The 71,512-nt window shown below is 37.2% G+C and overlaps 8 protein-coding genes and 2 long non-coding RNA genes across 18 annotated transcripts in view; 1 reads left to right on the top strand and 9 right to left on the bottom strand.

Annotated features, from left to right (window-relative positions):
* Positions 1 to 3,470, bottom strand: part of LOC125196526 (putative disease resistance protein RGA3) — a 4,822-nt gene extending 1,352 nt beyond the window's left edge. For 6 of the 9 annotated variants that reach the window (XM_048095074.1, XM_048095076.1, XM_048095077.1 and 3 more), the window contains exons 1-2: positions 1,279 to 3,470; positions 776 to 852 (exon numbers count right to left, since the gene is read on the bottom strand). In XM_048095074.1, the coding sequence (XP_047951031.1) occupies positions 1,294 to 3,420 (2,127 nt within the window). In that variant the 5' untranslated portion in view covers positions 3,421 to 3,470 and the 3' untranslated portion in view covers positions 776 to 852; positions 1,279 to 1,293. The other 3 variants (XM_048095075.1, XM_048095078.1, XM_048095083.1) reach the window with 2 other exon arrangements.
* Positions 3,471 to 3,532: 62 nt separating this feature from the next.
* Positions 3,533 to 6,444, bottom strand: LOC125196525. Its single transcript, XM_048095073.1, has 2 exons — positions 5,303 to 6,444; positions 3,533 to 4,656 (listed from the first exon to the last, which is right to left on the bottom strand). Exons 1-2 carry the CDS (start codon positions 6,442 to 6,444, stop codon positions 3,543 to 3,545), a joined length of 2,256 nt encoding a protein of 751 aa, XP_047951030.1. The 3' UTR covers positions 3,533 to 3,542.
* Positions 6,445 to 6,699: 255 nt separating this feature from the next.
* On the bottom strand, positions 6,700 to 21,108 carry LOC125195296 (putative disease resistance protein RGA3). The gene is made up of 3 exons (XM_048093469.1): positions 20,967 to 21,108; positions 20,684 to 20,786; positions 6,700 to 8,693 (listed from the first exon to the last, which is right to left on the bottom strand). The coding sequence occupies exon 3, from the start codon at positions 8,680 to 8,682 to the stop codon at positions 6,700 to 6,702; it is 1,983 nt and encodes a 660-aa protein (XP_047949426.1). The 5' UTR covers positions 8,683 to 8,693; positions 20,684 to 20,786; positions 20,967 to 21,108.
* On the top strand, positions 12,080 to 13,793 carry LOC125195295. The gene is made up of 4 exons (XM_048093467.1): positions 12,080 to 12,594; positions 12,831 to 13,030; positions 13,150 to 13,280; positions 13,437 to 13,793. Exons 1-4 carry the CDS (start codon positions 12,080 to 12,082, stop codon positions 13,791 to 13,793), a joined length of 1,203 nt encoding a protein of 400 aa, XP_047949424.1.
* A 3,107-nt stretch (positions 21,109 to 24,215) lies between the features above and the next one.
* LOC125195294 lies at positions 24,216 to 25,115 on the bottom strand (the record flags this gene model as incomplete). Its single annotated transcript, XM_048093466.1, has 4 exons — positions 24,216 to 24,524; positions 24,597 to 24,695; positions 24,799 to 24,888; positions 24,987 to 25,115. Coding segments are annotated over 4 exons (420 nt in total), but the record flags the coding sequence as incomplete, so codon positions are not given.
* Positions 25,116 to 26,277: 1,162 nt separating this feature from the next.
* On the bottom strand, positions 26,278 to 27,571 carry LOC125195293 (UPF0481 protein At3g47200-like). The gene has a single exon (XM_048093465.1). It carries the CDS (start codon positions 27,569 to 27,571, stop codon positions 26,333 to 26,335), a length of 1,239 nt encoding a protein of 412 aa, XP_047949422.1. The 3' UTR covers positions 26,278 to 26,332.
* Positions 27,572 to 45,556: 17,985 nt separating this feature from the next.
* LOC125197206 (putative disease resistance RPP13-like protein 2) lies at positions 45,557 to 47,570 on the bottom strand. The gene is made up of 2 exons (XM_048095919.1): positions 47,565 to 47,570; positions 45,557 to 47,055 (listed from the first exon to the last, which is right to left on the bottom strand). The coding sequence occupies exon 2, from the start codon at positions 47,003 to 47,005 to the stop codon at positions 46,436 to 46,438; it is 570 nt and encodes a 189-aa protein (XP_047951876.1). The 5' UTR covers positions 47,006 to 47,055; positions 47,565 to 47,570; the 3' UTR covers positions 45,557 to 46,435.
* A 2,352-nt stretch (positions 47,571 to 49,922) lies between these two features.
* LOC125195291 (UPF0481 protein At3g47200-like) lies at positions 49,923 to 53,278 on the bottom strand. The gene is made up of 3 exons (XM_048093464.1): positions 53,064 to 53,278; positions 50,297 to 51,704; positions 49,923 to 50,158 (listed from the first exon to the last, which is right to left on the bottom strand). The coding sequence occupies exons 1-3, from the start codon at positions 53,276 to 53,278 to the stop codon at positions 50,108 to 50,110; spliced, it is 1,674 nt and encodes a 557-aa protein (XP_047949421.1). The 3' UTR covers positions 49,923 to 50,107.
* Positions 53,279 to 64,946: 11,668 nt separating this feature from the next.
* Positions 64,947 to 68,357, bottom strand: LOC125197432. Its single transcript, XR_007172063.1, has 3 exons — positions 68,274 to 68,357; positions 67,542 to 67,688; positions 64,947 to 65,317 (listed from the first exon to the last, which is right to left on the bottom strand). It is a non-coding gene; the product is annotated as an uncharacterized LOC125197432 (long non-coding RNA).
* A 1,084-nt stretch (positions 68,358 to 69,441) lies between these two features.
* LOC125197433 lies at positions 69,442 to 71,192 on the bottom strand. The gene is made up of 3 exons (XR_007172064.1): positions 70,154 to 71,192; positions 69,880 to 69,971; positions 69,442 to 69,510 (listed from the first exon to the last, which is right to left on the bottom strand). It is a non-coding gene; the product is annotated as an uncharacterized LOC125197433 (long non-coding RNA).
* Between the last annotated feature and the right edge of the window lie 320 nt (positions 71,193 to 71,512).

The raw sequence follows: 71,512 nt of genomic DNA, 5'->3' as shown, positions 1-71,512 counted from the left end.
TTAAAAGTTTTTAACAAAGCTCCTTGTAGTACTACTTTTGTTACATGACAATTTAGATGTAAAATGAGCAACCTATCAAAGTAGAAACTCCTTAACACCAAGAGAAAAAACAAAAAAAATAATTCAAATTGAAATTACCAAAACAGAAGCTTTTGTTGTCAATGTCATGCTTCATTTCACATATCTGATTCATCAGGAATATTAAACACTCAGATCATAATGTTGACTATGTAGTTAATGTGCATCAAAAGTTTAATTATGCTTTTTTGTTTAGAGTGTCATTAGACGGTTGGTTGATTATTACATTAGTCATTAATTCTATAGCATGTGTTTTCATTTCCTAAATGAATTGTCTAGTATTCCATCTTTAAATAATAGAATGAAGAGTCTTTGTAAGTTGAACCATTTTCAGATTAAATTTATTCAAGAATCTGATTTTTCTCCCAGCAAAACTCATCTCTGTAGCCGCTTCTAAAACAGAAAAATATACAACCATTATCTCAATCGAAACAAATTGAAATCCTAGTACCAACGATCCAATAGACTTCATGGCTGATTATTTCAAGAGTGAAAACACATGCATTTTCAACAATTTCATTGTAATTACTAGCAGGTGCAAGGTTAAGAGAACATTCAAAAGATTATCTAGCTCCACGGTTTCTCTCCTAGCTATCTTGGAATGAAAATTTCAAATAAATCATTTCTTGGTATTAGTAAATAAAATTATAATGATCTTCAACTGCAGTTAACATTTTGTCATTGTCAAGAAACTAACCTGGTCTTCTTACACACAGTGATTTTGTTGTCATTATATGACTGAACACAATTAGTGAGATTTGTAACTTGATCAGCCTGCAACAATTCCAGCCATAAAACCATTACAGAAGTTGTATTGCTACAAATTAATGCTGTTAGAAGTTAGGTACATTTTACAGTAATGATAGATATAAGAAATAAAATACTATGCTGATAGTAATAATAGTAGCTACAGTTTTTTTATCAATCCGTCCCTTAGAGGCTTAAACCATTGTCGATTTCATTCCAACACGAATTTTAATACTAAATGTAGTGGAAAAATGGTTCAACTCTATTCTGTGGGCATTGTATTTTATAATAAAAGTTAGGTAAGTGTACGAGACATGCTTTGTTTTATATATAAGTAGAAATAATTAGACAAAAATATAAAGGGTAGTGTGCAAAAATGGAATAAATTTTTTTTTGAGATGCATATTAGAATGGAAAAATGGGCAATATTTTAAGGGTCGATGAAGTACTTACAGTTGAAGAGGAGATCTAAAGCAGGTGACTGTTAACGTAGATGGCACAACGATGGGAAATTTTGTGGCCCTCATATTCAATCTTTATTTTCGGACAATTGCAAATGTGGAACTCCTGCAATTGGGTGAATCTCTTCATAGGGGGCAGATGCGTCAACTCTGGAAAATTAGATAGACATAACTTGTTTAGGTGTAAGAGAGCCTCAAACCATTCAGGCAACCTATCAACTCCAAAGTTCTCCAATTCTAAACTATAAAGAGCAGTGAGCCGCCTAATTGATTCAGGCACCTCATCCCAAATTTCGAGCCCTGTCAACTTTAGCTCACCAAGTGTTGAGCAACAGTTTTGCAGCATGATATCAACTGTCTTCTTAATGGCATCACTAGTCTCGCTTGACGACTCCATAGTAACATCGATCTCTAATTTTCTCAATTTTTGGAAATCCCAAACATTAATGTTGGATGTGAATTGAGGTACACCTACAATGGTCAGTTGTGCCAGCGAATGCGAGTGTTCCAAGGAATCAAGAAACTTGGGTAGATTCTGTAGGGTTTTTAGTTCCACCATAGACACTTTCTTGAGCAAAGGCGCATGTGGCTCTACCATTTCCTTCAGCTGTTGGCAATCACGAATCTCCAAACTGTGAAGGAATTTGAACGTTCCTCCGCTCTCTGGTTTCACTATCGACCTTAGACTTTGACAACCTTTTATAGTCATTGACTCTAGAGAATCGAGAGTGTGTAGATTATCTGGTAATCCACTCAACTTAGAGCAATGCCTTATATCCACTACCTTGAGACCATGAGCCTTTTGGAATAACAAACTTGGGAGACATTCCAATTTGTTGCAACAGAAGATTTTCAAGGATACAAGCCTTGGAAATACCTTCACTTTATCGCCAAAATCTTGTATCACTTCCAGATCAGGCATACCTGTCAATAAGAGGGTTTCAAGTGTTGGAAAAATGACACCTTCCATACCCCTTTCGAATGAAAAATTTATGGACTTCACTTTGCTCAATCTCCACAAACTAAGAGTTTTGAGATTCGGCAACCGCCCTAGCTCTGGGATTTGTTCACATACTTGGCAGTCACTAAGTGCTATCTCAATCAGCTTGTCAAACCCACTCATTTCCTTAGCCCATGATGGAAAATTTTTTCCTTTAAATCCTGCAATCTTCAACATCTTCAGGCCTGGGTGAGGTTCGAGGCCTTCCAACACAGCCTCATCATGTTCTCTTTCACCATCTATATTTGTATCCCACTCAAACCTTAACTCGGTTAAGTTTTTCTTCTTAGAGATATTTGCTTCCTCAGCCTCTTCTCTGTCACGCACCTTTTCCAAGTTATAGATGGATAGTTGTTTGAGATTGTTCAGACTCCCCAACTCTTCAATTCGGTATCCTTTGTGCTCGCCTACTCTAAACTTGAGTGCTTGCAGATTAGTTAACCCCCCCATCTCGGCAGGCAACTCTACATCATGGCACAGATAAAGATGCCTTAAACGAGTCAAGTATTTCAACGTACTTGGCAGTTCTCTCAAAGATTCTGTAGATGCATTTAAGGTTTGCAAGTAATGGAGTTCATCAATCCAGCGTGGCAAAGATTCAATTCGTGTTCTTGAAACATTAAGATTTTTCAAATATTTCAACGTACGAACGGAACTCGGCAACACTTTGACACGGTCACAGTCAAGAGTAAGAGCATACAAAGATTTGTAACCCGAGAACATGGTGGTATCAAGCTTTTCGCCTCTAAAGATTAACGTACGCATCAAATATATTGTTGGTCCTTCTGGGATGGGAATTAACTCATCTCCCTGAAACAAGTATCGGAATTGATTGGTGTCATCTGTCGAACATAAAACAGCACTTGCAAGATCATGCACAAGATCATGCATCACATAGGTCAAAGCATTTCCATAGGCACCTCTCTCTACAACTTGAAGTAAAGAGTTGTGTACAAGTATATTAGAAAACATTTCGCCCACGGACTCTATGTCATGTCCATTCGGTTGAAGAAACTCTTCTGCCATCCATAGCTCAATGAGTTCCTTCTTCACAATTTTGCAACCTTTAGGAAAAATTGAACAATATGCGAAGCACATCTTGAGTGATGATGAAGGTAAACGATCAAAACTCATTTTGAATACATTTTCTTCGTATGAAAGCCATTTTTCCGTGATAGAGGACCACTCTTCTTCTGATTCACCGCTAAGCACTCCGCCAAGTATATTGGCAGTTAACGGCAAACCCTGACATCTTTTTACAATTTTGTCTCTAATGGTCTCAAGTCCCGGTCATCTCCATTTGGAAAAGCTTTTGCTTTGATTATTGACCAACAATCTTCATCTGATAAGCCATTCAAAGCGTAAGTGTGAAGTGGCTTCACTAATGAAGCAACTTTGGATTCCCTGGTAGTGATGATAATTGCATTACCCTTCATAGAAGTTACTCTCGATATCGAATTAATAAACTTTTTCCATTTCAGATCATCTTCATTCCAAAGATCATTAAGAACAAGAATATAAGTTTTACCCTTCAAAGCTTGTTGAAGCTTCTTGAGGATACTTTCCTCGGTCTCAACTTCGCCAATATTAGTTTCTGATGTCAACGCATAAAGGATTTTTTTTAAAATCACGATTGGATCAAAATTTCGAGAAACATGAACCCAAACATATGATCCAAATCGAGCCTTAACCTCTTCATGATTGATAACTGTCCTTGCCAACGTTTCTTTTCCCAACCCAGCCTTTCCAACAATTGCAATGATGGAGAATATGGTATCTCCTGGGATATCAGTCTCAACTAGTTTTTGGACATCATTACCCCTTCCTAAAAAGATTGGATTAATATCCCTTCCAAAAAAGATAGGATCAACAGTAAATGAATCAGAGGAAGCACTAGCATCAGCTGCGTCAGGTTCTCTCCCTCTTTTGCTTTGAACACCGAAATCCTCCGCCATTTGGATCATTGATTCAAATACCATATTGATATCTTTGATCATCGAAGCTATTTTTATCTGACGTAGGATCTGATTAAAGGATGGGAGCCTTGATAGGGCCTTATATTTGGCCTTGGATTTCAGTTTCTTCACTGTGCTGTGGAGAGCACTGTAGTTGAATTCATCTGAAACATTACCAGCAGCGAAAGCCACTTGTTGAAGCATTATTAACCAGACCTTGACATCATCTTCGCCAATAGACTTGTTCTGGGCGTCATTCAAGTAACTCTGAACAGTGACCAAAGTCTTCTGCAGTTGTTCGATATCTCCATTGACACCTACGTTGCCAGAGTTCTTTTCCAGCTTGAAAGTGTTGCCAAGGCTCTTTAAAAGAAATTCAGTGGCCGCAGAAGATATACCTCCATCCACGATTTCGCTGACAGACAGAGAAAAATGCATGATATTAAAGTGGAACTGTCTGTAATCAAATGATAATACTGTTTTTTTATTTTTCTTGCAGGAGTATATATATTTCGGAATATATAACCAAAATACAAGTCATTTTTGGATATTATTGTTAGTTTGTTTCTAGGTCATTTTAAAAATAATGATCTAAAATTATCTAAAAGTTACCTGCGTATTTTTCAAATTCAAATTTGATAAAATGACCTAAAAACTAAGTAACACAATGATAGTTCTATGTTTTGCAATAACATAGGTATACTTTTTTTTTTTTTTTTTTTTTTTTTTTTTTTTTTTTTTTTTTTTTTTTTTCATAATCATAACAGTTACTCCCTCCGTCCCAGATAATTCGTCCCAGTTTTCCATTTGGTCCGTCCCACATAATTTATCCCACTTCACTTTTATCATATTTGGTAGTAGACCTCATATTCCACTAACTCATTCCTACTCACATTTTATAATAAAACTAATACGTAAAGGTAGGACCCACATTGCACTAACTTTTTCAACCCACTTTCCATTACAATTCTTAAAACCCGTGCCCGGTCAAAGTGATCCGAATTATCCGGGACGGAGGGAGTATTTCAGTTCGTGAACAAAGAAAAACAATTGATACTTACTTGGTGTACGGTTTAATCCAGCTGTTATCAATTTTGATGGTGAGATGAGAAGTGTTGCGCCCCTCAAATCCAATTCGTAATTTCGGACAGTCTTTAATATCTAAAACCCGTAATTCAGTGAGGCCTTCTAATGTCTCCCAGGAGAGCAGACGCTTCATCTCGATGCAACTAGATAGAGATAGCTTACTTAGATATGAAAGTTTCCCAAACCATTCAGGCAATTCTTCAATTCCTAAGTTGTGCAACTCTAACTTGGAAAGAAGAGTGAGATGTTGAATTGATTCTGGCACCCGCTCCCAAATTTCCTTTCCTAATAAGCATAATTGAGTGAGTGAGTTGCAGCAACCTTGCAAGATGTCATTCACATTCTCAATGGAAACTCTGCTCTTCCCGCTAACATCTAAATGTAACTTTTGCAAGCTGCCAAAATGCCTTCCTTTCAAGAAGTCATTACCCTTCTCTTCAGTAACTTCAGTACTCTCCCAACTAACATCTAGATGTACCTTTTGCAAGTTGCCAAAATGCCAACTCTCAACACAGCAAGTATTCATTAATTGAGGAACACATCCAATTTTCAGTTCTCTAAGACGAGCTGATTTTGCTAGGCATCCGATTAGCACTGGTAGATTCTTTAGGCTCCGTAATTCAAACAATTCCAGTACCTCAAGCAACGGTACCCACAACTCCACCATTTGACGTGGCAATTCCCTCAGCTCTCCGCATCCTACAATCCTCAGCACACGAAGGATCCCTTTTGCATATAGTCTTTCTCCGTCACATGGATTAACGATCATCTTCATATTTTGACACTTAGTTATATTTAACTCTTCTAGAGAATCAAGGGTGTCCAGCCCATATGGTAACTTTTCCAATTTGGCGCATCCAATAATCTCCAATTTTGAGAGATTTCGATTCTTCAAGAATAACCAGTGTGGGAGACTTTCCAATCCTTCCAAATCACGTATGGTGAGAGACATTAAATTGCAGAATGAAGAATTCATGTGCATCACCTTCTTCAATCCTATCAAAGAAAGAGATTTGAGATTTGTCAAGTGCTCCAACCTCGGAATTTGCTCACACTCTGAGCACCCGGCGAGTGTTAACTGTATCAGGTTAATAAGTGGCACATCGCGTACAGCCATCCGCTGAGTCCATAATGGAAATCTTTTGCCTTTGAATCCTACAATTCCTAACTTCTCGAGGTGTGGGTGAGGTTGGAGGCCGTCCAGTACACTCTCATCATTTGTTTCACCTTCCCTTTCTTCACTCCATCTGAACTCCAACTCCAACTCAGACAAGTTTTGCTTCCGATGTATATTTACTTTGGCCGCTTCTTCTTTGTCACGCACCTTTTCCAGATTAGAAATACGTAGTCCTCCTTGGAGATTGGTCAAACTCTATAACTCTTCAATTTGATAGCCCTTGTTTTCACCCACTGCAAAGTGCCTCAGTGTTCGAAGATTAGTTAACCTCCCCATCTCAGCCGGTAACTTTACACGAGAGAGAACATAAAGATGCCTCAAGTTAATCAAGTACTTCAACGTACTTGGCAGTTTCCACAAATGTTTCGTATCGGCTCTTAGTGTTTGCAAGTTATGGAGTTCACCAATCCACTCTGGCAATTGTGTAATCCATGACTTTGAAATATTAAGATTTCTCAAATGTATCAATTTGCTGATTGAATCAGGCAACTCTTTTACCCTTGTAAGACTAAGAGTGCGTAGACTTGGATAGTCTGAGAGCATGTTATCAGAAATTTCACCACCTTCCACGAATAACGCGCGCACATGTTTTGCCATTTCTTTTGTGACAGGACTTGATTTTTCTTCGAGAGTCAGGTAGTGGACTGGGACCAAGCCATCTCCACTATATTGAGAACCTGAAACAGACGATGCTAGATCATGCAACAAATCATGCATCACAAAACTTTCCACATTTCCATTTTCATCCGTCTCTGCAACTTGAAGCATTGAGTTGTGTACAAGTACATTTGAAAACGTGCCTCCCACAAACTCCATGTCATCTTTATCATTTGATTCAAGAAATCCTTGTGCCATCCATAGTTCAATCAGTTCCTGCTTAACAATTTTGTGACCTTTTGGGAAAATTGAACAGTATGTGAAGCACATCTTCAGTGATGGTGGAGACAAATTCTGAAAGCTCAATCTCAATATTTCTGAGGTAAGTTTCTGCTCATCTTGGGACTGCAATGTATTCGCAATCAACTCCCATTGTTGTTGAGTTTTACCACGAAGAATTCCCCCAACTAAATAAGTGGCTAACGGCAACGACCCACATCTTCGTGCAATATCTTTTCCTTTCTCCTCAAAATCTGGTTGCACACCTTGATCTCCAAAAGTTATGTTTTTTATTATGGACCAGCACTCTTCTTCTAACAAGGCCTTAGGTTGATGAATGTGAAAAGGCTTCACTGTTTCAGCAACCTTTTGATCCCTGGTAGTGATGATAGTGGCGTTTCCCTTGGTAGTAATAACTCCATTCAACGATTTTAGAAAATCTTCCAATATCACAACATCATGATACCAGACATCATCAAGAACAAGGAGAAAAGTTTTGCCTATTAAAGATTGTTGAAGCCTTTTGAGAATGTCATCCCTGCTCTCAGCTGGATCAGAAGTAAATGTTGCAAGGATTTTAGTGTAAAGAATGATTGGATCAAAAGCTTGGCCAACATGCACCCAAATACGTGATTCGCCAAATCGAGTGATGATGCTTTCACAACTGAAGATTTTTGTAGCCAATGTTGTTATTCCCATTCCGCTCATGCCCAAAATTGCAAGGATGGACAACACATGTTTCTCTTGCTTGGTGGCGTTTGTGATGAGCTTGTCAGCTAATTTGAGCACGTCATCATCTCTTCCAACAAAAACAGGAGCAGGAAAAGAAGAAACAGTAGTCTCTCCTCCAGTAGCAATAAACTGACTAGGTGCATTCACGGCTCCCCCAATGAGTCCAGCATCCTTACCTTCCTTGATAATGGGCTCCAACTTCTCATTGATTTCATTGATTTTAGGGGCCATGATTATCTCAGTTGTGTCCAGAATAGGGGATGGCAAGTATGTTAGTACCTTAGCCTTGATGGTGTGAGGTTTGAAAATGTTGATTTCTTTGGAGAGAAGATGATATTTGAGTTCATCCACAACATTGTCAGCATCTAACACCACAGGTCCAAGCTTCTTCAGCCACTGTGTGAAAACCTCAGAGGTGACGCTCGGCGTCATCTCTTCATTGTTCAACATCATCTGCACAGTTTCCAGACTCTTGCTTAACTTTCCTAGTGACATCTTTCTTGAGAAGTTGATCACGTTTTCAATTGCAACATTAATGAAGGCGGCCGCAGCAGCAGTTTCAACTTCCATTGTTTTGTGTCCTACAAACAGAAATGGTGAGTTTACAAACAGAAGCGTTGCGTTGCGCAGAGTGATAGTAGTAATAAATAACCAAATTTTGTACAATCAAATAAAGTTATATTAATAAGTTGATGTATTAATTATATATTAAAATATTAAACATAGTTAGTGGATTAATTAAAAAGACTTAATTAGCCTTCCTCGTATTCGTTTTTATCTGAATTCCCTCTCTTTTACTTTTAAAATTTTAACTAATGCATTAATTACATCTTACAGATCCTAAAATAAGTAAGAAGTTAATACACAATTTTTTAATGGAGTACTACTATATGACAACAATATTCTGCAAATTTTAATATTTCTTCACATTCTGTGGAGTATAATAACTAGGCACACCGACGGGGACGTATTTCTCCTCACTCCTATATCTCTAGCTTCTTTCTTCCACGTTAATTTTGCTCTATTTATCAATTCCTCTCTCTTCATCTTTTTTTCAATTCTCAAATTTACTATCACAACTTAATGTATTCCTGCGCCTCTTGCCCATTCCTAATTTCTTATCACGCTACACAACAAGAAGAAATTTGATTCGACCGATTCAATAGTTGGAAAAGCAATTTCTTGGGGAAATTAATCCCATCAAATATGTGTTCCTAAGGAAGCAGAAGGCTAAATTTTACTCCTTCCATTCCATAGTAATGGAGGCGTTTATTTTCGATACGGAGATGAAAAAAATTGTGTTAGGTGAGTTAAGTAAAGAGAAAGTAAAGTGGAAAATGAAAAAGGCAGAGGGATGAAGAGAGAAAAAAAATAAGAAAGAGTAAAGTAGGTGTGGAAAAATGTGTTGACTTTTACTAAAAAGGGAAATGACTATGTTACTATGGAACGTACCGAAATGACAAAATAACTCTATTACTATGGAACAGATGGAGTAGGTTATTGGTGCATTAGGTATAATTAGTTTAACAAAGAATTATCTCGTCTTTGTTTCAAGTGTGGATCCAATCTGCTAGGTTGGATGCAGCAGTGAAGAGATAGTAACTGATACAGATACAACAGTGCACCAACCCGACGGCGCACTGGAGCTGACGGATGAACCACCGGAGGATAGCAGCGAGGAGGAAGGCACGACAAGAGAGGAACCGCGAAGATCTTCGTGGCAGTCGAAGAAGCCAGATTGGTTCAAGGATTTTGTTTCCCGTTAGCATAGCATTTTTACCTTTTTATATTTTTATTATTATTGTTCGATTATCTATTTTTGGAACTATTGAGTCCAGCAAATTATAAGCTCCGTTTCGGATTTTTTTGTTGGTTCTTTCCCGGAATGATCGAATCGAATCAAACCTAGGGTCCTTAGATTTATAAATAGGGATTTTGTGCATTGAAACCTCAAGAATCAATACATCAGAATTTACCTAAATTTTCCGTATCTTTAATTTCTTGCAATTTCATTTTCGTCCAACCCTAGTTGGCCGAAACCCTAGGCTGCTCAACGGGAAGATCCCGCGAACGATCCTACCCTTTATCCGGCGATCTCTCGTCGCCACACAACGATACGATCTGCATCGTATCATCTGTTGCTTTCACCTGTTCTCTTCCTTCTGCCGTGTCTTCTTCGAAGATGGTTGTGAACGATTCAGGTATTGGACATACGGAGGCGATCGGCGCCACCACAGTTCCACCGATGTCAGGGGTGACTCCGGACCCGTATATAACTGCGCTCTCTTCCCAACTGGAGCAACTAACCGCCGTGATTAGTGAATTGACGACACGGATGGACGGGCCAGACTTGAGATTCGGGGACACGTCAACCATGATTCGTCCGTCGGCGGCGCCGCCTTTCTCCAGACCCTATTCGACGCAGTCTACTGATACCGTGCCGATATTTACTTACACACCCACTCTATCGTGGGGCCGCACATTGGGGACATATCTCTTCCGCCTTTCTCTTCAGGTTTCTCCAAACCCTAAGGCTGTCTCCGCCGACTACTTTCCCACAGTTCAGGTTTACGGATGCTGCGAGCGCGGTTCCGACTACTGTTAGGGTTTCTCAGCCGTCATCGCAACCTTGGCTGCAGGACCAACCTTCACGTCGGCCAGTGGATTGCATTCAGTTACCGAGAACACGGATGGTGAGCGCAACGTCTTGTTGGGGGCCACCACGTCCGACGCAATCAGCCGGATCCCTCGATGTTGATCAGAGGCGACCCAAGGTTAAGATGGAGCCACCGCGGTTTGACCGAACGGAGGTCAACAATTGGATTTGGGGTGTGCAGTTTTATTTTGATCATGTTGGTACACCCGAGGCACAGCGCCTCCACTATGTGATCATGCTTTTTGAGCCGAATGTTGCGGACTGGATCTGGAACTATTGCGATAGCAATGCCTTTGTGACCTGGTCCGAATTCTTGGACGACGTACGACGCCGCTTTGATCCACAATGCTACATCAGCCATGTGGGACTTCTCAAGAAACTACAACAAACATGTACAGTTTCTGACTATCAGTTAGCTTTTGAGAAATTGCAAACTAAAGTTGTTGGTGTTCCTGATCACGTGCTACTTGATTTGTATGTTGCCGGGCTGAAACAACCGATCCAGGACGAGGTCCTCCTCCACCGCCTGGCGACGTTGGCCGTGGCCTTCGCACTGGCAACACAGTTGGCGTCCTGCAGGCCCGACTTAATGCAAACGCCATCCTCTTACTCCCGCCGTAAGTGGCAGTGACGGGATAACAAACCTTCTGCGCCTTCAGCACCTACTGGCCCCACCAGCCAGGCATCGCCGGCTTCGGGTGCCAAACCGGTGTTTTCTGCACCGCGCTCCCAAGACACCGCATCCACGCCGATTATTCGACTGTCGGCAGCCCAGAAAGCTAACCGGAGGAGGTTGGGCCTTTGTTATTTCTGCCCCGAAAAATGGGTGACGGGCCACGTTTGTCAACGCCTTTCCAAGTCCCTCACGCTTTCGGGAATGATCGAATCTGTACCCGTGTCCGTTTTGGTGGACACTGGAAGCTCCCACGATTTCCTACATCCACGGATTGCAGAGAGGCTTCGACTGCCGCTCACTGCAGTACGACCGTTTCGGGTCTATGTTGGAAATGGGGAATCTCTGTTATGTTCGCACATGCGTAAAGCAACCAGCCTAGTCATGCAAAATACTCCTTTCTCTGTTGATTTACATGTTCTGCATGTGCATGGCCCTGACGTTATCTTGGGTATGGAGTGGTTGGAATCATTAGGCCGGGTGACGACGGATTATGTTGCCAAATCAATGGAGTTTGTGCGTGGTGATAAGCTGATCGTCCTTTCTGGGGCAAATCCGCCACCGGCGCAACTGTCGTAGACCTCCTTTGCGTCGTTGGTGTCGCATGCTTCGCTTTAAAGCTGTATGAGTTGATCCCGATGGACCAGGTCTCGACGGAGCCCTCACAAACCGCTATTGTTTTTCCGGCCGATCTGCCGCCAGAGGTCGAGGCCGTCCTCTCCAAGCATGCAGTGGTGTTCCAATTGCCCAATGGCCTGCCACCGGTGCGCCAATTAGACCATCGTATCCACCTCTTGCCAAACTCCAGGCCGGTGAACGTGCGACCGTACAGATATCCGTATTTTCAGAAAACTGAAATAGAGAAGCAGGTTAAGGAGATGCTGGATCAGGGTGTTATTCAACGCAGTCAGAGCCCTTTTTCCTCCCTAGTTTTGTTGGTGCGCAAAAAGGATGGAACATTTCGGTTCTGTATTGATTGCAGGGCATTGAACAAGGCTACAGTGCCGGATCACTTTCCAATCCCGAAGGCAGACGAGCTATTTGATGAATTAGGTGCAGCTCGCTTCTTCACTAAGATGGATCTCCGGTCAGGGTATCACCAGATTAGCATGCACGACGCAGATACTTACAAACGGCGTTTCGCACCTATGATGTACATTTCGAGTTTTTGGTCATGCTGTTCCGACTAACGAATGTACCATTTACTTTTCAATCAGCTATGAACCGTATTTTTCAGCCACCTTTGGGGAAGTCGGTAATTGTCTTTTTTGACGATATCTTGGTTTATAGCCCTACGTTGGAGTCCCACAGCTACCATCTTGACCAGGTTTTATCAATTTTGGAGATCCACCGTTTCTTTGTTAAACTGTCTAAGTGTTCATTCTGCAGCATAATGATTGACTATTTGGGGCACTTAATCACCGAAGGCAAGCTCAAGGCCGACCCTGCCAAGATTGAGGCGATGGTCGCCTGGCCCACGCTGGGCACCGTGAAACAGCTCCATGGATTCCTGGGCCTCACCAGTTATTATCGGCGTTTTATCGCCCACTATGCGGTTATTGCGGCTCCTCTCACCGACCTGCTTAAACGTGATTCATTTGTTTAATCCCCTGCTGCGACGGCGAGTTTTGAGGAGTTGAAGCGTGCCATGACGGCGGCTCCGTTTCTCCACCTTCTGGATTTTACTCAAACATTCTATTGGAGACAGATGCATCTGATTTCGGGGTTGGGGCCGTCCTTATGCAAAACGGGCATCCCCTTGCTTATTTCAGTAAGAAACTAGGACCGCAGCGCAAAAGTGCTTCCACTTATCACAAGGAGCTTTATGCGATAGTTAAGGTGGTTTAGAAGTGGCGGCAATACCTTTTGGGCTGCGAGTTCGTTATCCGGAGTGATTAGAAGAGCTTGTGGGAGCTCTTGCAACAGGTCGTGCAGACACCAGAACAACATCTTTATGTCTGCAAGTTGATGGGCTACATGTTTACCATCGAGTAGAAGCACGGCGCTGCCAACCGGGTGGCTGATGCGTTATCACGCAGAGATGAGGATGTAGCAGCAGATGCAGATTTATTGACGGCTCTCGCCCAGCCTATGCCGGACATTGTACAATTGTTGAAAGAGGAAACTGCTACAGCGCCAGAATTGTGCGATTTGAGGAAGCAGATTGATGATGGATCGGCACACCCCAAGTTTTCAGTGGCTGATGGGTTGATATATTGGGAACGCCGCATTGTGGTGGCTAAGGATTCTCCTCTGCGAGAAGCTCTCTTGTACGAACATCATAGTACCCCTCAAGTCGGTCATCCGGGGTTTGAGAGCACGCTCCGTCGCTTGAATGCTTTCTTCCATTGACCGAACATGCGGCGCGAAAGGCCTTTGTAGCGTCGTGTCTCACCTGCCAGACGACAAAGTATTCGACGCAGAAGCCTGCGAGACTCCTCCAACTGTTGCCCATCCCGACACAAGTTTGGGAGGATATTTCGATGGATTTCATAGTGGGACTGCCTCTTTCGAAAGGCTATACGACCATCATGGTTGTGGTCGATCATTTGTCCAAATACGCGCACTTTGCCGTGCTACCTGCCCGTTTTGATTCCTTCCGCGACGCTCGCCTGTTCGTGTAGACAGTGATAAAACACCATGGGTTTCCCAAAACCTTGGTATCTGATCGCGATCCGATTTTTCTGGGCGATGTGTGGAAAGACATGCTGCGTTTGAGTGGTACCAAGCTGCACTTTTCGACCGCGTACCACCCTCAGTCCGATGGCCAAACGGAGGTGCGAAACAGGGGGTTAGAGCAATATTTGCGTGCTTTTACCGCGGATCGCCCAACCAAATGGGCGAACTTTCTTCCTTGGGCGGAATTGGCCCTTAATTGCTTCCACAACGAGAGTATTGGCACCTCTCCTTTTCGAGCTCTTTACGGTCACGAGCCTCCGGCCTTGGTGGCGGTATAGCCGTCGGCTGGGCGAATCCGAGACGAACCGACAGTGGCGGAGTTGATTGCACAGAGGTCGGCGTTGTTGGTGGAGCTGAGAAGGAATTTGGAGTGCGCACAGTAGCGGATGCGTGATAATGCAAATAAGCACAGACATTACGTTCATTTTAAGGTGGGTGATAAGGTTCTTCTTAAATTGCAGCAGTATAGACAGCACTCGGTGGCGAAACCGCTTTCGGCAAAGCTAGCTCGGAGGTACTATGGCCCATTCGTTGTTACAGAGAAGATTGTCCAAGTTGCTTATCAGCTGCAGCTGCCGCATGGGTCCCAGATTCATGATGTGTTTCATGTCAGTTTGCTTCGCCCGTTTGTGGAGGGCGCATCGTCGGATGTGAATGTTGATTTCCCGCGTGAGTTTGTTGGTAGCCGCTCTGCCGTGTGCCCGGTGAGCATTCTGGACAGTCGCACGGCTTTGACGAATGGTAATCCGATAGAGCAGGTGTTGGTTAAATGGGCTGACGAGGAAGAGGCAGTAGCAACGTGGGAGCCTCGAGATGTGATCGCACGCCATTTTCCGAAGCTCCTTGAGGGCAAGGAGGTCCTTAACGGGGGAGGGGTTGATATGGATACAACAGTGCACCAACCCGACGGCGCACCAGAGCTGACGGATGAACCACCGGAGGATAGCAGCGAGCAAGAGAGGAACCGCGAAGATCTTCGCAGCAGTCCAAGAAGCTAGATTATTGTTGGATTATCTATTTTTGGAACTATTGAGTCGAGCAAATTATAAGCTCCGTTTCGGATTTTCTTGATGGTTCTTTCCTGGAATGATCGAGTCGAACCATACCTAGGGTCCTTAGAATTATAAATAGGGATTATGTGCATTGAAACCTCAATAATCAATACTTCAGAATTTACCTAAATTTTCCGTGTCTTTAATTTCTTGCAATTTCGTTTTCGTCCAACCCTAGTTGGCCGAAACCCTAGGCTGCTCGACGGGAAGATCCCGCGAACGAACCTACCCTTTATCCGGTGATCTCTCGTCGCCACACAACGATACGATCTGCATCGTATCAGTAACATTAGTTGTAAAATTACCATTTATTTGGAATTATCTTTGATTCTTCAAATATAACCATAATTTTGAGGTAAATTGATTCACTGTGCAAAATAAATCAATCTTGATGACAGACTGTGCTTGATCAAAATATCACAACGATTAATTTCACTTATTCAATAATGGTTGAGTTTGCTTTGGAATATTCAATAATTTAATATTGTTGGGAGTTGGAAAAAAGATGGATATTTCTCTTTCAACAACACAACTTTTAATACTTTGATGACCACTTTAACTAAATTGAAATATATGTGTGTTATTTTATGGGTTTTTGTTAGGATTTTCCCCCGGCGGGTCAACGACGAAACCCGAGTTGTCTAGATATCAATTTTAATCCTATTTGTCACTAAATTGATTACTTGGATCCTATTTGGCACAATAATACATACAATCACAATTATTACATAACAAATGACAACTTTTGAATAAACAAAACACAACTTTAACATTTTGAATTATGCTATTCGGGTCGGAAATGTGCTATTCGGGTCGGGTTGGGAAAATCCTAACGAAATGAAAGTTCGTGGTTTTAAAAACAAATAGTTCATGGGAAAAACGGGAATTCGGGGAAAGATTTTGATTTAAAAAGCCAAAAACCCTTTATAATATTAGATCATAAGCACACTCACAAATTATTTAATCAAATACTAACGTCATTAAAAGGGTTGGATGAGAATAAATTTACTTGCAATATCAAATAACAAGCACATTCAACCCAAATAATATTGTTATTAAGATTTCTCTAATAACTGAACACTAATTTCATTAGTATTTATATTTTTATTAAATCACTAATTGATCTATCTATTTTGCAACATTAGATCTCAATCAAGACTAATGTCATAATATTTTTGTTACAAATCAAATAGTGTTACTAGATGACAATAATTTACGAATTGATCTATTTACTTTGCAACATTAAATCTCAATGACGGTTTGATCCATCTATTTTGCAATGTTGGATCTCAATCAAGACTAATGTCATTAGTATCTCTCTTATGAAAAAAATAAAACAATTAGGTTGCTTGCCCTTTAATAAAAAAAAGGGTTGAATGAGAATAAATTACTAATTCATCTATCTTGTTTGCAATATTAGATCTTAAGCATATTCAAAAATTAATTTAATCAAATACAAATGTTATTAAAGGGGTTGGATGAGAATAAATCACTAATTAAATTTTTGCACTATTAAATCACAAGAATATTAAAAAAATTATTTGACTCTACATTAAAATATTTTTTAATCAAATCACCAATTAATCTATCTATTTTGCAACATGAGATCTCAATCACGACTAATGTCATTAATTTTTTTTATTATTATTACAGATCAAATCTAGATGACAATAATGCACTAATTAATCTATTTACTTTGCGACATTAAATCTCAATAACAAGGTTTGATCTATTCATTTTATAACATTGGATATCAATCAAGACTATTATCTCTCTTACGAACCAAATAAAATAATTAGGGTGCTTACCCTTTAATTAAAAAAAGGTTGGATGAGAAAAAAATACTAATTGATCTATCTTGTTTGTAATATTAGATTATAAGCATATTAAAAAAATTTATTTAATCAAATACTATTATACAAACGTGTTTTTAGTGTTATTAAAGGGGTTGGATTAGAATAAGTCAGTAATTAAATTGTTGCAATATTAAATCACAAGCATATTAAACAATTATTTGACTCTAAAGCACCTTCAAAATTATTTTAATCAAATCACCATCTGGCAACATGAGATCTCAATCATGTCATTAATTTTTGTTATTACAAGTCAAATAGTTACTAGATGACTATAATTCACTAATTGATCTATTGACTTTGCAACATTCAGTTTTAATGACAAGGTTTAATCTAGTTGACTATTGATCACAAATTGAATAGTTCAATTTGATCTATCTATTTTTTTATATTAGATGTCAAGTATATTAAAATTTGAAATCCATTCATATAATATGGATACAACCAGTTAGGGGTGTGTGTGCATTCGGGTTTCGGTTCGGTTTTTCGCCCAAACCGAACCGAACCCGAAAAACCGAATTTAGGCTAAAATTGAAATCGAACCGAACCGAAAATCGAAAAATCGAAAACCGAAAAACCAAAAACCGAACTTAAAAAACCGAACCAAACCGAAAAAACCAAAATTTCAAAACAAAACCGAAAAACCGAAAAAAAATAATATATTTTAATATATCTAATTTATTTTATTTTATATATACTAATAGAATATAAATATATATAATGTAAAATTAATATAATATATATAATATTTATTATATAAAAATATATTAGAAGAATATATATTATATATATGATATAATATACTAAAATGATATTTTTCACTTCATTTTTTCAATCACTTTATGTCGCATCTTCTTTCTCTCTCTTTCTCTAAAACTTTTAGAAAGTAAAATTAAAATAAAAAATACTACTACGAAATTCTTAAATTTAATTTTGATTCTGATTCGATTATTTTTTTAATATTAAATATTAAAAATTAGAATTAATTAAAAATTAAAATTTTAGTGTTAATTAAAAAAAATTAAATTTTTAATATTAAAGAAATAATTAAATCACAATCAAAATCAAATTTTGCTACAAATTATTTTTATAATTAAATTTATAATTTTAATTTTTATAATTAATGTATTTAAGAATTTATATGATTTTTTATTTTAATTTTGAGGGAACATCTTTTTTAGTCCACGAACTTTGCCAAAGTATCATTTTAGGTCCGTGAACTTTGAAAATATAATTTGAAGTCCGCCAACTATGAGTTAATATCAATCGAAGTACTTTTTTACTATTTCCAAGTTTTTCTGGACGAAAATACCCTCAATATCTTGAAGGGTATATATATTTAATAATCTTATCATATACTAATATTTTTTATACATATTTTTACTATATATTTTTGATGAATTTTCTAAATATAATTTTACCTTCAATATTATCACTTAATTTTGTGACATGCAAGAAAAGTTCCTTATTTAATTTTTTATTATTAAATAATTTTAAAATATTTTTGAGGTATTACAGTATATCAATATTCAAGTATTATCTATTGACTGCGACATTAATTTTTACGAGTATTCATACATCAAAAATATTTTCAAATTCTTTAATTATAAAAAATGAAGAAGGAACTTTACTTGCATGTCACAAAATTAAGTGATAATATTGAAGGTCAAATTATATCTAGAAAATTCGTCAAAAATATATAGTAAAGATATTTATAAACACTATGAGTATATGATAAGTTTATTAAAAATATATCCCCTTCAAGGTATCGAGGGTATTTTCGTCCAGAAAAATTTGGAAATAGTAAAACAGTACTTCGATTGATATTAACCCATAGTTGATGGACCTCAAATGATATTTTTCAAATTCACGGACTTAAAATGATAATTTGGCAAAGTTCGTGGACCAAAAAAGATGTTCTCTCTTATTAAAAATATATACTCTTAATGATATTGAGGGTATTTTCGTCCAGAAAAACTTGAAAATAGTAAAAAAGTACTTCAATTGATATTAACCCATAGTTGGCAGACCTCAAATGATATTTTCAAAGTTCACGGACCTAAAATGATACTTTGGCAAAGTTCGTGGACCAAAAAAAATGTTCCCTCTTTAATTTTTTACTTTCTAAAAGTTTTAGAGAATGAGAGAGAAAAAGATCTGACATAAAGTGATTGAAAAAGTGAAGTAAATAATTATTTTAGGTACTCAAACTATCTCCCTCCGTCCCGGCTAAGATGACACATTACTTAGCCGGCACGGGATTTTAGGAGTTATTGGTTAAAGTGTTTAATTGGAGAGAGAGAAGATGAGTGAAGTATTAAAGTAGAGAGATAAAGAAAGATGGATATTTTAATAGGAGTGAGAAAAAGTGGTTGAGTGTATTAATTGGAGAGAGAAAGTTACCAAAAAAGGAAATGTATCATCTTAGTTGGGACAAACTAAAAAGGAAAACGTGTCATCTTAAGCGGGACGGAGGGAGTATAAGAAAATATCATATTCGGTACCAGATTGAGCGATAAAGAAAATATCAAATGCAGTACCTAAATATGAAAGTCCAAAAATGTCGTTCATGGCTCGGGGCATTTTGGGTGTAAAATTGTGATGAATAGTGAAAAAGTATCATAAATGTTAGTATTACACCTTAGTTCAGAGACTATCTACGGAGTACTATATATATTTTTAAAATTTAGGTATCATTTGCATGCAAAATGCATAGTTTAGAGACCATTTGCGTTGTTCATTCAAACAAAAAAAAAGGCATTATTTTTTAGGGAGAGAAAAAAGAGGAGATAATTTTGTTACCGGGATAGAAATGTAAATTTAATTGTTATTGAATCAGAAATAATTAATGAACTGGTTATTTTTTTCTATTAACCTACAAAATTTGATAACATAGATTTGCTAGCGCTTAAAAGTTAGTTAAACCCAATTTTACAATTCGTATCAAAGCAATAAATTCTTTTGTGTTTGTGTGTGTTTACAGCTGTGTTCCCAAAAAATTCAAAATTGATTGAGGATACGTTTCAGTATTGGATGTCCAATAACCAGATTGCAATACTAAACGACAACAACACAGTTTTTCTTTTAAGCCAATTTTGCAAAATATCATCTCCAAATTAAAAGGATACAAAAAAAAGTATTGTATGATCTTGATTTTGATTAGAATTGTTTCAAATTTTCAATCAATATAAATATTTCTCGGACATTTATGTATTTTGTACGAATAAGATATTTGTAAAATAGAGTATATGTGTTCTTTCTCCATTCAGTTTCTTTATTTTTATTTTCTTAATTACACTAGTATTGATAGAGGGGGACTTTAAGTTTTGCCTTTTGTTATTAATTGTACGCTTTTAAGTCTAGGTGTTTCCATTCAAAGTGATCATGAATCTTTGCCGTTATTATTAGTGGTATTTTTTTATCCGAAATAATTATAATCTACTTATTTTTAGGTTAATATAGTTTGCTCTTTTTCTTTAGAGACTTACCGTACAACAAACTCACTATCTCAGCACCAAGTCCAAACATGCCAAAATTATGTTAAGTTAATATAAACAAAGTAATTTATATTTGGGATGAAATATTTTTAAAATGCCATATTAGTTGAAGTGTGACTTCTCTATAGAAATAAAATATCCGATCTGAATTTATAACTAACCCAAGAAGTGTGATCGAATAGAAATTCTGGGCTTCGGTCTTTGGGTATGGAACCCTTTGAAATGCCTATGAATGAGATTATCAGTAGCTCAACAGAAGAAACCCTGGCCACATAAGAAAAAAAAACGAAATCAATTCACACGTTGTATGTTAGTAGTATTACTTAAAAATGTGGCCTATTAGTATTTATAAAACATTACCAACTTTGATTTAGAAAGTGACAAATACTACACCAACATTCAAAAATTTTCAAGCGTGATAGATATATTTTGTTATATACTTACAGTTACAGGTAGAAATGAAGCAGGATTGTAGCGCCAATAGAAATGATGGAATTGTGGAGTGTTTGAGAGTGAGATCTAGATCTGGATCTCATTCTCTTTTTATCATCTTGGTTGGTCGACGACTCGACGACTTCAATTATTGTTTGGTGCATTTACTCTTTTTTATTATCCTTTTCTATTTATTTTTTAGGGCCATGTCCTTGATTTCATTTTATTCCATCACGTTCTTAATATTCCTAAATTAAGTTGATTGGTAACATAATTAAAGCCGAATGGAAAATTGTTCTGAGTTTGTTTCCGTGGAATTTATTTTAAAAATAATACTCCCTTCGTTGTTACGTATTTTTATTATAGGGACTAAGAAATTGTACGTATTAAATGGAGTGTATGAAAATAAAATAAAATAAAATAATAGGGAATAAAGTAAAAGAGATAATATAGTGGAATAAGAGAGATAAAATAGTAAAATATGAAAGAGAATAAATTAACAGGAATTGATTAGGGTTTAGGGTTAATAAAAATGACTCAACTTAATTGAAACATCCCAAAAAGGGAATACAACTCAATTTAATTAGGACAAATGGAGTAACTCTATTGCCATGCAGCGCACCAAATTAAAAATCATGCTTCCAACTTCGCAATCATGCATCTTCAAAAAACCGGAAGGGATCAGTTAAGCCTTTTCCTAAGACATTTGCTCCTACACCAATGATAAATTAACGTGTGTACATTCTTTGAAAAAAATTAAAAATAAATTAAATCCTATGTGGCATCTCTTCCTCCTCTCACACTCCACACTCCGCTGAATTCAACATTCATTTCATCTTCCCCACAAATCTAAAACGCCAGCTGAGCCGGCGGTGCACCAACGGATCTTCACTTCCTTCTCCCAACTCCATCAAATTTCTCTGCAGCTACGGCGGTCGGATTCTCCCCCGCCACTCAGACGGCAAGCTCCGCTATCACGGCGGCCAAACCCGCCTCCTCTCCGGCGGCCAAATCTCGATTGCGTAGAATAATTGATTCAGATTTAGGTTTTGTATTGATTTTAATACTCGTGTTAATTCGTAAATTAAAGAGCTGTTGGTGAAGATAGGGAGATGTGTGGATCATCGGTGAGTTTGAGGTGCCAATTGCTCGCGGATGATCTGGACGCTTTGATTTCGATCACCTGCGATGAGGATCTAACCAATCTCATCTAAATACCCTGCCTTTAATATCAGAGCCTTCCTCTCCGTCAAAAAGGTGTCCCTGACTCCAGAATGCCCGACCTCGTTCAAACGGATCACGTCAAAACCCTCTGCGTATCCTACTATCTGCCGGAAAGTTACCCCAAAAATTCCTTTTATCACTATCATTATCAACTTATCCACACCTACAAACACTCGGAATAGATACAAATCATCAATAGTTTGGAAGGGGGGGTGAGAGAGAGGCAGAGGTGGTGCTTTGGCTTTTTACCGGCGGCAATATGATGTTCAAAAGGTGGAGAGTTGTGGGGAAGATGAAATAACTATTGAATTCAGCGGAGTGTGGAGTGTGAGAGGAGGGAGAGATGCCACATAATATTTAATTTATTTTTTACTTTTTTAAAGAGTGTAGACATGTTAATTTATTATTGGTGTAGGAGCAAATGTCTTAGGAAAAGGCTTAGCTGATCCCCTTTGACCGGCTGAGTACTCCGTGAGTGGCTGTCATTTGATAAAAAATTAAAATGTGATACTTCCTTCGTCTAGCAAAAATAATCTTATTGATGGACGGTACAAGTTTAATACAAAATTAATATAATATGAGAGAGAAAAGATATACAGTGAATAAAGTAAGATTGAGCAAGTGAAAGGAAAAATGTTGATAAAATTAGACAGAGATATAGAGTTAATAAAAAGGAATTAATTTTTATAGTTTTAGTAATGGACTAATTTTGAATGGATAGATATGATAAATTTTTATGGATAGCAATTAAACTTATCTTAGTAATTTCTTTAAGAAAATTAGAAACAAAAAAGACGTGTATATTATTGGTTACTTCGTTTATTGATGTAATTATAGATAATTTATCCATACATATATAAAAGGAAGTTATGAAGAAAATAACAAGAGTGTCGTTATGGATTTCTTTTGATTAAATTTTGGAAGTGAGAAGGTTTTATTTATTTTGTGATAATTAGGGGAAGAGGAAATGAAATTTTTTTAAATCTGAACTATCGACATAAAACCTGATTGGAAGAAGGCACAAAATTACTTTCCCGGAGAAGTAGAATGAAAAACCTGGCGTGATTCCAACACCTCTTCCATGCCTCTTGCTGAAGATGTTTGTCATATTTAAGTCCGTATTATTATTTATTCCTTGCTTAACATTTTTTTACCTCTGTGGAGGTTATTGAAGTCATAGTTCGAAGATAGCAGCACGTGAAATAAGGGAGACGTTGAAGTGAACTGGCAATTAGTTGGTAGTTATAGTTAGTTAGAAGGGTTTTGATCTCATGTGATCAAACTCATGCACCCGTGTGCATGCGTGCTGCATGACCCCTAGAAGTATAAATAAGCAGCTATCTTCCTTTTGTATGATTCATATCGTTTGAATGAGAAATATCTTTTCTCTCATTTTTCCTTATATTGAGAATTGTTTCTCATTTCTATGTTCTTCTTGTAATTCCTATAGAGGTTAATGGCTTTCTTTATACTTGTGGACTAGATTTAATCGTGCTCGGCAGAGATGATTGAGATTTTTTGTTGATGAACAAATTTAAGTTGCTTATATAGGGTATCATCATCCAGCAAATAAAAATGTGATCCATCTCTCCCTCTCACACAGACACACACTATGCAGTTAAGTTTGTGAAAGTGAGATCAAGTCAAAATTGTCATGTCTATATAGTTGGACTGCCATTTAGGGGGTCATGTCATTAACTTAAAGAGCCAAGTTTGTGTGAGGATGCAAAGCATTTCCTTAAATGAATGTGTGCCGCCGTTGTTGGCAGGAATATGGCCGCAGAATGTTGAGAGTGAGTTTCTCAAACAAGCCTAAAGCAAAAGGGCCCCCTTTTTCCAGAAACAGAACACTAACTTTTCATGGAAAACCTGGCATGGACCATTACATCTGAGAGCCTAACGCAGTAAGACAACACCTGGAAATGGCAATTGAGAATACCGAACGATTATGCTAGAATGAAATCATGTGTAAAAACAATATCAAAGCGAGATATTTTCTTAGCAAAAAGCCTTAAATGTGAACAAATGAATAAAAACTTGGGCATAAAAAATCAAATTGCTTGTTTTAAAAAAAGGGTTCCAGACTAAAAAATTGACTAAGAAAACAGCAGAATACAGCACCAAATGTTGGCTTAGCAAATAGGAGCTGACACTGAATAGTTTATCGACTCTGCCTAATTTAACCTATGCCTTTGAATCCAACCTCCTCTAAACAATTTCCCAGAGCCTGCTTCTCTCGTTGCATCAAGCAGCCTTCGATTTGGTGATCTTTCTTTTTGGTTGCTTCCTTGTAATCGAGTTCTTCATTCCGAGGAAGAACAGCAATGCACCAACAAGTGCCGCACACTGATAGGAAATCATGAAAAATGTTACACAAGCACGTGCAACCACAGAAGGTGTTGAGACTTGTTTCTGTACCTGAAGGAACTCACATAAGACTCTGAAAAACTCTGGCTTTCCAGCTTCATAGTTGTAGAAGTCATACATTAAAGGAGTTGTCAATATCAAGTAATACATCTGTTACAAGGAGCAGATAAGATTAGCTTTTGTGCTGTTTTGCTTTTAATAGATTGAATGAGTGGCAAATATCGGAGAGCAGAGGCAGGATAGGGTTTCTCACCAGAAGATAAGCACCAAAACTGCTGCCAAGAACAAATAGAAGTCCTCCAAATCCATTTAGGAAGATGGATGCAGCAACGAAAGTCCTGGCCTGTATGTTTGATTATCAGACATCATATGGCATTCGAACACCCAATGATTCAGAGTTTTCAAGGAAAATAGAGTAACACAAATTAATTGGAGATTTACATCAATGTGGAAATTGTTTTTCCCAATTATTCCATCAATATGCTTCTTGACAAGAGCCAATTTGGGAGCCCACTGTTCTGCTGCAGGTCCACCATTGTCTCCAAATTCATTGAACCTGAAAAGGGGCAAGAAAATATGTCAAGAAAATGAATACAACTACAAAATGTAAACAAAAATAGAAAGAAGACCAAGAACTATGGGCCAAACAACTGGGGATGGTCTAGCATATCTGTGGACGAGTTTAATTTTAGCGTCAACCAAATAACTACGAGACACATGTATAAAACAAGGCAATAAATTATTTAATATGCTCATAAAGACAATTACAGAAAATGACTTAAGAAGTTTACTCAACAAATATGACATTAGGCCTCTCAAGTCAAAACCGCCCATGCTGATGGGGTGCTAGACAAATATCTCTAACGTAGGAAACATATAAAGCAATTAAACCAGTTTTAGATGCTAAACGACATTATAAAATGTTATCAGAGCACTAGGCACTAGGCAGTTGAGGATGATGCAACACGCAAGCCCCAGCTTATGCACAAATTAGGTCATTCACCACCCCCAAGGCCATACATGAACATGAAGACCCATAAACAGTGTGAACTCAAAAATCACATTTCACGTGATGAGTATTGTGACACATGTCATTTAAACATGTGCACAACTCATTTCAAATCACATGGTTCGAATGGATAACTTTAGACCATTCACAATCTTAAAAAAGTCCTAGATCAGAGAAGATGACTAGAACACACCCTGCTAAATAGATATACATATGGAGTACTAAAACTAATTGCAATATATTGATTTTGGAAAGACAAAATTAACAGAAGATCCGAAATCCGAATACGGCTGTGGTGGACTGCATTCTCCAGCTTGTTCGTCGGACATCTTGGATTAGTAGAAAATGGCGGCAGGGTGGTGGAGAAGAACTCATAAAACCTAACCAAACAATAAGAGAATGTTAGATCTAAAGTGACTGGGGATACAGCAGCACTCGTGCAAGAACTTTTGGACATCAATATCTGGTAGTATGAGATATTTCAGATGACAAATACTCCACAATGCAATCATAATTGAATGGCACGAAAATGTGATAAGATGTGAAACTATACCTGGATAACTGAACAGACTGTTTGTATTATGGTAAGAACGAGCAAGAAAACTGCAGCGGCAACAGATAAGGAGGACCAAGGGTTGCTAAAATAATCGCGTCTTAACATCTTTTTCCAGTCAACCCATTTTTCTCTCAGCATCATTCTCCATCTAAAGCAACTGGCTTTCCACCGGTGACACCTACTCTTGTTATAGTCATTCAACTCCACACAGAGCTCAGCAAATTAGAAATCATTTACTTCAGTTAGAACTCCTTTGTGCAGATTATTAAATAGGTCAGCTACTTGTTGACCCCGGCCTAATTCATTTTTGATGATGCCATGCTTAACAAGTAGATGAACATCACCTGAAGTGTTTATGAAACTATCCATGAGCATCACATAACTTGTAATGTTCCTGGAAAAGTAGCCATAATAGCCCAAGTGTTCAAAGACTATAAGATTCCGGAAGAATGTCTCGGTTGATTCATTTACCGTCAATTTGGGGATGGTCAACACACCTTTGTCACTATCAAAAGAAACATCAAACAAACAACTATCTTCTCCACAACGAAGCTTGACTCCAGCTCTCACAAGCTCTCCTGCACTACGAGTGTATTCAAACTTTTTAGACGCTAGTTGCATTCTCAGTCCCTTATCATGGGAAGGCACAAGTTTCTCTGCTGGAGCATGAAGAAACAAAAGGAACTCAACGAAGTGCCTAGCCTGAATACAGTGTGCTGTCAATGGTACCTTGCTTGTATTACCAATATTTTTGAAGAACTTGTGAGCAAGATCAAAGATGGTGACCATAGTCCCTTCATTTAAGAATGAAAGATCCACAAAACTCAATTGGTTCTCCATTATTCTTATAGGTAGCTGATTCTCTAGCAACAATATATCATGCATCAAATCATTGTACATCCAGTAGTGAGTATCAAATATTCTCTCATATTTGTCCCTCAGCTGAATGAAATAGTTTTCCAGGAAAAGCTCAACAATGAATATTCCATCCAACACAATCACTTCTGCAAGTTCCTTAGGAAGAAGCTTAATTGTACCCTCATAACACCCACGAACAAATCTTTCTTCCTTTGCTGAAAACTTTGCTATGGTATGAAGGCCAGTTCCAAATCTGGTCAAAAACTTATGTGTGAATCTCAATTTGAAAGTTTCCATGCCTTGAAGATGGGATCGGTCATGATGTAATGGACCGATTGACACTAATCGAGGAGTATAGGCTCCTTCATTTGCTTTCCAGAGTGTCTCGGAAACGTCATAGATTGATGCTGCATAGGAATATGAAGGATCTGCAAATAACTTATCAAATTTTTTATCTAAGGAAGATACCAACATCTCTGCTAGTAGAGTTTGAGATCCTTCATTGACAGATTTCATCTTCTGGTTCAGGGAAGTTTGCAACATGATCGAACCAAACATGATATGTTGGTTCAGAGTTTGAGATCCTTCATTGACAGATTTCATCTTCCATTATAGGTTCTCCATTATTCTTATAGGTAGCTGATTCTCTAGCAACAACATATCATGTTTGGTTCGATCATGTTTGGTTCCCATCTTCCCCTCCAATACTCAATTTGCAAAAAGCATCTTCAAAAAACCTCTTGTTGACTGCCTTTGTCAAAATGTCAGCAAGCTGATTCTCTGAGCGAACAAATGGCAGCTCTACAATGCCTCCTTCAATGTTTTCCTTGATAAAGTGTCTATCCACCTCAACATGTTTGGTTCGATCATGTTGAACTGGATTCTCTGAGATGCTTATTGCGGCCTTGTTGTCACAGTACAGTATAGTCGACACTTTCTGCTAGGAGCTAGGCTGAGTTCCTTCATCAGTCTTCTTAGCCACATTATCTCAGTCAGTCCACTTTTGATTCCACGAAACTCTGCTTCAGCACTCGAGAGGGCGACCACTTTCTGCTTTTTACTTATCCAAGTCACCAAGTTACCTCCAACAAAGATAAAGTACCGGGCGATTGACCTTCTATCATTAGGATTCCCCGCCCAATCAGCATCGGTGTACCCATGAATGTCAAGATTATCACTCTTAGAGAACAACACTCCATGTCTTGTTGTCCCTTTCAGATATCGGCAAATCCTGAGCGCTGCTTCCATATGGTCCGTCTGTGGTTTTTATGCATGAACTGACTCACGACCCCTACGACATAGGCAATGTCTGCCTAGTATGCGATAAGTAGATAAGCTTTCCAACTAGTCGTTGATATCGACTTCGATCGGTCAACTCAGCTTTATCATTAATCTGTAATCCATGATTAACCGCTATAGGCGTATCTGCCGGTTTACACTCTAGGAGACCCGTTTCTGCAAGGATGTCCAGGATGTATTTTCTCTGTCTCAAAAAAATCCCTTTTTGTGATCTTAACACCTCGATCCCAAGAAAATACTTGAGATCCCCTAAGTCCTTCATCTCAAACTCCCAAAACAGATTCATCTTCAAGCTCTCAATCTCTTCCAAGTCGTCACCTGTGATAATCATGTCATCGACATATATGATTAAGCAAGTGATTTTATCTCCTTTCTTCTTCAAAAAGAGAGTACGATCGGAGTTGCTCTGTTTATATCCATAACTAATCATTGCCCCGACGAACTTCCCAAACCATACTCTTGGGGACTGCTTCAACCCATATAAAGTTTTCCTCAGCCTACATCCTTCTCCTATCTTGAAGTCTGCTGCGAATCCTGAAGGGGCCTCCATATACACCTCTTCTTCTTTTTTTAGCTCACCATGAAGAAAGACATTCGTCACATCGAATTGATGCAGTGGCCAATCTTTATTTGCCGCCACAGACAATAAGACTCGAATTGTGTTCATCTTGGCCACTTGGGAGAAAGTTTCTGAATAATCTACCCCATATGTCTGAGTATATCCCTTCGCGACTAGCCGTGCTTTGTACCTCTCAACTGAGCCGTCTGGTCTCCTCTTGATAGTGAAGACCCATCGGCATCCTACAGGTCGCTTCCCATTAGGTAAGATGCACGTTTCCCAAGAGTTATTCCGGATCAGTGCATCTATTTCTTTTTGCATTGCCTCTCTCCAGTTCTTGTGCCGCGTAGCCTCTTCCCATGACTGTGGGATCTCTTCATCCTCATACAGTGCCTTCTCAAATGCTTGAGCCATTTCTAACTGATGGCTCGTAACTAGGCAAGCAACAGAGTAGCGAGCATTCCTGTTAATCCTCTCAGGTGTATATCTTTTTGGTGGAACTCCCCTGTTCTCCCGATGTGGAAGAATGTACCCCCCTGTGTCGGGGTCAATCCCTTCGACTTCTTTACTAGTGTCTCCATCTGTGTTTTCCACAACAGGGCCTTCTTCTTCCTCTACACTTACATCATCAGTAGTAAAGGAAATTGGAGGAACAAGGTTATCAATACTTAAATTGGATAGCCTCAACGGGAAAGTAGCTGGTTGAGTGTCACCTTCAGGAACGGACTGTCCTACTTCAGAGACTTGCTCAGCGGAATCGCTTACTGCCGTCTCTGTTATGTCCACTTTGGGATTACTTGGTGTTGGCATCGACACTGATATCCAACTTAGCGAGTCCTTACTACTATTCTCCCCCTGACTGCTAAGGTGGGTATAAAAGTATTCGGTTTCAAGGAAATTGCAATTTATCGTGACAAACATTCGATTGGTTTTAGGATCAAAACACCTATACCCCTTTTGGTTTACCCCATATCCCACGAAGACACACTTAATTGCACAAGGAGAAATTTTGGTTCGTTCATGTTTTGGGGTATGAACAAAAACGGAGCACCCAAAGACTCGCGGTTCAAGAGTTAAAGGTGGTGGAATTTTGGTGAAGGAGGATAGGGCTTGGAGTGGTGTTTGGTGTATGAGGATACTTGTGGGTAATCTGTTCAAGAGATAGGCTGAGGTGGCAATGGCTTCGGGCCAGAAGTGTTTTGGGGCTTTTGATTCAATGAGCATAGAGCGGGTCATTTCTAGGAGGGAACGGTTTTTTCTTTCGGCTACACCATTCTGTTCGGGAGTGTAGGCACAACTGGTTTGATGAATCAGACAATTTTCTTGAAAAAATTGTTTCATGGCTGAATTAACGAATTCCCTCCCATTATCTGATCTCAAGATTTTTATAGAAGACTGGTACTGGGTTTTGATAAGGTTAAAAAAGTGTGAAAAACGTATATAAACCTCAGATTTTTGTTTCATGAAATATACCCAAGTCATGCGAGTGCAGTCATCAACAAAAACTAAGTAGTATCTAAGACCCTGCCCCCCAGTAAAAGGTGCGGGCCCCCAAACATCAGAGTGAATTAAGGAAAAAGGAAAATCAACGCGAGTATTATTCAAAGGATAAGAGATTTGGTGGCTTTTGGCCAAAAAACAAGTTTCACAATACTCATCATGTTTAGAAACAAAATCAGGAAACAATAATTTTAAGTAATCGATAGAAGGATGTCCCAAGCGTCGATGCCAAAGCCAAACCTTCCTATTGGCAGACCCGTGAGTTAGCACGGCGGTCCCTTTTTGAGCTATCTCATCTACATAGTACAATCCATCACGTTCAGTGCCACGTCCAATTATTTCCCCGGTTCGGATATCCTGCAGCAGACAGAAATGAGGTTGCATCAATAAGGTGCAATTTAATTCCTTCGTGACATGGCTAATAGACAACAATTTATGAGACATCGAAGTCTACATAGTACAATCCATCACGTTCAGTGCCACGTCCAATTATTTCCCCGGTTCGGATATCCTGCAGCAGACAGAAATGAGGTTGCATCAATAAGGTGCAATTTAATTCCTTCGTGACATGGCTAATAGACAACAATTTATGAGACATCGAAGGAATATAAAGGCAGTTAGATAATTGAAGGGTAGGTGATATTTTCACAGTTTCCCGCCCCCTCAACTTTTGTAAACTCCCCATTAGCTGTCTGAATATGGGATTTCTGAGGTTTTTGAATACCTGTAAGATCTGAAGCATCATAAGTTATTGTATCAGTCGCCACACAATCAAATATCCATCTATCGTTTTTCTCATATCCACTAGACACCTGACATGCAATTCCAGTGTTTTCTAGGGGCTGAAACCTATTTTTACACACGATAGGGGTACTAATAGGGAAATTACTTAGTTCGGGGTCAGATTTGCACAACACAAGAGAATATGGGTCATTAGGCAATAGATGGGGTACACTAAGTAATTTATTGTATTGCTGGGGTGAAAAATAGGATTTATGTAAAGTTTGGGGTTCTTTAACCAAAGAACCCACAAACCCTACGTTACCTGCCGCCGTTGTTTCTTCATCTTCCCCAAATTCCTCCTCTGACCAATTCGACACCACCGTTCCTCCGGCGAAGTTGGCGGCTCCCATCTGACCCGTCGGCTGAGCAGCACCGATTGCTCCCCTGTCGCCGCCCCAAGTCTGAGCAGCTTCCCTGTTGCTATCAGCGGTGGCGATAGGGTAATTTCCTCCGTCCCTCGGTTGCCCTCGGATAACTGCAGCAGCGTGGCCGCCGTGGCCACCGCGGTTCCAGGGAGCGCGTGGTGGCACGGATGGCGGTGGTGCGGATGAGTTCTTGCCGTGTTTCTCCTCCCACCAATTGGGAAATCCGATCAATTCGAAGCATGATTCTTTCGTGTGCTTCTTCTTCTTGCAATAAGAACAGACAAGCTTCGATTTGTCTTCATCATTGTTCCGCCGGTTCCATCCGCCTCCTCCACCGCGATTGCCGCTGCCACTGGAGCCGCTGCCGTGCTGGTGCGATCCTCCTCGGATGACAAGTCCTGCTCCGATGCCTTCTGTTGTGGCTCCGGCTCCTGACTGTAACACTTGAGACCGTGTCTCTTCTTGTTTGATCAGATTGTAAGCAAGGTCAACCGAGGGAAGTGGCTCCATTTTAACTATCTCCCTTTTGGTTGTTTCATATTTGCCGTCTATTGCAGTCAGAAACGTATAGTCTCTGTTCTTGGATCCAATTATCATGTATTTCCATGTCCTCCGGGTACTTCATAGGATTTGTCCGTTTCTGATCTATTGACATCCATAAATCTTGTAGGGTACTCCATGTCTCCTCTAACGATTGATTTCCTTGTTTCACCATGCTGGCTTTGATATTCAGATCGTATATTTGGAGTTTATCTCCTCCGCTCCCGTACGTGATAGCCAATGCATCCCATATGTGTTTGGCTGTCGGTTGTTTCAAAACTCGGCTGACCAACCGAGGTTCGATATTCTGTGTGAGCCATGTGAACACACAGTGATCAGCTTGTTGCCATTGCGGAAAGGCTGGATCGGTTCGTGGCGGGGGAGGTGGAACTCCGGTTACGTGAGAAACCATTCCCCTGCCGCTTATAGCCGTCTTCATCAGGACGGCCCATTCAGAGTAATTTTCTCCATTCAATTTTCTTCCTCCGATGTGGAGGGGTTGTGTATCGATTTTGTACACAATGGGTTTTTCTGGTGGATTTTTTGTGTTCTCTGGTTTGGGTGTTGATGGTATCATCATGGCAAGACTTTTGCTCATGATTTCAGCAATTTGCCGAGCAATTTCATCCGACTGGGATGGGTTTTTTTCGTCTGACATTGTTTGTTTTGAATGGTTTTTTGCAGATTTGGCTTAAGGCCGAGAAAGGTTAGGGACAGTGATAAAATTTTTCTGAGTCCTGCTTTGGTACCATGTTAAATGGTGCAGAAAACATTGTGGAAAGGAAGAGAGGAAGAAACAATTGTGTAGAATAGGATGATAATTTCATTGTATAAAGCACCCTTTAAATAGGGATTACAAACAAGTAAATATGGTAAAACTTGTGCTCCAAGTATTCTTGGGCACCAAACTAATATATTTCTTAGGCACCAAGCTAATGTGTTTCTTATCCTCCAAGCTTTCTTGATCTCCAAGCTAATATCTTTTCCTTTTTCTAACATACTACAATCAAATATTCCTAAATGACAATTATAGAATCAACAGCTTCAAAATTATGGTTGTACATTTCCAGGAAAAAAAGGTTCGCCTCAAACATTCCTTATAAATAAATGAATTTTACATATGAATACATGGAGAAGGTGGCGCACTTGAGCTAATAAACAAAGAGGGTGTTTAGGAGGAGCTTATGTGCTCTTGAGAAGTGTTTGATAACATATGCTCTTAAATATCACATATATTATATTTTCAATGAACTTATTATCAACTAAGTTCAAACTATTGAGCTTATAATCAACAAGGAACTAGGTGAGAGTTTTGAAAATAAGTTCAAGCAGCTAAGTTATAAAAAAAGTTCATCAACCCCACCTTATGTATTCAGTGATCTTATAAGCAACAAGCAATTTACAAAAGTAATTGTACAACAATTTGTTATTTCCAACATAAACCTTTTCAAATTCATCTAACCAAGATTGTCTCTTTAGCTCAATCACCTAAACACTTTGAAAATTTATTAAATCATGAAACATCTTGTAAGCAGTTGCAACTTTGAAAGATGTCCAAGAAACTTTATTTAGTTCATATATGCACCCTAAAGAGTATCAAGAACGTTTGAATAGCATTTTGTACCGTTAAAACTTGGCCATTATGAAAGAATCAAAAGCAGAGAGTTGAGCACGCTACATTTCGGCCCTTTGAACATTCAGTTCATCGAAACTTGCTAATAAATGGAAAATTAAGACTAAAACTTGAAATTCTTGATTAATTTACTTGCTAAGAGACACAGTCAACAAATCGCTACGCAGGTAGTCATGATTTCTAAGTTTCTACCAACCCAACTTGCTCGGTTAACTCAAAATCGCGTTATCTGCTACTAAATTAACTCAATAATTTAAGGGCTCACCTCAGAAACAAGAGTCAAGTAGCTGGTCGACTGTGGCCCTGTTCCGCATATGTGATAGGAAGAAAGAGAACTGAAGCAGAGGATAGAAGAGAATTATGGATTTGAGCAGGCAAAAGAGAAGAAGTGGGAAGAAACTGAGCTCTGGAATTAGCCATTGGGAAAGGAGTTAAGAAGTGGTTAATTGGTTAGGAATTAGTTGGAGTTCAGAAGTCACTAATTATGTGAGACCGGTCAGTTGGAGTTCAGAAGTCACTAATTATGGGGAATGGATCCCCTGCTGTGGCAAATAGCACACCAGGGGTAGTCTATAAAATGCAAGTTTTAAAGCATGAAACGCAGTTATTTAATTTGATATAAATATTATATTCTTTGCCTTCCATTTATTTTACTGTTAATAAAAAGCAAGACATTCATTTTCTTCAATTATGATTTCACCATAAACTACGTTTTTAAGTTATTTTAATTGGTATTAGTATCTTTCCTTTAATATAATTTTGGTAATTGTTTATTTTAGGAGTGATTGTAATCAGAATTTTTAAGTTATTTTTAATTCATATAAAGAGAGTTTTTTTTGTGATTGGATTTAATCAAAGAATGAAAATGGTCCACGTATGATTACTAAATAATTACCGAAAAATTACTTATAAAAATAATTAATCGTGAAACCAAAATTAAAGATGACAAGTACTACTCCTTATGAAAATGAATGTAAACAATAAAATAAAGGAAGGCAAAGAATATACTCCCTCCGTCCCCCGATTAAGAGTCACACTTTGAATTTTAAGAAATGTAAAGAAAAGTTGTTTGAAAAAATTAGTGGAATGCGAGACCCATTTTTTTATTGGTTTTATAATAAAATGTAGTGAATTGAGTTAGTGAAATATGGGACCTGCTTACTTTTTATGGTAAAAATGAAATGTAACTCTTAATTGGGGGCAGACCGAAATGAAAAAATATGACTCTTAATCGGGGACGGAGGGAGTAATATTCTTATCAAATTAAATAGATGTGTTTCATGCTTTAAATCTTGCGTTTTATACACTGCACCCCCGCTGTGCTATTTGCCACAGCAGGGGATCCATTCCCCTAATTATGTGGGGCTTGGATCCCCTGCTGTGGAAGAATCACAGCAGCGGATGCTGTGCCTCACATCCCAATTTTTTAAACTTAAAATATAACACTTAAACAAAAAAATAAAAATTTTAAAAAATTGGGATGTGAGGAACAACATCCCTTGCTGTGATTCTTCCACAACAGGAGATCCAAGCCCAATTATGTGAGGCCGATCAGTTGGAGTTCAGAAGTCAATAATTATGTGAGACCGATCCAAATGAAAGTACACATATTTTTATGGGAGGAGGGAGTATGAACTCTTCATCTCTAACAAATAGACAATTTTAGAAATGACACGAGTTTTAATGCAGAGTTGGTAAAATAAGAGAGATAGCTAGATAAAGAGATTAGAGTGTTGTTAGTAAAGAATGAGACTCACCTTATTAGAAAGAATTTTTTTTCCTTAAATAGAATTGGTCTATTTTTAAGGGACATTCTAAATTGACAAATGTGATCTATTTTTAAAAACGGAGGTATTAATAAATTTGGATTGTGATCTACTATAATAGTACTCTCTCCGTCCATGAAAAATAGTCCTATTTTTCTATCTTAGGGTGTCTAATAAAAATAGTCTGTCCACAAAAAGTAGTCCTATTTTTTATCTTTGGATGTTAAAAAAAAGTCTAGTTACAAAAGTGACAATTTTCTACCATACCTTACCCATTTATACATCTTGTCATTCCCTTTTCTACTTCATTGGTTTTACTCTCTCTTATTTACTTATCAATTTCTTATTGAAATTTATGTCATTCATAAAAAAAATAAGATTATTTTTCTTGAATAGATGAAGTATTATTTTTATGCTAATTATTACTACTAAATAATTAATTTACCAGTGAAACATACTAGATGAGTGTGTCATTTAGAGATAAAAAAAATAATAAATCATAGCAATCATAAATAAATACTCTCTCTATTCTAGCTTAATAAGACGTTTTTTTGGCACATTCCAACCTATATAAGACGTTTATTTCTTTAGTAGTAATAATTTACTCATGCATCTCTCCTACTTTATGTTCTTATTTATCTTATTTTATTATTTCTTTTACTTTATTTTTGACTTTTTAAAATATTTTATTTTCATTTTTATTCTTTTTTTCTTTCTCTTTCTCTTTCTTTTTCTCTTTCTCTTTCTTACTTTATAGTCTTTTTAATTTTAATATGAATAATTTAATTAACTAAATAGTACTTTATAGTCTTTTTAATTTTAATATGAACAATTTAATTAACTAAATACTCCTATTTAAATTCTTGTGCTAAAATAAAAGTATCTTCATTAGATAGCGAAATATGACATTTGTTCCATGTTATCAATTCACGCTTTTTAAAGCAGGTCAAAATTCACGACATTCCCAAAAATATGACATTTGTTCCATGTTATTAATTCACTCTTTTTAAAGCATGTAAAATTCACTCTTTACGCTAGAATACCAAATTTGCACTTCAAAATTTATACTCCGTATATTAAAAATTTAATTAATTATCATATCACAATTACATTCACAAATTAATAATTCAAAATTAATTGAATTAAAAATATATAAATTATAAATTGCATTAATAATAAAAAAATGAATATTGAAATTAAAAAAATAAATACAAATAATAGTAATAGAAATTAAGAAATGAAATTTTAAAAACAAAATTTAAACCCATCCACGATCCACCCCCTCTTCCCCTTTTCTTCTTCACTTTCCTTTTCTTCTCCCTGAACTAAACCCTCAACCCCTTTCGGTGCGGCCCTCGCCACCCACAACGGGCATCGCGTGCGGCCGCGACTCGCTCTCCTCTCTTCGTTGTAAAATGGTTATGAAAGACATTTTTTATGTGATTTGTTTTTATGTTTAATTTTAGGAATTTAAAAAATGTAAACTTCATTTTCTAGAGACTAATTTACATACTCCAAATCACTTAAAACACCAAATAGAAAACGGAATGAAAATTGGTAACCCTTTCTCCCCTTACTCTCCTTCAGCACGCAGCACACACATGATTAGGGGCGGCCAAGCAGCAGTGCTCACAGCCACGTCCTGGTTTGTGTTTCTGGTACAGGATCTGGGTTGCCAGAGATGGGAACGGCCACCGGGATTGCACCTACGCGAATAGAGCTACGCGGGGAAAGTATATGAGAGGAAGAAGGGGGAGTTTGCATTAATTCTCAAATCATAAGAAAACAATACAATGGAAAATGCATCGTACATTTCATCACAGCTCAGCAACTAACTAACTATCTATTCTCTACTCCGCGCTCATGGCGTGATTTCATCCCATTCAATCCACGTGTCCATGTAACCATGAACACTTATTTAGCTTGATTCCCTCGTGCGCTTATTGAGAAGCTCTGCCACGTATCAAATCTCCCCCTCTCAAAATAAACCTTGACCTCAAGGTTTAAAATGAGGAACCCTCTCCTGCAGATCATGTAAGTACTCCCATGTGGCATCTTCCGGAAAGGAAATAGCCCAATGAACAAGGACCTGCGTAGCCGGACGATTGCCTCGTTTCACCAATCTACGCTCCAGAATCTGCACAGGCTCGAGAAATGTCGAGTTCCCCACTGTAGGCAAAGAGCCATGAAGCTGATTTAAGGGCCCCATCTTCCGTTTCAATTGTGAGACATGGAAGACAGGGTGGATTTTGCAGTCAGCCGGTATTATAGGCTACTTCACCCATTTTGTCCACCACTTTAAAAGGACCAAAGTAACGAGGACTCAGCTTGTGGAATTGACGGTCGCGCAGTGTGTTCTGCCGATAAGGCTGGAGTTTCAAGTATACCCATTCGCCCATCGAAAACTTCCTCTCCAAGCGATGTTTATAATGTTGTTGCTTCATGCGCCGCTGTGCGCGCAGGAGGTGATGCTTCAGAACCTCCATCATAGCATCACGAGTGATCAGGCTTTCGTTCACATCATGCACTGTTGACGTTCCTCTGAAATAAGGAACATGGATTGGTGGGGGGTACCCATACAGAGCTTCAAATGAGGTCATCTCTATAGTAGAATGGAATGATGTGTTGTACCAAAACTCAGCCAAGCTCAACCATTTACTCCATGTAGTTGGCTGATCCCCACACATACAACGTAAATAAGTCTCTAAGCACCTATTCACCACCTCGGTTTGGCCATCGGACTGAGGATGGTACGCCGTAGACATGTGTAATTCGACCCCTTGGAGTTTAAAGAAATCAGTCCATAATTGACTCATGAAAACCTTATCTCTGTCACTGATAAGTATGGCAGGCAATCCATGTAGCTTAAATACCGAATCAATGAATGTTTGAGCAACAGTCAGGGCCGTATATGGGTGAGTAAGACTTAAGAAATGAGCATACTTAGTAAGTCGATCAACCACCACTAGAATAGAAGATTTACCATGTGATAGGGGAAGACCCTCAATGAAGTCAAGGCTAACCTGAGACCAGGCCTCATCAGGTATTGGAAGAGGCTGTAATAAGCCGAGGTAAGCACTATTGTCATACTTAAAGCGTTGACACACATCGCATTCATTGATATACTTCCTTATATGCTTCTCCATATGAGGCCAATAAAAAAGAGAGGTGAGCCTTTTATAAGTAGCCAATATATCAGAATGACCGGCTGTACTAGAATTATGGAATAAATGGATAAGCTTCAGTCGCAAGGCCTCATCATCTCCAACCACCAACCTGCCTTTCCTCCTCAACTGAGTCCTTATCCAAGAAAACTTAGAATTCTTTTTAGGGTCCTGCTGCAGCTCCCTAATCAGATTTTGTAGCAAAGGGTCAGAACTCCAACTCGCCTCTATCAAAGGGTATAAGTCTGTAGAGACAGCAGTAATGGCCATACAAAAGACCTCAGAGGAGTGGACCCTAGATAGAGCATCTGCAACAATATTTTCAGAACCCTTTTTATAAGTAATCTCAAAATCAAAAGCCATGAGTTTAGAAAGCCAACTCAATTGGCCAGGTGTGGTGAGCTTCTGTTTCAAAAGGTGAGCTAAGGTTTTATGATCTGTACGCACTTCAAACGATTGATGACCCAAATAATGGCATCAATGTGTCACAACAAAGACAATAGCCAATAGTTCCTTATCATAGACTGAGAGAAGCTTGTGTTTGGGAGACAAAGACTTGCGTATAAAAGCAAGTTGATGGCCTTGTTGCATTAACATAGCCCCAATACCATAACTTGAAGCATCCGTTTCTATAACAAAAGGGAGGGAGAAGTCAGGTAGAGCTAAAATCGGGGTGACACCATTTTCAACTCCAGAAAAGCTTCATCAGCAGCCTCACTCCAAAGGAAGGCTTCTTTCTTTAATAAATCAGTAAGAGGCCGGCTGATCATCCCATAATTTCTGATAAATTTCCTATAATATCGAGTAAGTCCAAGAAATCCCCTGAGTTTAGAAATATCAGTAGGTGTTGGCCAATCCTGCATGGCTTTGAGTTTCTTAGGATCAGTTGCTACCCCTTCCTTGGATATGATGTGACCTAAGTACTCAATCCTTTCTTTAGCAAATTCACATTTACTTCTTTTAGCAAAGAGAGAATGCTCCTTCAGCTTAGCAAACACTTGCTTTAAGTGATGCAAGTGAGTCTCATAGTTACCACTGTATACAAGTATGTCATCAAAGAATACTAACACAAACCTCCTCAAATAGGGTCTGAAAATGTCATTCATCAAGCTTTGAAAAGTTGCAGGAGCATTGGTATGCCCAAAGGGCATCACAACAAACTCATAATGTCCATCATGTGTTCTGAAAGCGGTGATAGGCTAGTTTTCGTCACTCGGATTTGATCACTTTTCGCACTTATAAGTTGAATATTTGCATAAGAAGATGCTATTTTGGCAGGGAATTGAGCTTATGGTTCTGAGGCATTGTAGAAAGGCATTTGTAGTGGAATGATGCAAAAAGGAGGCAAAAAGTGCAAGAATTTGAAGAAAATCAGAAAAATGGCAAACTGCCCAAGCTGTCAGCTTGGCCAAGCTGGACCCGACGGAAAAACTGCATGAAGCCACTTGAGCACAATTACAAGACTGCTTCTTTGTTGCTACACGTGTCCACATCCGTCCCTAGGGCATGAGAAAGGGGAAATAACTTTTATTTGAAAGATGTAACAAAATATTTAACTATGCTTTTCCCCAAACAACTAGTGACTTTATCACTTTAGCTTTAGTTTAGTTTTAGTTTATTTCTCTCTCTAGAAAACTTTTCTCTCTTCCTTAAGAAGAGAGATTTCAACTTCAAGGCTGCCAAGATCTTTAATTCACCATGGGTTGAAGTAGTAGTAATTTATTAGTAGTGTTTGCTTTCTCTAGTTAGCTTGTTCTTACCTTTTGGAGCTCTTTTGCATCAATCTCACTCTTAGTTATTGTTGTTGTTCTTGTTTTAAAATCTTATTTCAAGTAGTAATTGCTCTTAGTGTTTATGTATTGAATGTGTTTTAAAGTTTAGCTCTTGTTGATTTTCGGTTTTTATGTTGTTGTTGTTCTAGTGTTTGTTAAACCTTTCTTGCTTAGTAAAAATCTTGCCCAATGTCTTTAGTTCAGTTTTAATTGTTTTAGTTAGTTGTTAGTTTCGAAAGTTTCAAGAAGAAAAGAAGAAAAAAAGTTGTGTTCTTGTTTTGAGTTTAAATCACCTAGATTAATTAGTTTTGCATGTTTTAAGTTTAATGTTTGTTGCTTAATTTCTTGTCTTGTATTTCATCCTCCATTGTTGTTGTTTTTTTAAGCTTCTTTCATCATGTTTAAGTGCTTTAAGTTTCAGCTTTTAATTTGGTGTTTTCAATGCATGTTTAGCTAGTTTAATTGATGATTTGGTGTTTCTCTTGCTTGGTTAGTTGTGTAGCAGCCATTTAGTCTTTTATTCACTCTTATTTTCGTGCCTTTAGTGTAGAATTAGGAGCCATGATCAGCTTTTAGGAGTTAAGTGGAAGAACCATTAGTTGTAGGCCTTTATCCAATGGTTTTACACCTTGGGTAATAGAAGTTGGGAGACAACAAGTACATGCTTTCTTTTCACTTTTGGCAGCCATTTAGATTAGATAATATCTGCACTCCACATGCTTTTCATTTAAGCTTTAAGTCACATTAGTTAGGAATTTAAAGTTAACCTTTTGAACATGTCACAATCCTAGTTTCTAGATTTCGTTAGTAGCCAACACTTACTAGTTTATCTTCCTTAGCTTTTAACTTAGTTCTTTTTGCTTTCTGAACTTAGGATGCTCATGCAAGTTGCTGCTCTCTTTTCATTTCCGAAATGTTCTTATTTTCGCCACTGCTAAGTTGCCCAGTTTACCAACTTGTCCAGTCTGCTTTCCAGTTACTTTCTTCTTACTGTATTTTATTTGCATGTTTAGTTCCCACATTAGTTTAAGTGTTATTTACATTTCGTAGTTCAGTTCCACCCCCAATTTAAAGCGTGGCGGCATCGCCAAAACCTTCTTAAGTGTGGAAATACATAACGGATGCTACCGTTCCTCGTGGGTTCGACACCCTAACTTACCACATACTAATCAATAGTATTTTGGAAAGTGGGAACTTATAAATCTTGTTGAATAGGAAGGGACACGCGCCTACGACACGCGTGCAAAATCCCGACCTTTCAAGCGGTTTTAGGGATATCTTTCACCTCCATTCGAATCTGATGATACCCAGATTTGAGATCAATTTTAGAGAAGACTGAAGCACCATGTAACTCTTCTAGAAGTTCCTCAATCAAAGGGATTGGTTACTTATCCTTAACAGTGAGCTTGTTCAACCTCCTATAATCTACACACATCCTCCATGTCCCATCCTTTTTCTTCACAAGTACCACCGGGGAAGAAAAAGGGCTTGTACTTGGTTGAATAAAGCCTTGCTGTAATAAGTCTGCAACCTGTTTTTCAATGATATTCTTCTGCATGGTTGTATGTCTATAAGTTCTGCAATTCATCGGGGAAAGCTCCATTGTTGAGGACAATCTGATGGTTATGTGACCTCATAGGGGGAAGAGTAGAAGGCTCTATAAATACCTTAGACTGATTATCAATGAAAGCCTCGATGAACTGAGGAATAGCCTGTGACTCATCCTCTGAACCAGCCATAGTTAACAACTCTGAATGGCCTTCATGGTTGACTTTAATACAGCATAATTGGATATCATCCTCATGAGTAAGCAATTTATCCATCTCTTTCTCAGATACTTCAGCTACATTCTGATTGGATTGACCCCCTCGTAGCAGATATCTCCTCCCATTCAGTTTAAACTCCATAGTTAGTGTCTTAAAGTTCCATTGAATGGCACCCAGAGTTTCAAGCCATTGAATCCCCAATACCATATCACAACTGCCAAGAGGAAGCAGCAAAAAGTAAATAGAGTACCCCTCAACATCCATTTCATTCCGTTACACATTGAGTCACACTCCAGTCTATTACCATCTGCTACATCTACCATCACAGATTTTACTCGCGTGATTTGAAGTCCCAACTTCTTAGCTAACTGGTGGGTGCTCCCAGAGTCAATGAGAATATGCAGAGCCTTCCGGCCAACTCTGCCCGTGATTCGCATAGTTTTGTACCCTTTAGAAGTTGAGCCACTTATAGCATGAATTGAAATTAGAGGATTATTATCCTCTGGAACTTCTTCATCAATATTATTGCTACCCGGATCCTGCTCCTCAATCCCATCCTCAATCTCCAACAAATAAAGTTGTGTCTTAGCACATCTATGCCCCCACTCAAATTTTTCATCGCATCCATAGCAGAGTCCCTAAGCTCTTTCCACAGCCATCTCCTCAGGGGTCAAATAACGGCGGCTCTTAACTTTTGGTACAATAGGAGTAGGGAGTAAAGGTGAAGTATTAGATTTATTAGATTCCCCACCATAGACACCAAAATTACCCCGTTTAGGAGCTTGAGAAAACCCCTCCCTCGCCGGAGCAGACGACTCCGGAAGTCTAGCGAGGGTGTAAGCATGGATAAGCGTTTGGGGCATGAATAAGCGAACAACCTTTTGTACATGAGGACGTAACCCATTGATAAAGTGGCTGATAGCATACGACTCAGGGATAGAAACACGACCCAAAAGCAGCTCAAATCGATCATGATAGTCAGCAAACGAACCTGACTGCTTGAGTGACGGTAGCTCTGTCATCGGATCACCCAAGAGATGATCACCAAACCGACCCTCCAGTGCTTGGAGAAACAGAGGCCACGGTGTCGCCATGGGTTGGTCATGATATTTTGCCCAATTTTGAAACCATTGCCACGCACGACCTTCGAAGTTGATGATCGCAAGGCGGACTTTAGATTCCTCCGGTGTGAGATCCACCGTGAAGAAATGGTCGCATCGAATGATCCACCCAGCCAGATCCTCACCAGAGAAGGGAGGAAACCCCACTTTCAACTGACGCGTCGCAAAGTATTGATGTTGTCTCGCCTGAAATCCACCAGCTCCACCCGGAGGTTGTGCTGGACCACCACCGCCAGGATTCACATATCGATTCATGATCTCATTATGCTGGAGTTGCAGAGCTAAGAATTCCTCATGAAGCTGACGCAGTGATAGATCGCGCGCTGATTCAGATTGATCGCGGATTTTGTCGAACTCCACTCGTCGGCGATCGACATCAGCTAGTTTGTTGGTCAGATTTGTCATCGCAGCAGTAAGCATTTCCTCTAGATGGCGAGTATCGCCGGAACGTGTTTCCACCATAAGATCGGTGGAACTGATACCACTTGGTACAGGATCGGGGTTGCCGGAGATAGGAACGGCCACCGGGATTGCACCTACGCGAATAGAGCTACAAGGGAAAGTATATGAGAAAAAGAAGGGGGAGTTTGCATTAATTCTCAAATCATAAGAAAACAATACAATGGAAAATGCAGCTCATATATTGAGCATGCATCGTACATTTCATCACAGCTCAGCAACTAACTAAGTATCTATTCTCTACACCGCGTTCACGGCGTGATTTCATCCCATTCAATCCACGTGTCCATGTAACCATGAACACTTATTTAGATTGATTCCCTCGTACGCTTATTGAGAAGCTCTACCACGTAACAGTTTCCTCCCTGCAACTTTTCCATCAAATCTCTTTGTAACCTTGTTATATACGTATGAGAATGTAAATGAAAAATGAGCAACGTAGAAAGTAGAAACTCCTTAGAACAAGAGAATGGATGCAAATTATTTAAATGAGAAAATGAAGAATGGTTTCAGCCAGTACTTACGATCTACAGTGGGTGACTATTAACGTAGATGGCATAACGATGGAAAATATTGTGGCCCTCATATTCTATCTTTATTTCTAAACAATTGCAGATGTGGAATTCCTGCAATTCGGTGAAGCTCTTCATCGGGGGCAGATGCCTCAACTCTGAAAAATTAGATAGACATAGCCTTTTTAGGTAAGATAGATCATCGAACCATTTGGGTAGCTCATTCACTCCAAAAATCTCCAATTCTAAATTATATAGACTAGTGAGATGCTGAATTGATTTAGGCACCATATCCCAAATTTCCAGCCCCATCAACCTTAGCTCACCAAGTGATGAGAAGCATTCTTGCAGCATCGAATCAACTGTCTCCTTAATCCTATCACTACTCTCACTTGACCACTCCACAGTAACATCAATCTCTAATTTTCGCAATTTTTGGAAAGGCCAACTCCTTATACCGGATACGAATTTAGGTACCCCAACAATGGTCAGTTGTGCTAGAGAAGGTGAGTGTTTCAAGGAATCAAGAAACTTGGATAGATTCTGTAGGCTTTTCAGTTCCACCATACACACTTTCTTCAGCAAAGGCACATGCGGCTCAACCATTTCCATTAGCTTTTGGCAATCACGAATCTCTATACTACGAAGGGATGTTAACCTTCCTCCGCTCTCTCCGTTCACTATTGACATCAGATTTTGACAACCTTTTATTGTCACTGACTCTAGAAAATCGAGGGTGTGCAGATCATCTGGTAATCTACTCAACTTGGAGCAATGCCTTATATCCACTTCTTTGAGACCACGAGCCTTTACGAAGAACCAACTTGGGAGACGTTCTAATTTGTCGCACCAATATAATTTAAAGGATACAAGCCTTGGAAGTACTCGTCAATATAAGTATACTTCTTCTATCAATTCCAGCCCAGCCATACCTGTCAATATGAGGGTTTCAAGTGCTGGAAAACTGACACCTTTTATAGTCCCAGAGAGTGAAAAATTTATGGACTTCACTTTGCTCAATCTCCACAAACTAAGAGTCTTGAGATTCGGCAACTCCCCCAGTTCTGGGATTTCTTTACATCCTTGGCAGTCACTGAGTGTTATCTCAATCAGCTTGTCAAACACTCTCAACATCTTAGCCCATGATGGAAACTTCCTTTAAATCCTGCAATCTTTAACATCTTGATAAGGATCCATGTAGTTTATGATCCATTTCCCAAGGATTACCCATTTATGATACTTGATCTAATTATTTTTGTGAAATTGATTTTCAATTTATCAATAAAACAAAGGATAAGGTAGACCCAACCAACAAAAATTGAATCTAAACAAGAATTGATGGAAGATTAGGAATGGAAAGCATGTGTATAATGATGAGATGAAAGAGTTATGACCTTAGGACCTTGACCAAAATAATGGAAACAACCCTAGGCAACTTTCAATAGCTCTATCACCCCTTGGCTCCACTACTCAATGGATACACCCCATTGATGCGTACCTCTACTAGAATCAATCTATGAAATTGAGACAAGCAACCTTCAAGGAAGGAATTGGATACATTCCTCAAAGAGGAAAAAACTCACTAGAGAGATAACTTCAATCACAATCTTATTCTAAAATGAAAAATGACACCAAAAGGTATTTATACTAAGGGCCCAAAATGTGGAAAAAGGCCCACAAAAACTAAGTCTCGGGTGATTCACCCGGTCGGATGAATTGCAGGGTGCAAAACACCCGCCCGGGTGTTCTCTCTGGACTCCCTCGCCAGTTCTGCGCGACTTCTGTAAAACTGCCATAACTCCCTCATTCAGACTCCGATTGAGATGTGCAAGATACCCACGCGAAGCTGTTTCCAAGACGAAGACGATGGTGGCAGTTTCATAGCTTTCGGATATCATCTTGATAGGGAGGTTTCCGGTTGAATCCAGCTGCAGTTGAAATCCTTGATACACGGCTTCCAAGATCGTATCACATCTTCAAACATGGGTGAGGTGCGAGGCCTTCCAACACAGCCTCATCACATTCTCCTTCACCTTCTATATTTGCATCCCACTCAAAACTCAACTCGGTTAAGTTTTGCTTCTCGGAGATATTTGCTTGCTGAGCCTCTTCTTTATCACACACCTTTTCCAAGTTATAGATAGATAGTTGTCTGAGATTGTTCAGATTCCCTAACTCTTCAATTCTGTATCCTTTGCGCTCCCCTACTCTACTTGAGTGCTTGCAGATTAGTTAATCTCCCAATCTCGGATCTCGGCCGGCAACTCCACATCATGGCAGAGATAAAGATGCCGTAAACTAATCAAGTACTTCAATGTACTTGGCAGTTTTCTCAAAGATTCTGTAGATGCATTTATGGTTTGCAAGTAATGGAGTTCAGAAATCCAGTTTGGCAAATATTCAATTCCTGTTCTTGAAACATTAAGATTTCTCAAATGTATCAACTCTCTAATAGAACGTGGCAGCTCTTTAACCTGATCGCAGTCAAGACTAAGAGCATGCAGAGATTCGTAACTCGAGAACATGGCGGTATCAAGAATTTCACCTTGGAAAATTAATGTACGCAAAGATTTTGCTGTTACTTTTGGGATGGCACTTGAATGATAAACTTGATCTGTGTCATCAGAAGAACCTAAAACTGCAGTTGCAAGATCATGCATCACAAAACTCAAAACATTTCCATAACCATCTCTCTTTGCAACTTGAATTAAAGAATTGTGTACGAGTACATTTGAAAACATTTCACCCATGGACTCCATGTCATCTCCTTCATTTGGTTGAAGAAACCCTTCGGCCATCCATAGTTCAATCAACTCCTTTTTCACAATTTTCCAACCTTTAGGAAAAACTGAACAATATGCAAAGCACATCTTGAGTAATGACAAAGGCAAACGATCAAAACTCAATTTCAATATATTTGAGATACGCTCAGCTTCTTCACTATCAGAAAGAAAATTTTCGACAAATAACCACTCTTCTTTTGATTTATTTCTAAGCATTCCACCCAGTACGTTAGCAGCTAATGGCAAACCCTGACATCTTTTTGCAATTTTACTTTCAAGGACATCATACCCTGATGGCATATCTCCATTTTGAAAAGATTTAGTTTTGATAATGGACCAACAATTTAAATAAAGGGTTGTGTTAGTGTACTTAACTAATAAATGTGTAGTGTTAACTAATCAATATCATATTATATTAAAAATATCATATCCCTTTAAATATATGTATAAAGACAAGTAGACAACAATTAACGGAATTAATGAAATTCAAATGAAAAATCGAAATAAAGAGGGGAGATAACTTATATGATTGTAGAGCCAATATAATTGAAGGATATGAATGCTAAGTGCTAACCAGGTTCTGCTTTCACTATTTTATGCTGTGTTTGTGAATTATGAGACTGTTCTCTAGTCTTTCTCGTGTTTTATCATCCCAGATCTTATCTATTTTTGATTTGTCATTGTTGGATGGGGACGCTTCAATTGCTTTTTGAAAAAGCCTTTTTCTTAAAAGTTGGTAGTCGACAAGTTTATTACTAGTACTCCATCAAATTTGAAATTTTAATAAAATAAACTTATATGGTCATAGGTAGGATATTATATTGATAACTGACTATTAAAGCAGGCATTGAATTATTAAATTAAGGTACTACAAGATCATTCTTCTAGGGGGTGTTCGGTTTGCAAGATTGTATCTCGGGATTAGATTAGTAGTGTGTTTGGTTTATAAGATTTAGTCCATCAACTCAATCCTAGATGAATAATCATGAGATAATTAGTTATAGCTAACCTCCATATGTCTAAAATAATCTCACAACTCAATCCTAGATGACTAATCATGAGATAATTAGTCATAGCTAACCTCCATATGTCTAAAATAATCTCACAACTAAATCCTAGATTATATCTTGGTATTATTTTATCTAGGAAACCGAACACCACCTATAAGTACCAATACTGTGTAAAAAAATACTCAAAATAAGAATACTAATTAATAAAAAGTTAACTATAATTAACTTTTAAAAAATATCTAAAAAATTTATGATTATAATTATCCCAATTTAAATTATTTTTTCACACAACATATATCAAATTAATAATAATTTTATAGGGACTCTAACGAGATCTCACTTGCATATGTTTGGATATCAAAATTTGAAAATAAATCTACAATTTTCATATTTTTCAAGAAGTAATTTATGGTCAAGATAGCTATCATAACATGTCAATATAGTACATATACAATGTCAATGCAAAATTGTATTGACATATTCAATGAATCGTATTGATGTGTTTAATAAGTACATTATATTGACATTTTGATCAAAAATTCTAATTTTAGTAATTTTCTTATCTTTTTAAATTTATATAATTATAAAACAAAATTATATATTTATAAAGCACTAAATTTCTATAAATCTTATAATTTTAAATTTGCTATAGCTAACGATTAAAGATTGAGTTAGTAATTTCACATTGCTATGATCACATATCTTAAATCTATGCACAAGATTAGAATTAAGTGACAAAAATTTTAATACTGCGGATAATTAATCAAATAGGTATGAAACTGTTGAATCATTATATTTAATACTCCCTCCGTCCTAAGAAAGATGACTCCTTTCTTGGGCGGCACGGGATTTTATGCAAATTTGTTTTGTGTGTTGAGAGGAGAGAGTAAAGTAAGAGATAGGGAATAAAGTAGAGATAAAAGTGTTTCCATTTTAAATAATGGATCATCTTAGTTGGGATAAACTAAAAAGGAAAGTGAGTCATCTTCAATGGGACGGAGGCAGTAGTATTTAAAAATAAGGTATCGTTAGTAATAATATATCTCCATTAACTAATTAAGCTATTCTAATAAATTTCAAATGACTCTGGTCCCATGAAAGGTGGGGATGGGGCCTACAGCCATTCTTTTTCCTCTCTATATTTGTTCTTTAACATCATCTTCTTCTGCAACTCAACTTTATAAACTAATAGCAGCCACAAGAAATGCACATGATTATCTATAGGTTGGCAGATAAGCATGTGCAAAAAGAAAGGAACAAAGTAGATATTGCGTATGCCTCTCAGACTTTCTAGTGAATATTATTGAAAAAATGTTGACGGGGATTATGGTTCGAACCTATTCAATTTGGAGAACTCCTCAATAACAGAAGAATGAACAACCACGTGCTTCATTTCACATGTATGACTCATCAAGCATCTTAAACACTCAGATCCTAATATACATGGCTGATTGTTTCAAGAGTGCCAACACATACAGATTTGATAATCTAACTGTAATTAAACGAATTACTAGCACGTGCAAGGTTTAGATAACATTCAAAATATTATCTAGCTTCATCAGCCTGCAACAATTTCAGCAACAAAAAGTATAACATAAGCTCTAATGCTATAAATGCTATTCAAAGTTAGGTAGTACAATTATGATAATGATATAAGAAATAAAATACTTTCCAATTGACAGATATTGTTCTTCCACTGAGAACATGACCGTTGATCACGTTTTCCTATCGCGCGAGGGGCGAAATGGACATTTGGAAATCTGGTAAGGTAACATCTGAAGGATATAGAATTCATAATCTCATTACATGCTTCATAGTATCTGGTTGTTTGGCCTCAAGTTCGTAGGCCACAATTATTGCCTCAAAGAATGTAATTGATAGATAATTTTTCGTAAAACTTAAATACTACATTCACACTGCAATAGAACTTTAAATGTGGTGCTGCAAAATACTCCGAGTGGTAAAGAAATAAAGTGGGTAAAGTAGAAGAGAGAAAGATAAAAGTGAATACTTTAAAGTTGAGAATAAATTTTTGATTTTTTTAGTAAAGAAAAGCTCAAAGGTAAACCTCATCAGAACTTGATTAAGGAGAATCTGAGCAAGATCTTTAATTTCGACGAAGCACCCATGGATCGCCAATAAATTGAACTGGTACAACCTATACAAAGAACAAGATAAAATTTGAGCTAATTACAAAACTGCTCAAGTGACTGGGGATCGATAGAGCAGCACTAGTTAAAGAGTTTCTGGAGACCAATATAAAGCAAGGGAGATGTGATTAGATGTGAAACTATACCTGGAGAATTGAACAGGCTGTTTGTATGATGGTAAGAAAGAGCAAGAGAGATGCAGCGAAAACAGATATGATCGACCATGGGTTGTTGAAATAATTGCATCCCAGAATATCTAGTGATTCAACACATTTGTCTCTGACCTTCATTGTAAATCTAAACCAGTGGGCTTTCCATTTAGTTTTGCAGTAAACATCCAAACTTTCACACTGAGCAGCAAAGTAGAAATCGTTTACTTCAGTCAGAACTCCTTTGTGCAGGTTATTAAAAAGGTCTGCTACTTGTTGCTTCACATTCTTGTGTTGCTTCACATGCTTGTGTTTTATGTCAATCTTGATAATGCCATTCTTAACAAGTAGAGCAACATCACCTGAAGTGTTTATGAACCTATCCATGAGCATTACATAACTTGTTATGTTTTTGGAGAAGTAGCCATAACAGCCCAGGTGTTCAAAGGCTATAAGATTCCGGAAGAATGTCTCAGTCGATTCATTAACTGTCAATTTGGGGATGGTCAACACACCTTTCTCACTATCAAAAGAAACCTCAAACAAACAATTTCCATCTCTGCTACGAAGCTTGACTCCAGCTTTGACAAGCTCTGTTGCACTACGATTATATTCAAACTTCTTAGATGCTAGTTGAATTCTCAGTCCCTTATCCTTGGAAGCCGCATGTTTCTCTGTCGGAGCATGGAGAAACAGAAGGAACTCGACAAAATGCCTAGCCTGACTACAATGTGCTGTCAATGGTACCTTGCTTGTAATACCAATGTTCTTGAAGAAAATGTGAGCAAGATCATAGATGGTGACCCTGGTGCCTTCATTTAATGAAAGATCCACAAAATTCAGTAGGCTCTCCATTATTCTTATAGGTAGCTGATTCTCTAGCAGCAGCATATCATGCATCAAGTCAGAATACATCCAGCAGTCAGTATTAAATAATATCTCGTTTACGTCCCTCAGCTGAATGAAATAGTTTTCCAGCAAAAGTTCAACAATGAATATTCCATCCAACACAATCACTTCGGCAAGTTCCTTAGGACGAAGCTTAACTGTACCCTCATAACACCCACGAACAAAACCCTCTTCCTTTGCTGCAAATTTGGCAATGGTATTTAGGCCAACTCCAAATCTCGTCAAGAACTTATACATGAATCTCAATTTAAAAGCTTCCATGCCTTGAAGTTGCGATTCATCATGATGTAATGGCCCAATTGATACTAATTTAGGAGTATAGGCTTCTTCCTTTTCTTTTCGCAGACTCTGAGAAACATTATAGATAGATGCTGCATAGGGATATGCAGGATCTGCAGACAACTTATCAAGTTTTTTGTCAAAGGAAGATACTAACAACTCAGCTAGTACAGTTTGTGATTCTTCATTCACAGAGTTCATCTTCTGGTTGTGGGACCTGTAAGAATATTACAAATAAATGAATTCTGTATATATGAATACATTAGAGTATGCTAAGGCTCGTTTTCCGTATTTAATTCCCTTTTTGGTATAAACATGACTAATTCGAATGTTAATCTTATGAGATCCTGACAATTAAACTCCTAAATTGGTGTTCCAGCATACATACATTTGGTAATCATTGCTAACAATATCCCTTAGCTTAGATGTGACCTTTCTCCACTCACAATAAGGGGGTAATTTTTATGGAAAGTATTCTCAGATTTAATCAAAGATCAATTAAAAGTTGGGGAAATATTCTTTATGGTCTATGAACTTTGTCGAACTATAGTTTTAGATCCGTGAACTTTGAAAATATTATTTGATGTCCATCAACTACAAGTTACTACCAATCAAAATATCTTTTACTATTTCCAAAAAATTTTTGGATTAAAATATCATCAATGCCTTGAAAGTCTTGGCATGTTATTTGGGAAGGGCATTAGAGCATCCACAATAGTCGGACACGAGTCCGCCCTAATTGCCACATCATCATTTCTTAGTCCGACCCATCCTTCTGCAATGCTTTAGTGTCCGCTTGTCAATTGAATCCATTTTTCATTTAATTTTTAATGTTATATTTTTTTCATATATTATAAATGGCAAAATTAAATACTCCATCCGTTCTCACAGAATATGCACTTTGGGTTCAGCACGATTTATAATGTAAAATTGGTATAGTAAGAAAGATGTAGAGAGAAAAATAATTAAAGATGATGCACGCATAAATGACATTGTCGATATAATGCATGTAACGAGAACGAGCCGGACCTTTTACTATTGCCCAACGCGCTTGAAGTACACCAAACTTTGCTCCACGTCCTTGCGTGTAGAATCTTGCCATTGTGCAAATAAAGCTCTCATTGGATCCGTTGGGCAAGAGATCCTCTTTGGAAAAACTGGCCATCTCGGGTATTTGTCATCAATTAAGTAGTACCAAATATATGCTGCCGTCCGTTGGCAATAAATTCGATAACCGGACCGTTGTCATTGCATTGCTAGGTGAAGAGACTCGACGTGTTCATCACGTTGATGTCGTTGTTTGACCCGACCACGCTGAATTGAGCATGCCAGATCCAAAGACGGTGGTCACCTATGGCTTCAAGGATCATCGTCGGGTAGATACCCTTATACCCACTAGTGAATTGTCCTGTCCACGTTGTCGAACAATTCTTCCACTCTCAGTTAATACAATCTATGCTCCCTAGCATTCTAGGAAAGTCGTGCACCCTCTCGTGCATGTCCATCAGGACTTGGCAAGTAGCGGCAGTCGGCTTGTGCAAATATGTAGCGCCGAAGGCGTCCACCACTTGCTCACAAAATTTCGCCAGGCACTAGCCCAGTTGTATTCTTGACGTAAAGATACTCGTCAAACATGTTCGTCGTGGTGTTGTAAGACAACTGACGAAGCGCAACCATGCACTTCGTAAGCGGGGATAGCCTGACTCTGCGGGGCGCAACTTGCCGTTGCTGGAAGTACGCGTCGCGCCCTCCCAGCATCTGAACAATGTGGAGAAACAAGTCTCGTCGCATCCTAAACCGCCGGCGAAAAACTATCGATCCCCACCGTGGTTCATCGGCGAAGTAGTCTTCGAACAGACGTTGATGAGCTACATCATGCTCTCGGCGGACGGATGGGCCTCGGGGCCTGCTCTTGCTCTTGTATTGCACAAATACCAGCGATAATCTGGTCCCATAAAGCAAACATTATCCGCTCCATAGCCCGATTTGGATCTCGCCCGTAAACATTTTGTAAGAGTGAGTGAGTGAGTGAGAAATGATTTGAGAGTTGAAAAATGTTGTGTGAGAAATGAGTAAAAATGAGGTTTATTTATAGATTGAAAAATTGAAAAAATCAATAAAAAGGAAAAACGCATCGCTCATCCTCGTTCACGCTCGTCTATGGGCCTGCAATGGGCGCACGACGCAAGAAATGAGTGAAAATGATACATATTTATAATTCAAAAAAAATATATAAAAAAATGGAAAAATGCGTCACTCGTCCTCGTCTGCGCTCGTCCGTGGGCCTGCAATGGGCGGACGACGCGTCGTCCGAGACCGAATTTTCAGTCGTATCGCTCATCCAGATGATCATCCATCGACCTGCAATGGTCGGACGAGCTCAGACAACGTCGCGGACGAGCGATCGTCCGGACCAAAAAATTACCATTGCTGATGCTCATATAGACACGAACATGAAAGTCTGGTTCTTTTCTAAAAATGCGTGTTGCGGTATATTAGGCCTATTTTTTCAGGATGAAGGGAATGTTAAAATTGATAATACTCTTTCGTAATTGTATTGTGATTTTTCTTAAAAGCAAATTTGACTATTTTAAAGTAAATGCGACTTTAAGAGAAATTATACCCACAAAGTACGAATTATATTCCCTCCATTCTACTTTAGCAGTTTCGATTTACCATTTTTGGATGTCCTACTTTAGGAATCCCGGTTAGAATATTCCATAAATGATAATAGGCCTTAAATTCTACTAACTTTTTTCCACTCACATTTTACTATAAAGCTAATTAATAGTATATAAAAATAGACTCACATCCCACTATCTTTTTTCACAAACTTTCTTTTACATATCTTAAAATTTATGCTGAACTCAAATGAGATTCCTAAAGTGAAATGGAGGAGTATTAATTGCACATATTTATATGACATGAGACCTAAACAGTCAATATATAAATATGGGGGTGCCTTAGGATGACACCACTCTTAAAGTGATAACGTGACAACAACGAAGCAAGCAATATTATAAATGCTACAATACAATTATATAAACTCGATCTACACTGCAATATGGACGTATTGCAGTTAGATTGTTTAGTTTTGTAGGACAGTTATTTTGCATTATAGCGTTCATCATATTGCAATATAGAGTGTTTAGTTTTGCATTATATACATTTTGCATTGTAGCATTCATAATATTGCAGTATAGCGTTATAATATATATTGTAGTGTAACGTTCATAATATTGCACTGCAGTGTTTATACTATTGAAGCAAAGTTGATGTCACATTGTCATTTTAAGAACGGTTGTCATCTTAATACATCCCTATAAATATGTATTCCTAACTCCATTCTGTACTTCTTTTGTATGTTTTCATACTCTATTTATTTTTTCTTAAATGGCAACAAATGAAGGGAACTTTAAGTTTTTTTTTGTTATTAATCGAACACTTTTTAAGTCTTACTCCCTCCGTATTTAAAAAATAGAAATATTTGAAACGACACGAGTTTTTAATATACAATTGGCAAAGTAAGTGAGAAGAATTAGTAAAGTAAGAGAAGAAAAGAAAAATGAGTAAAATAAGAGAGATGAAGTATAAAAAGTACTCCCTCCGTCCCAATGTATTAGACCAACTTTCCTTTTTGGGATGTCCCAACATATTAGACCCATTTCCCCTTTTAGCAAAAAACATCTATCTTATTTTATTCTCCACCTACTTTTTTCTCTCTTCTCTCCCCTACTTTTTCCCTCTCTCATACTTTACTCTCTCCACTTTAACTATTTAAATATCAATTCCTTAAATCATGTGCCCAAAAGAAGTGAGTCTAATACTCCGGGACGGAGGGAGTAGTTAAATTAGAGTTAGTGGATTGTGGGGTCCACATCCTAAAATAGAAAGATTCTAAACTTTCTATTTTTAAGGAATAACCTAAAATAAAAGTAGTTGTTATTTTTGAAAAACGGAGTGAGTATATATTTTCCCAAGGGATTATGAATCCCGACTATTGTGTTCCAAAAGAATAGTATACTTAAAAAAACATGATGTTTTAAATTGATTAAAATTCCAAAGCTATTTTTTTGTTCCAATAAAGCGAACAATGGAGATTGAACCATATAACCTAGTAGTTAATCTTTATTTAGAAAAGTCTCTTCAAATACGTTACCTATATTATACTCCACCAGTCTTGTAACAAATGGCCATTTATGATTAACATGAGTTTTAATGCATAATTGATAAAGTAAAAATAAAAATAGTTGAAATTGTGTAGTGGATGGTGAAACTCATAAATAATAGCGTGAAAAAGAAAGAGAAAAAGATTATCATAAATATATATGAATTATTTCTATGAGATGGACGAAAAATGAAATATGACATGTTTCTAGGGAAATTAGAATACTGACTAATATCTTGTCTGAATTGGTTAGACAAACAACCTGTTGGAATAATTGAATGAACAATTAAATAAAGCTCTCTATGATGATTAACCGAGAACAACGGAGAAGGAGCATAAACTGTAGAGCGGAAGCGTACCTTGATCCATGACGAATTGAACGACGGAATTGCTTTGCAGCGGCTATGGATCTTCCAAACGATCAGAGACATTCTTTGCAATAGTCTGCCGAGAGAATACAGAGATATCGAATGTTCTTCTGACGTCTGGGGACCATAACCCTAGCTTATATTTATATTAAATATAAACCCCTTTATTTTCTATTCGGTCCCTCATCAAATAGAAAATCACAAAATGGTATCTACACTTATTTTCATAACAAATAAATACACTTTAGCCCAAACTTTAATCTTTAATAGATCACTTTAATTGGGCAACTGAAAGATAGCCATACACATTAAATTAGTCATGTGGAAGCCCAAATTTCTAACAATCTCCCACTTGGGCAACACATGACACCAAATAAATGTGTACAAATTGAATGAGCGCTCAAAAGTGCTATCAAATAGTGTATTTCCAAACAATCTTATTATCAACCATATCGACATAGGACTAAAGGGGCAGTCACCATATTTTTTCATGATTAAACCCATCAGTAATCACATATGCAAATATAATCAACAACAGATCAATTATGGAGTGTAGCATGGAAATTTCATGCAAGGTGATCATACATGCCTATTTCCAACTGGTCATCCCAAAGTGAGATCAAACCAAAAATAATGGACAAAACATAATATTTTATTCTGCAGAGAATAACATGAGTTTTATAACTACATATTCAAAACACAATATAGAGCAATAACCAAAACTACTCCCACTGAACGGAAAGTATCCTTAAACAACATAACACCCATTTGGGCTACATGCCCATGAAAGACCTTGGGTGATAGTCCCTTAATGATTGGATTTGTAATCATCAAATCCATTCCCTTATGCTCTATATGTATTTGTCCATTCTGAAACCTTTATTTAACAACTAGGAAGCTCCAGTTGTTTTAGAATATAATACCACAGAATTATTGTCACAACATAACTTAAGTGGTATTTCAATACCTTACAATATGGAGCCTAGTGACAAAATTTCACTGTCATATTCATTAACTAGATGTCCCAAAACAAGTTACAAATTCTGTTATCATGGCAGAAGTAGCTACAAGTGTTTGCTCAGCACTTCTCCACGAAATGGCTCTACAGCCAACAGACACACGTAACCTAAAATGGATCCTTTACTGTATTGGCATCTAACAAAATCAGAATCAAAATGCCTAAAGATCTCTCCAAATGATCTGATTTTCTGTATGTGAGCATGTAATGCTCAGTTCTCTATAAATATCTCATAACCCGTTTTGCTGTTTCCTAATGATCCATATCGGGTTATTGAAATATCTGCCCAACATATAAACAATTAAAACCAAATTGGGTCTAATACACACTTGAGCACACATTAGGCTCCCAATCACCGAAGCATATGGAACCTTCTGCATTTTCTAAATCTCAAGATTTATCTTAGGGCCCTGAATGAGACTAGGTTTGTCTCCTTTAGTCATAGGGGTATTTCTTTACTTGCAATTATGCATCTCAAATACTTTATGCACCTTTTCACTATATCCCTTCTGTGACAATCGAAAATTATTTCTTTCGATTCCAAATACAAAAGAGGGTTCCCCAAGACCTTTCATCTCAAATTTATTCGAGAGAAAATTCTTGGTGTTAGTGCAACATATCCTTATCATTAATCACAATCAATATGTCATTGACATATAATACCAAGAAGATGCATTTGCTCCCATTGAACTTGTGATACACACAACTATCAATAGCATTCTTTCTAAATCCAAATGAAAGAACTGCTTCATAAAATTTGTGGTACCATTGACGAGAGTCTTAATTGAGGTTGTTGAGATTGACTTTAAATGAGGTTCTTAATCTGTTTCTTCTTCAATGATAGTAATTGATACCTAAACATTGTCAGAAGCAGTAGTAGGTGTCGATACTAACACCTCCTCAAAAATAATGTCACTTATTAAATCAGTTCCTTTTCCTTTTGTGGGATCACAAAATTTAAAAACCCCTAAATTTTTCTGGAAGACCAAAGTGAGAATATATGCTACAGTCTTTAATGCCTCTCTCTAAAGTGAATGCGACAAGGAAGAATGATAAATCATACTCCTTCACATATCTTTAAGAGTTTTATTTCGTCTTTTTGCTACACCACTCATGCTAGGCGATCCCGGCATGGTGTACAAAAGGACGATCCCACACTCTTCCAAATAGAAGGCAAAAGGTCTTTGACATTGTTCACCTGAACAGTCATTTCTGTCGTAGTATTCACCACCACGGTCAGATTTGGCTTTCTTAATGCCTTTGTTGAGTTGGAGCTCAACATTAGCCCTGAATATTTTGAACTTGTCTAAAGCCTCAAACTTTTAATAGATTAAATGTAGGTGCCCAAAACAAGAATATTCGTTTATGAATGATATAAAATATTGTTGATCATTCCAAGAAACCGAAGTGAATGAACCACAAATGTCCGTATATATCAATTCTAAATGTATAGCTCTATTAGCACCTAATTTCTTAAGTTTGGTCTGCTTTCCTTCGATACATTAAACACACAAATCAAGTTCTGAAAATATAAGTGTATTCAATACAACATCTGACACAAGTCTCACAATCCTTTATTTTGAGATATAACCATAACACTTGTGTCATAAATTAACCAAATTTTCATTATTTAATTTGCTTAGTCCCTTTTGATTCAACATGTAAAGCTTCTGAATATGAAGTAACATAATCGAGCATACAAAGATTGTTATATGCACTTAAGAAACAGTGCCCACAATACTAGAATTATTTGAAGGAATAACTTTTACTATTTCTGAATGAACAAGAGAAACCAAATTTGTCCAAAGCAGAAATAGAAACCAAATTTTGTCTAAAAGACAATACAAGGTATCCTTCGAAACCGAAAAATTCCAGTCTTTAATAACAATCTATAATGCCCAATAGCCTATACTTCCACCGATTTGTCATATCACACTTAGATGTATCTTTCAACATCAATTGACTTGCGGCAGCTCAGACAGCCTTGCATATGATAACCTTATGTGAGTAGTAGCACCAAAATCTACCCACTAAATATCATTAGGGACTAAAGTCAAATTAACTTCAGAACAGACCAAAACAAGAATTGTAACTTCCTTTATACGACATGCGTGATATTTGTCACAATTCTCCTTTTTATATCCATGTCTACCACAAAAGAAACAACTATCATTGTCCTTATGTTGTTACCTTTGTGATGAACCCTTATCCATAGCAGCATTCTCAATACACTTTTTCTTAATGCCCTTTACTTTATTTCTTGAGATACTGACCAGATGTGCAACACCAAATGCACATACAAGTCTTTAGAATTCAAGCTTAATTGAAGCAACGTGAGACATTTTCATAATGTGCTCCCTTATGTAGCCCTTGCCCTTATATACTTTATTGAGATCAAGCACGCTTGTCTCAACCTTATCGTTTTTCACAAAACGTTCCTTAATTTTGGCAAGGTATTCACTGGCCTTAGTGATATACTTAGATGCAGTACCTCGAAAGGCTTCTGGGATGCTAAACCTATGATCAGTAGACTTACACAATTCGAGTATTCCTACTTCTCATAGTTTCTCCTTAGATAAGAAGTACTACCATCCGTAGGAGAAGTAGGTTGCTCAATCCTTAGCGCGTAATCCAGATCCATGCAACCCAGAGCAATCAAAATATAATCTTCGCAATCCTTAAAATTTGACCCATTCAACATTGGCATATTGTTCATGTTGGAAGAAACTGCAGAAGCAGACATCATAATTGAACAGAGAACAAAACCAAATAAATTGTCATGCTCACATCATAAAATTCAAATAAAATGGTAATATCTCGAGGTACCGACACAACATTCATACCAAGTCTTTGGACAGTAATATGAACTTGTAAGTGGTAACCTCTCTATGTAGTGATCAAACACTGACAATAAGATCATGTCAAGTAATGTTCACCTTTGGGCATCACAATTACTTACACAAAAACTGGATAATTGTCACCCATTTATCACCATATGTATGTATCTCGTGCCAAATAAAATCTTCCTTTGGGCCGACTAATATCCGCATTAAAAATACACACACATCACCGTCCTAATATTCGCAATAAAGAAGTCTAGACAAGAGAGTTTACTTTTGCAACGTCTTACTTCGACTAATCTACTTTGAACATTAGTAAAATATTACGAGGTTCCGAGCACAACATCCACATTAAGTCTTTTGACAGTAATGTGAACTTGCAAGTGGCAACCTCCTTATAGTGATCAAACACTGACAATAAAATCATGTCAAATAGTGTCCACCTTTGGGCATCACACTACTTACACGAAAACTGAATAATTGTCATGTATTTATCACCAAAGATATGTGTGTATTTCGTGCCAAATATTAATCTTCCTTTGGGCCGACTAATATCCGCATTAAAATACACACATCAATAAAAGGAACATGAGATGCACCAAAATTATTGAATTTAAATTTTTTAAAAACTGAATACAAACGCTTGCAAGCAAGTCGTTGATAACTTTTCGGAATATAGTGGCTAGCCAACGAGGCACTGGGTTCACATATCTTGCAAACTCAGCAAGTCGTTAAATCCTTACGGCCAGTTCAATAACTCCCCAACAAATCGCAATTTGTTGACTCTTAATGGGATTCCATATAATTTTTTCAAATCCGATTTTCACTAAAATCGACAAAATATCTGAATTTTGATGTTCCCAAGATCGTAACAAACAAATATAACAGCCAGAAACAACATCAAAACAATCAAACAATTAAATCTACAGAACATAAACCACATCTTTATAGATTCACCAAAATAATCTAATTCTGCATCAACAATAAAATGGACTGAATTCTCAATTGAATTCAAGCTGTACTCTTGAATAATCAACAACTAATTTTCCACTGCAATTAAAACTAGTACTAGTTCATGATTCATGAATTCATCAGTAAACCATAATCCAATATTTCATAATATGCACCAAAACAAAACTGAGATTATCAATTATAAATCCCAGTTTCTCGACAAACACTTGATTCCACATATCCACAAAACAATTCACTATATACATAATGTTTATACAAAATCAATACACCATCATATATATAAGCACGTGTATTCACCATAATCATGGAATTGTGAATTTGCCGTAATAAAAAAATTCCAATGTATACCAATATGGAAGCAAATTTATTTTAATCATGGCACAACATCTCAAGACGTTTATACAATAAAAAATTACCTTAATTCTCTATGTTAATGCATTGACAGTAACAAATAATTGAGAAAGAAAACATTCAATCCAATTCTCCACAGCAGTCAAGATCGAAAACTTAATTCACAAATTCATAGTTATACGTGCGCAAAAAATTCAACAAAACAGTCAAGTAAATCCATAAAATATAAACCCTAAATTTTATGAATTCATCCAAATCAAGCGAGAACAAAAAATGCCTAATTTTCCTTTTCCAATTCTCAGATAATCATCAATAGAGTGGCTCTGATACCACTTGTTGAAATAATTGAATGAACAATTACATAAAGCTCTCTATGATGATTAACCGAGAACAACGGAGAAGGAGCATAAACTGTAGAGCGGAAGCGTACCTTGATCCATGACGAATTGAACTGCAGAATTGCTTTGCAGCGGCTATGGATCTTCCAAACGATCAGAGACATTCTTTGTAATAGTCTGCCTAGAGAATACACAGATATCGAATGTTCTTCTGACGTATGGAACCATAACCCTAGCTTATATTTATATTAAATATAAACCCCTTTATTTTTTATTCGGTCCCTCATCAAATAGAAAATCACAAAATAGCATCTACACTTATTTCCATAAAAAATAAATATACTTTAGCCCAAACTTTAATCTTTAATAGATTACTTTAATTGGACAACTGAAAAATAGCCATACATATTAAATTAGTTATGTGGAAGCCCAAATTTCTAACACAACAACACTGAAAAGAAATTAGAGATTTTTAATCAAAAGTTGCTCTTTTCGGTTAGAGAATAGTACCAAAGTGTGTTTTTTTCTCTAAATCTACAACACTCATTTTTTCGGCACCAAATAAGCCGAAAAACTATGTTAATTAATCTAAACAAAGTCATTTCGAATCGACGGGAAAATTTGAAAAAATGGTCATGGAGTAGCTATTATGAGTTTACATTTTCGAAAGAGTAGATTCGATGTAGATTTAAAAACTGACACAAGGAATGTTGAGTGGTAGATTCTAGATATGAAAGTAACTTTAAATTGTTGGTAAGTTATGTTTATTACCTTTAGATATGCCAATACACGATGGAGGTGATGATTCCGGACTAGATCCACGAAAGAAACCCTGGCCACATAAAAAACACTAAGACCATGTTTGGTATGATGGAATGAAATGGAGGAATGGAATGGCATTCCTACCTCCATTCCATTCCTTTGCTTGGTAAATTTTTTTCTTAGAAATCACCATTCCATTAGGAATCATTCCATTCCACATGGAAATACCCATTTCATCCATTTAGCTAAGGAATGACCATTCCATTCTATTTCATTTTCCTGTCTTATTATTTTAAAATTTAACAAAATTATATAAATATTATTTAATATTATATTTAAATTTAATATCATCTCAATTTTAGCATAAATTAAAATTTTAAAATTTTTAATAATGTAAAAAACACACACACACACACACAAAACACAGCAAAACACACACACACACCAACTCACACACAACAACTCACACAACACATACAGCAAAACACACACACACACACACAACAACAACTCACACACAACACACACACACAACAACATATCACACACAACAACATACACGCAGCAACACACACACACAACAACTCACACACAACAACACACAACAACACATCACACACAACAACACACACGCAGCAACACACACAACAACAAATACGCACACACCACCACATATACACACACACATCAACACATACATACACCACATATGCACACATTTACGTGTATCGTACAAATTTATATGATCCAAAATATTGACAAATATTTTTGAATAAATATTTTTTTTATAGAATCAACATATTAATTATTCATATTTCATTCCATTCCATTCATATATTATTTTGTAGTTACCAAGCATAGAAATGAAATCAATCAAAGAATAACAATTCCATTCCATTTGTAAACCTTACATTCACCAAGCACAAGAATGGAATGGAATTGTCATTCCATTCCCACCTTCATTTCATTCCCATCTCCATTCCATTCCCTCCTAATTCCATTCCATCATACCAAGCATAACTTAAATATTAAAAAAATGTGGTCCATTAATATTTTAAAAAATCATATTCCCTCCGTCCCATAAGAGATGTCACACTTTCCTTTTTAGTTTGTCCCACAAAAAATGTCACATTTCCTCTTTTGGAAAAAGTTCCTCCTCACATCACTTATAAAATTATATTTTCTCTCACCACTTAACACACAAAATAACATCTCCTAAAATCCCATGTCATTTCCCAAGTGTGATATCTTCTCTGGGACGCAGGGAGTACCAACTTTGATTTAAAAAAAGTGATATTAGCTGCATTACTTTTGCGCAAATACTACATACACTGCACTTAAAGTTGACAACATTCAAAAAATTGAAAGGTTGTGAACTCTCCAGAATATATAAGATGGTCATGGGAGTATATTCTTAAATACTGGTACTAGTATATATACATACTTACAGCAAGTGAGGTAGAAATGAAACGAAGCAGGATATATTGAATTGAAGCCTTGGAGGTGTGTTAAACAGGCAGCATCTTCTAAGTATTTTAATTTGTGAGTGAGTTCTCTTCTCTAGATCTAGATCTGGATCTGCTGCTTCTCTTTTACAGTAATTTTTACTATCATCTTGGACCTTGGTTGGTCGACGACTTAAATTGCTTAAGGTACAAATCTTTATGACATATGGACTAATGGAAACACTGAGATTTGACCATAACAATTGGAGTTACAAAATACAGAACTGTGAGTCTGTAATTGATAGTAGTACTTAGTAGATAATTAAAAATCAATGTACTCCTTATTTAAAAGTTGTAGGTTAGTTGTAGGTAGTCGATAGAGATTCAGCTTGTGTTAAAACATATGAATGCGGTAAAGAAAGTTCGCGGAGTGCGTGTAATTTAAAACAAATAGTAGTAATAGTAATTTGGCTATTACGTTTTAACAGGGGACTTGGATTAGTCAAATTAAATTAATTTGATATACCTCTTGACCTTAGGTTGACTATCTATATATTAGCACTCCGTAGTAGGAGTAATTAAAGTGGGATAGTTAAAAAAAACATTAGTACTCCTAAGTCCTAACTTCTATTCTTGATACAAAAAAAATTTACTTTTAACTACTACTACCTACGTCTCACAATAAGAGTTCACTTTTATCATTTTAGTCTGTCCCACAATAAGAGTTCACTTTTATCATTTTAGTACTTTTACTATAAATAGTAAGTAGATCTCACATTCCACTAACTCATTCCACTCAAATTCATTAGTATAACACTAATAAAAGTGAACTCTTATTATGGAACCAAGGCAGTAGTATAACTTATTAATAGTAAAATTAACTTTCATACACTAAAAGTTACTCAATTGTCCTGATTAAAATTCTAACTACCTACCCTAATTAAATTTCAGGTTTTGATTAAGATATTATCTGCATAGTCTTGTGTTCGTACCCCGCTGGTAGAGCATACAAAAGATTGTTGCAAATAATTCCTGTCAATACTCAATATAGGAAGAAAGTACTCATTCTATCCCTCCCACTGAAAATTACTCATTTTCTCTTTTGATTTGTTTCAACCAAGATAATTCATTACCAAAAAAAGAAATACCTTTATCTCCACTTTATTACTCTCTCTTACTCTATTCTCTTCATTTAACACATAAAATAAAATTGCACAAAATCATGTACCGCCCTAAAAATGGGTTATCTTCCTTGGACGGAGGGAGTACAAGATAGGAATGATACAATTGAGAAAGATACACGATACATTCAAATAGAATCTCCGGACTCTCGAGACCTACTCTCAATATACATCAAATTCAAGAATGAATGCTCTAATCGCCTCCTCTCTCTTGTCTTATACTCTTCGTGCTACCGCTTCTTCTCTCTCCAGCTCCAGCTATCAAGTTGTTAGCTCCCAACCGGTATAACCGTATTTGATGAGGTGTCACTTTAGTTAATTGAGCTAGTAACTAAGTTGCGGTTGCACTTCTTTTCTCTATACTCACTTCTTCCTTGCAACAGATATCTGCTCCAAAATACAAATATATCGAAAGCAGAAAATGAAAAGAGTACTAATGAGAATTCTTGATATTTGACTAGGTTAAAGACCAACCGGATTTAGACTAGTATGGGATACGATAACTATCCAAGTGATTGCCTATTTTCAACAGTGACCACCGCTACTTGTGAGAATTCCTGATATTTCAAATTTCTTACAACTAGCAAAAATATATACTACTATGTTTCCTAAAAATAGAAATTTCTTTTTTCTTCTTTTGGTCTGTGTCCTAAAAATAAATACTCTCTATTAAAAAAATGGACCCCACAATTCGCTAGGTCTTTATTATATGAGTGGTGGGCTAAGTTAGGAACTACCGTGGGATTATTATTGGTATCTCAACTCATACGAAAAATAAAGCATAATCAACCTTTAAAGTTAGGAACTACTAGGGGAATTTTTTTTAAAAACTCCAAAACTTGCACCATCTTGAACACCAATAACTATATCAAGCTATGACTATAATATTTCATAATTTATGCATCATATATACCCTATACTCTAGAATTTATTAATAGCCATCATAAATAAGAATCATACACACTTGATAAGTCGAGTTTTGTGCATTGGTTTCTGGTCAGTTTGAAGGTGCTTAAATAGATAATATGTGCAATTTAGGTGCTAAGTGTGTAGGAAAAGGGTCGAAACGCGTGCAAGGGGTGTCGAAGGAAAATCAAGTGAAAAGAAGCAAAAAGGTGCAAATTGGTCAGTAGGATGCACAAGAGGATGAGGCTAGCTTAGAAAATTCCGAAGGGAAAAAATGTCAAAGCAAGAGAGAAGTATCCCTAGGGATTGAGGCCAAGACGTCCTATTAATAGAGAGCTTAACATGAAATGAAATAACACAATCTTCAATTTTCGTTCATCACTTACCATCTTTCACTCGGACTCATTCCAAAAACCACTTGAAGCCTTCGGTCGCCCGCCGGAGGAGGGTTCATCGTGCCTGTTTTATTCCAGTCGTTCTAATTATCAGCAGTTTGCATTTCATTTCAGTTTTTAACATTGCTATTGTTTAGTTTCCAGATTTCTGGAGTTAATCTTGTGTTTGATATCATTTCGTTGTTTGAACCTTGGGATCTTGATTTGTTTATGGTATGAAGATTTTGTTTGGTTTATCATGTGTTATTCTTAACTTGAATTTTGATGTTTGCTTAGTAATGTCTAGTTTTAAGTAGATCGTCGTTTCCAAGCAGTTTTGCATGTTTTAACCGGTCAAAGTAAGAGAAAATGCTTGGTTTCAATCCTGCTTGTTTTCGTTGCTCTCGTCTGCTGACCAATTTACATAGATCTTAATTTATCTTGTTTCCGTTCTTGTTTTCAAGTTAAATACTGCACTTATATATTTGAGCTCAAGAAATCATCCATGGAGATTGTTAATTTCTGTTGGTTTTGCTTGGCACCGAATATGTGTACTTTATGCTTTTGTACCTTTTATTTTTCATCTTTTCTGTGTCTAGGTGCTTTTATCTTTTGTCCAGTCAAATTTTAGCAAGTTTCGTCCAACAGCTTTTGATTCCAAGGGCACAATTAAGTCTTTCACATTCATGCACACCATTTATAGCATGTTGCATTTTGAGTCACACTCGACCTTGTGGTCAGTTTAGGTAGAGATTTTGTTTCAGTCAAAGCCAAAACTAGTTAGTTCAACCCACAAAAAGTGTGGCAGCAAGCCAACTCTTTCCGAGATATCGTCACAAGTGTATCACGTCTTATCCATCTCCGTGGGTCAATCCTTACTCTGCTATACTAGCCAATAAAGTGTGTTGAAGTTTTGATACAAGGTTTATGCACAGACCCAATGACAAGACTAGATTTAGTACCCTCCTGACCAGTTGAAGCAAGCACACAAATAGAAAAGAAAAGTGTTAGCCTAAGCCCTACCACGCACAAAACCTTGATCATCAACACTCTTCATAAAATGAAATTGTAAACAATTAGAGAAAGCAACACTGAATACTTGACAATCTTGACATTATAAAAACTGAAAATAAAAAACAATTACATCCTATGGCTAGACTATATATAATTAAACTTTTCCTAAATCTCTAAGCTCTCCACAATGAACATGGAAATACCATAGCTTCCATATTGACTCTAAGACAGTTATAATTGATATTGACGGGATGATGACACATAATGAAAAATTCATCTTATAAATTCCATAGTACTATAAGATTTAATAATCATACCATCTTGAAGAGGTTGGCTGCAGTGGAGTCATAAAATGCCCCATCTCTCCACGATTGTAACATGATCTCCTATCTGTTGACTCTTCATTCTGGTTAGGGTAGTTCTTAAAAGGGTGGCCATGCATGTTGCCCACAAGATGAACAGATCTGCAGACAGCAGACGTAATGCAAACGTAAACCAAGATGATAAGCAATAACCGACACCACCTGATCATGCTTTCTAATTAAGCTGAAGACTCAAATTTTATACTTAGATACTTCATACAAAATTGAGTCAAAATTCAATCATCATGACAAAAAGGTACTACTGCTCATGCTCATCTTTCAAAATTATATGCAAACATGCAAAGTACTATCATTACAAACTTCTCCTACACATACAAAACCAATATTGGCTGTAAGCTTGAAAAGACAATTTAAATTAGATTAGAGTGGTATATGGATTAAAATCCAAATAAATGTGTTAAAGGAATAGAAAACATTCTTCAATTCCAAGTAGCAGTATTTGTAGCAACATATTTTACTTTTACTGCCAGATTCATCCCTGGATTATTCAAGTTATTATCAAGCTCTAGAATATGATCATAATTTCATTCCATTCTGGATACCTGCCAGTCACGACGAATTTGAAAAAACCCTCAAACAAACACCACTAACATTTACTCATGTCCTTATAATATTGGGTCACTTATTTTTTTACCCCATATGTTCATCCTGCTAATTAATCTGTACCGTATTTGTGATGCACTAAGACGGGCAAGGCGTCAAGGTTGAGGCGAGACGTCAGGGCTGAGGTGAGGCTGCGATGCTGAGTTCCGCCAGAAAAGTGAGACATGTGGCGTCAGTGGGCATTTGGGGTACATTATACATAACTCATACAAAAAATTTCACATTTGTTATAAAAAATTTGAAAGTTTACATATATCATAATACAAAAATTCCATTCGTATTTCATTATATTATTATAATACATTATGCTATTTATGCTTGAATGTTGTTAAATCTTTGTTTACGTAGAGTACAAAATGTTTCAACATTGTTTCAAATTTTTACAAAAATTCTATCTTAATACAAAATTTTTATCATTGATTCATGTTTTGTACACCACGTAACTAAAGAGTTAACGACGTCCAAACATATGGAGTATGACGAAATGTATTAACTGGAACGAGGATGGAACTTTTTCTACGGTAGGAGTATAATTTATGCAAACTTTAAACATTTTACTAACATGAAACAAAGATGAAACATTTTGCATGAATTGTGTAACTACCGTATTTTGGGAGAGAAAGGATTGAAAGAGTATTTAGTATTTAGGGTTTCTTTTTTAAAGTATTTAGGATTTTTTAGAAACATATTCAAAGTATTATTCATAATACACTGTGTATTCGGTATATATACCAAGGTATATGAAAAATCACATAGTGAGATGTCGTACCGTATCAAAAATTACGTTATATATCGAATATACGATATATATACAAAGAAATTACTTATGTTGCCTAATAATGCAGATAGATTATCAATATTTATGTGGACTAAGTAATTACTTATTCTACAAAGAAATTAATTGAGTGGTCTTACGTGATCTGAGGTCCACCAAATAGTCCATCATTTCTATAATTTTGAATAATGGACTTGCTTGCCCATATTATATTCAACAAAAAAAAGGAAAATCATATATGACAAAATGTTTTTTCCTCATTAAATAAAAGAAATAATGTTTTTGCAATATAAAGTAGGAGTACTAGAGAACATCCAAAAGATTATTTAGCTCTACAATTCACCTGTCAATAAAAATTTAACAAAAATCATTTTTCTTTTATTAGGAAACAAATTATAATGATCTTCGACTTTAGTTAGCGTTTCTCCTCATTGTCAATAAAGTGAAAAAACCAACCTATATTTTCTTATGACTGAACACAATGTGATAGGATAGCAAGTCATGATAATCTGTAACTGGATCAACCTTCAACAATTCCAGCCACAAAAACCACACGAAAACTGTAATGCTATAAATTAATGTTGTTAGAAGTTAGCTAGGTATCATAGATTAAGTACTTTATTTCATACTCCCTCCGTCCACAAACAATAGATCTATTGTTGTTCGGCACGAGTTTTAATGTAGAATTGGTAAAGTAGAGATGAGGAGAAAAAGTAGGTAAAGTATAGGGAGAAAAAGTGAGTAAAGTATGAGAGAGGGAAGAAAAAGTGAGAAAAGTATGAGAGATAAACTTTCTATTTTTAGAAAGTGATCTATTTTTTATGGACGTCCCAAAATGACAAAAGTGATCTATTTTTTGTGGACGGATGGAATAAGATGTAAGAAATGACATACTTAGCTGATGGTAATAATAGTAGCTAGTAACAATATTTTCATCCTCCGTCCCTTGAAACATTGTCGATTTCTTCTCGGCATAGACAGATGATCTTTGCATTTGATTATAAATGTCAGTTAAGTGTGTGCGACATGTTTGGCTTTCATGTAAATAAATTGAAATAGTATGAAAAACAAAGGGTAGTGTATAGACATAGGAAGACAAAGTAAGTTTGAGGGATTGACGAAAATGACAAAATGAACAATAGTTTAAAAGGACGGATGAAGTACTTACAATTGAGGAGGGGATCTAAAGCGGGTCACGATTAACATAGATGGCACAGCGACGGTAAATCTTGAGCCCCTCATATTCCATATTTATTTTTGGACAATTGCATATGTGGAACTCCTGCAATTCGTTGAAGTGCTTCATCGAGGGCAGATGTGTCAACTTTGGAAAATTTGATAGACATAACTTTTTCAGACATGAGAGATCCTTAAACCATTTAGGCAACTCAGTTACTCCAAAATTCTCCAACTCTAAACTATAAAGGGCAGTAGTATCAGGAGCAGCGAAATGTGGAATTGATTCAGGCACCACATCCCAAATTTCCAGCCCTGTCAACTTTAGCTCACCAAGTGATGAGCGGCAGCTTTGCAGCATGATGTCAACTGTCTTCTTCATGACATCACAAATCCCGCTTGACAACTCCATAGAAACATCAATCTCTAATTTTCGCTGATTGTTGAATTGCCATTTCTCATAATAGGATATGAACTTAGGTATACCTACAATTGTCAGTTGTGCTAGCAAAGGTGAGTACTGTTCCAAGGTATCAAGAAACTTAGATATATTCCCTAGGCTTTTTAGTTCCACCAAAGACACTTTCTTGAGCGAAGGTGCATGTGACTCTAGAATATCCGTCAGCTTTTGGCATTCACGAATCTCCAAACTACAAAGGGATGTTAACTCCCGTCGACTCTCTGGGTTCACTATTGACTTCAGATTTTGACAACCTTTTATAGTCAACGACTCTAGTGAATTGAGGTTATCTAGATGATCTGGTAAAGCACTCAATTTAGAGCAATTTCTTACATCCATTTCTTTGAGACCAAAAGCCTGAACGAGTAACCAACTTGGGAGACATATATTCCAATTTGTGGCACCCGTAGATTTTCAAGGATTTAAGCCTTGGAAATACCCTCTTCATATTCAGGCCAACATCTTCTATTTTTTCCAGTTCAGACATACCTGTCAATAAGAGGGTTTCAAGTGCTGGAACACTGTCACCTATAACTTTATTCCCATAGAAAGAAGATTTTATGCGCGTCACTCTGCACAATCCCCTCAAACTAAGACACTTGAGATTTGGCAACTGCCCCAGCTATGGGATTTCTTCACATCCTCCGCTAAGTGTTATCTCAATCAGCCCCCCTATCAAAGACATACGTGTCATCTTTGCCTTTGAATCCTGCAATCTTTAACATCTTCATGCCCGAGTGAGGTTCAAGGCTGTCCAGCACAGCCTCATCATTATTTGCTTCACCTTTTCTATCTGCATCCCATTCAAAACTCAGCTCGGTTAACTTTCTCTTCTGAGATATTTTAGCTTTCTGAGCCTCTTCTTTGTCTTTCACCATTTCCAGGTTATAG

Source organism: Salvia hispanica, chromosome 6 (genome assembly GCF_023119035.1).
Source record: "Salvia hispanica cultivar TCC Black 2014 chromosome 6, UniMelb_Shisp_WGS_1.0, whole genome shotgun sequence".
Classification (NCBI taxonomy): domain Eukaryota; kingdom Viridiplantae; phylum Streptophyta; class Magnoliopsida; order Lamiales; family Lamiaceae; genus Salvia; species Salvia hispanica.
This window is presented reverse-complemented; position numbering and strand designations above follow the sequence as displayed.

What these genes read in the sequence shown, in the direction of transcription:
- LOC125196525 (XM_048095073.1), bottom strand. Translation starts at nt 6,444, where the DNA reads ATGGCTGTACGCGATGTGCCACTTATTAACCTGATACAGTTAACACTC. An exon ending in TGGATTAAACCGTACACCAA is followed by an intron (nt 4,657 to 5,302) that starts GTAAGTATCAAT and finishes TCTGTCTGTCAG; the next exon opens with CGAAATCGTGGATGGAGGTA.
- LOC125195293 (XM_048093465.1), bottom strand. Translation starts at nt 27,571, where the DNA reads ATGAAATCTGTCAATGAAGGATCTCAAACTCTGAACCAACATATCATG.
- LOC125197206 (XM_048095919.1), bottom strand. Translation starts at nt 47,005, where the DNA reads ATGGCCGAAGGGTTTCTTCAACCAAATGAAGGAGATGACATGGAGTCC.
- LOC125195296 (XM_048093469.1), bottom strand. Translation starts at nt 8,682, where the DNA reads ATGGAAGTTGAAACTGCTGCTGCGGCCGCCTTCATTAATGTTGCAATT.
- LOC125195295 (XM_048093467.1), top strand. Translation starts at nt 12,080, where the DNA reads ATGGACCAGGTCTCGACGGAGCCCTCACAAACCGCTATTGTTTTTCCG. An exon ending in CGGCGTTTCGCACCTATGAT is followed by an intron (nt 12,595 to 12,830) that starts GTACATTTCGAG and finishes TTCATTCTGCAG; the next exon opens with CATAATGATTGACTATTTGG. An exon ending in AGCTTTATGCGATAGTTAAG is followed by an intron (nt 13,281 to 13,436) that starts GTGGTTTAGAAG and finishes ACCATCGAGTAG; the next exon opens with AAGCACGGCGCTGCCAACCG.
- LOC125195291 (XM_048093464.1), bottom strand. Translation starts at nt 53,278, where the DNA reads ATGCGACGAGACTTGTTTCTCCACATTGTTCAGATGCTGGGAGGGCGC. An exon ending in CTAGTGCCTGGCGAAATTTT is followed by an intron (nt 51,705 to 53,063) that starts GTGAGCAAGTGG and finishes ATATTCTTACAG; the next exon opens with GTCCCACAACCAGAAGATGA. An exon ending in CAGCCTGTTCAATTCTCCAG is followed by an intron (nt 50,159 to 50,296) that starts GTATAGTTTCAC and finishes TTCTTTGTATAG; the next exon opens with GTTGTACCAGTTCAATTTAT.